This window comes from Anomaloglossus baeobatrachus, chromosome 3 (assembly GCF_048569485.1).
Source record: "Anomaloglossus baeobatrachus isolate aAnoBae1 chromosome 3, aAnoBae1.hap1, whole genome shotgun sequence".
NCBI classification, from domain to species: domain Eukaryota; kingdom Metazoa; phylum Chordata; class Amphibia; order Anura; family Aromobatidae; genus Anomaloglossus; species Anomaloglossus baeobatrachus.
The window spans coordinates 32,260,936-32,333,024 of NC_134355.1; the positions used below are offsets into that span (position 1 = coordinate 32,260,936).

The following is a 72,089-nucleotide window of genomic DNA, read 5'->3' on the forward strand; positions in this document are numbered from 1 at the left end:
CGCGGTGGTTTGGAAGGGATGTAAGTTCGTGACGCCACCCACGGGTTGTGGTGAATAGATGGACACCACCGCTGCCGTTAACTAGGCCTCCCGGGGACAGTGTTGTGCAGCTTGGTGTTGACCCCTCCGTGGGTAGGGGAGTGATGGTCCCGGGGGCCCGAGGGAGGTGCTGATGCGTGGGAGCGGGTGAAGGCGTATGCTGAAGCGGTGCGGCGCGGTGCGCGTCCCGAAGGCACTTGTGTACTCACTATGACACAATACACTGGAGTCTCCAGTAAACCAAACGGGGTGATGAACGGGGCCCGCAGCCGGCTGCAGCTTCTCCCAGAATAGGTTGGTGGTTTCCGCCTTTCTCCTGCACCTCTTTGTAAGAATGTTTGACTCCTATGCCTAAGCAACGGTAGTCCGCTCCCGGACTGGTATATGTCGTAGGAGCCCGTTTGCTCGCAGACGCTGGCCCTTTGGGTCTCTATGCCTTGGCGGTGGCTTTACCCTGTATGGTTGGGCTGTTGTCTTCTAACAGGTCTCGTGTGGGATAGGTCCTTAAGTCCAGTCCTCAATCAGTTGATTTGACTCAGCCCTGTTGGTTCAGTGCTTTGTACTGGGTCTGAGTACCCCTCCTGGTGCTCCGGTTTCCAATTGGTTCTCCGGTTCGGTACCGGCGTGCCACCGCCCGACCCTGGTCCCCTCGGTTCCACCGGCTGTAATCCCAGCTCCTGCAGGCGGCCACCACCGTCTGCCTCCTTGCCAAAGGTGACTGGGCTCCAACCCAGCCACCGGAGTAGTCTGTTGGCAGGCCTGGTCACAGGTCTGCCCTTGAACTCGTCCTCCCTCCTTCACTGTCAAGGTTACTCCTCACACTGCTCTAGAACTTCTGTCTGAACTTGTGTCTTTTCCACCTCCATGTCTGTGAACTCCTCGGTGGGCGGAGCCAACTGCCTGGCTCCGCCCCCTGGTGTGGACATCAAACCTGGAGGGTGGTGACAAGGGTTTTCTTGGTTGGCTGCTGTCACCTACTCGGGGAGGGGGTGGTGTGTGTGTGTGTGTGTGTGACTACCATGGATGACCTGACTAGTCCAGGGCGTCACACACTTCTTGACAGCAGTGCTGGTCAATACACGATTTTTCCTTTCCAATCGATCTTCATCCACTTCCATGGGAGACCAGAAAACAGCCCAGTGCAGCCCCTTATAAAATGAAGCTGCATATGCACGTATTCACACCCTATACCAGTGATGGCGAACCTATGGCACGCGTGCCACACTGGGCATGCAGAGCCCTTTGTGTTGGCACGCGCGCTGTTGCCACACTGAGCCACGTTGAACTGCCGATATGATCGCGCCGGCAGCTCAACGTGGTGTTTAACAGAGAAGACATCTTTCCTCCCTCTGACACTCCTCCTCTCCTGGGCCGCAAGCTTGTTGCCTAAGAGACGGAGGAGCGTCACTCAGTAGGCGGCGCCGGTGTCTTGTGGCCGCGCGGTGGAGCTGCTGCTAGAAGGTGAGTTTTTTTTTTTTATTTTTAAGCTGTGTGCGGCTGTGCCAAGGTGTGGGACAGTGCCAGCACGGGGCATGGAGAGCACGGGGCATGGAAAGCACAGGGCATGGAGAGCACGGGGCATATAAACAGAGCACGGGGCATGGAGAGCACGGGGTATAGATGGAGAGCACGGGGCATGGAGAGCACGGGGTATATAAACAGAGCACGGGGCATGGAGAGCACGGGGTATATATGCAGAGCACGGGGCATGGAGAGCACGGGGTATATAAACAGAGCACGGGGCATGGAGAGCACGGGGTATATAAACAGAGCACGGGGCATGGAGAGCACGGGGTAAATATGGAGAGCACAGGGCATGGAGAGCACTGGGTATATAAATGTGACGCCCTGGGCAAGCCAGGGGTCACAGGTCACAACATCATCACACACCCCACATTCCCTGCAAGAACACCGTAGTCAAAACACAAACCCTTGTTGCCCTCCTCCAGGGGCTGATGTTCACACCAGGGGGTGGAGCCAGGCGGTTGTTCTCCACCCACCGAGGAGTTCACAGTCCTGGAGGCGGGAAAACAAACAGATTAGTTGAGTTGAGTTTGAGAGGAGTTGAGGAGTGGAAGTGAGAGCAGTGAAGTGGCAGTAGAGCAACCAAAAAACTGACTGAGAGCGTCCGGGTGTGTGCCCCGGACGAGACAGCAAGGTTGACAGACGGCGGTGACCGTCTGTAGGAGTGGCCGATCCGAGTTGCCAGAAGGACCGTGGACGGGTGGTGGCCCGGCGGTACCGGAGCGGTACACAAAGTGAGGCCAGCACCATTGGCAGGGGCCTTTCGGATCCCGGCAAGGCTTGGAGTCGCCGTACAATTTGCCAAATCCGTCAGTGAGGGGGACCTCCTGGGTCTCTAAACAGCAAAGTCCCGATTGAAGGCAAAGGTCTAACCGTGAGAGAGGGACACCGCCACCGCCAAGGCACCAGTACCTCAGGGCCAGCGCCTGCGGGCAAAGAGGGGCACCTCCGGCCCATATCCAGGCCGGGGAGCGGGTTACCGGTGGGAACCCATCGCTACCAACAACCGTATTTAGGTGCAGGGAAGAGACAGTCACCGCTAACTTGCAGGGAACATCAACACCGCAGCCGTCCGAGGGACCCGTCCAACCAGCCGCTTGTTTACCGTGAACTGTGTCATCATCCTTGGGCTGAGTGAGTACCTCCGTGCCGTGCGGCACAGCGCTGCCCCTGCATCCCTGCACCTCAACAGGCCCCATAACCCGCCTGTCAACCATCCCAACCCCATCACCGGGCCCCGGGACAGCTAGCCCCCTGCCCACGGAGGGGAGAATCACCAACTCAGCTGCTCCCTGTCACCGCTCCCGGGATCCCCGTACAGAGCAGCGGTGGAGTCACCAGAATCACCACAACCGTGGGTGGCGTCACGGACATTAACCAAATCCCCCACCAACAATCAACCCCTTTCACTCACGGGCGAGGAGCGCCGCTCGAGTCCCCGAGATCCGGCCCATCGCTTGAGCCACCGAGCAGCAGCAGCAGCTGCAGAGCAGCGGCGGCCGGACCCGAGCAGTGGGTGAGCGCAGCGTTGACACCCTCCTCCCCGCCCGCGACATAAACAGAGCACGGGGCATGGAGAGCACGGGGTATATATGGAGAGCATGGGGCATGGAGAGCATGGGGTATATAAACAGAGCACGGGGCATGGAGAGCACGGGGTATATATGGAGAGCACGGGGCATGGAGAGCACTGGGTATATAAACAGAGCACGGGGCATGGAGAGCACGGGGCATGGAGAGCACGGGGCATGGAGAGCACGGGGCATGGAGAGCACGGGGCATATAAACAGAGCACGGGGCATGGAGAGCACAGGGCATGGAGAGCACGGGGTATAGATGGAGAGCACGGGGCATGGAGAGCACGGGGTATAGATGGAGAGCACGGGGCATGGAGAGCACGGGGTATAGATGGAGAGCACGGGGCATGGAGAGCACAGGGTATAGATGGAGAGCACGGGGCATGGAGAGCACGGGGTATGGAGAGCACGGGGTATGGAGAGCACGGGGTATATAAACAGAGCACGGGGCATGGAGAGCACGGGGTATAGATGGAGAGCACGGGGCATGGAGAGCACGGGGTATAGATGGAGAGCACGGGGCATGGAGAGCAGGGGGTATAGATGGAGAGCACGGGGCATGGAGAGCATGGGGTATAGATGGAGAGCACGGGGCATGGAGAGCACGGGGTATGGAGAGCACGGGGTATAGATGGAGAGCACGGGGCATGGAGAGCACTGGGTATATAAACAGAGCACGGTGCATGGAGAGCACGGGGCATGGAGAGCACGGGGCATGGAGAGCACGGGGCATATAAACAGAGCACGGGGCATGGAGAGCACAGGGCATGGAGAGCACGGGGTATAGATGGAGAGCACGGGGCATGGAGAGCACGGGGTATAGATGGAGAGCACGGGGCATGGAGAGCACGGGGTATAGATGGAGAGCACGGGGCATGGAGAGCACAGGGTATAGATGGAGAGCACGGGGCATGGAGAGCACGGGGTATGGAGAGCACGGGGTATGGAGAGCACGGGGTATATAAACAGAGCACGGGGCATGGAGAGCACGGGGTATAGATGGAGAGCACGGGGCATGGAGAGCACGGGGTATAGATGGAGAGCACGGGGCATGGAGAGCAGGGGGTATAGATGGAGAGCACGGGGCATGGAGAGCATGGGGTATAGATGGAGAGCACGGGGCATGGAGAGCACGGGGTATGGAGAGCACGGGGTATAGATGGAGAGCACGGGGTATGGAGAGCACGGGGTATATAAACAGAGCACGGGGCATGGAGAGCACGGGGTATAGATGGAGAGCACGGGGCATGGAGAGCACGGGGTATAGATGGAGAGCACGGGGCATGGAGAGCACGGGGCATGGAGAGCACAGGGTATATAAACAGAGCACGGGGCATGGAGAGCATGGGGCATGGAGAGCACGGGGCATGGAGAGCACTGGGTATATAAACAGAGCACGGGGCATGGAGAGCACGGGGCATGGAGAGCACGGGGCATGGAGAGCACGGGGCATGGAGAGCACGGGGCATGGAGAGCACGGGGTATATAAACAGAGCACGGGGCATGGAGAGCACGGGGTATATATGCAGAGCACGGGGCATGGAGAGCACGGGGTATATAAACAGAGCACGGGGCATGGAGAGCACGGGGTATATAAACAGAGCACGGGGCATGGAGAGCATGGGGTATATATGGAGAGCACAGGGCATGGAGAGCACTGGGTATATAAATGTGACGCCCTGGGCAAGCCAGGGGTCACAGGTCACAACATCATCACACACCCCACATTCCCTGCAGGAACACCATAGTCAAAACACAAACCCTTGTTGCCCTCCTCCAGGGGCTGATGTTCACACCAGGGGGTGGAGCCAGGCGGTTGTTCTCCACCCACCGAGGAGTTCACAGTCCTGGAGGCGGGAAAACAAACAGATTAGTTGAGTTGAGTTTGAGAGGAGTTGAGGAGTGGAAGTGAGAGCAGTGAAGTGGCAGTAGAGCAACCAAAAAACTGACTGAGAGCGTCCGGGTGTGTGCCCCGGACGAGACAGCAAGGTTGACAGACGGCGGTGACCGTCTGTAGGAGTGGCCGACCCGAGTTGCCAGAAGGACCGTGGACGGGTGGTGGCCCGGCGGTACCGGAGCGGTACACAAAGTGAGGCCAGCACCATTGGCAGGGGCCTTTCAGATCCCGGCAAGGCTTGGAGTCGCCGTACAATTTGCCAAATCCGTCAGTGAGAGGGACCTCCTGGGTCTCTAAACAGCAAAGTCCCGATTGAAGGCAAAGGTCTAACCGTGAGGGAGGGACACCGCCACCGCCAAGGCACCAGTACCTCAGGGCCAGCGCCTGCGGGCAAAGAGGGGCACCTCCGGCCCATATCCAGGCCGGGGAGCGGGTTACCGGTGGGAACCCATCGCTACCAACAACCGTATTTAGGTGCAGGGAAGAGACAGTCACCGCTAACTTGCAGGGAACATCAACACCGCAGCCGTCCGAGGGACCCGTCCAACCAGCCGCTTGTTTACCGTGAACTGTGTCATCATCCTTGGGCTGAGTGAGTACCTCCGTGCCGTGCGGCACAGCGCTGCCCCTGCATCCCTGCACCTCAACAGGCCCCATAACCCGCCTGTCAACCATCCCAACCCCATCACCGGGCCCCGGGACAGCCAGCCCCCTGCCCACGGAGGGGAGAATCACCAACTCAGCTGCTCCCTGTCACCGCTCCCGGGATCCCCATACAGAGCAGCGGTGGTGTCACCAGAATCACCACAACCGTGGGTGGCGTCACGGACATTAACCAAATCCCCCACCAACAATCAACCCCTTTCACTCACGGGCGAGGAGCGCCGCTCGAGTCCCCGAGATCCGGCCCATCGCTCGAGCCACCGAGCAGCAGCAGCAGCTGCAGAGCAGCGGCGGCCGGACCCGAGCAGTGGGTGAGCGCAGCGTTGACACCCTCCTCCCCGCCCGCGACATAAACAGAGCACGGGGCATGGAGAGCACGGGGTATATATGGAGAGCACGGGGCATGGAGAGCATGGGGTATATAAACAGAGCATGGGGCATGGAGAGCACGGGGTATATATGGAGAGCACGGGGCATGGAGAGCACTGGGTATATAAACAGAGCACGGGGCATGGAGAGCACGGGGCATGGAGAGCACGGGGCATATAAACAGAGCACGGGGCATGGAGAGCACAGGGCATGGAGAGCACGGGGTATAGATGGAGAGCACGGGGCATGGAGAGCACGGGGTATAGATGGAGAGCACGGGGCATGGAGAGCACGGGGTATAGATGGAGAGCACGGGGCATGGAGAGCACGGGGCATGGAGAGCACGGGGTATAGATGGAGAGCACGGGGCATGGAGAGCACGGGGTATAGATGGAGAGCACGGGGCATGGAGAGCACGGGGTATGGAGAGCACGGGGTATGGAGAGCACGGGGTATATAAACAGAGCACGGGGCATGGAGAGCACGGGGTATAGATGGAGAGCACGGGGCATGGAGAGCACGGGGTATAGCTGGAGAGCACGGGGCATGGAGAGCACGGGGTATAGATGGAGAGCACGGGGCATGGAGAGCACGGGGTATAGATGGAGAGCACGGGGCATGGAGAGCACGGGGTATGGAGAGCACGGGATATAGATGGAGAGCACGGGGTATGGAGAGCACGGGGTATATAAACAGAGCACGGGGCATGGAGAGCATGGGGCATGGAGAGCACGGGGCATGGAGAGCACAGGGTATATAAACAGAGCACGGGGCATGGAGAGCACGGGGTATAGATGGAGAGCACGGGGCATGGAGAGCACGGGGTATAGATGGAGAGCACGGGGCATGGAGAGCACGGGGCATGGACAGCACAGGGTATATAAACAGAGCACGGGGCATGGAGAGCATGGGGCATGGAGAGCACGGGGCATGGAGAGCACTGGGTATATAAACAGAGCACGGGGCATGGAGAGCACGGGGCATGGAGAGCACGGGGCATGGAGAGCACGGGGCATGGAGAGCACGGGGTATATAAACAGAGCACGGGGCATGGAGAGCACGGGGCATGGAGAGCACAGGGTATATAAACAGAGCACGGGGCATGGAGAGCACGGGGTATATATGGAGAGCACGGGGCATGGAGAGCACGGGGTATATAAACAGAGCACGGGGCATGGAGAGCACGAGGCATGGAGAGCACGGGGCATGGAGAGCATGGGGCATGGAGAGCACGGGGCATATAAACAGAGCACGGGGCATGGGGAGCACGGGGTATAGATGGAGAGCACGGGGCATGGAGAGCACGGGGTATGGAGAGCATGGGGCATGGAGAGCACGGGGTATATAAACAGAGCACGGGGCATGGAGAGCACGGGGTATATATGGAGAGCACGGGGCATGGAGAGCACGGGGTATATAAACAGAGCACGGGGCATGGAGAGCACGAGGCATGGAGAGCACGGGGCATGGAGAGCACGGGGTATATAAACAGAGCACGGGGCATGGAGAGCACGAGGCATGGAGAGCACGGGGCATGGAGAGCATGGGGCATGGAGAGCACGGGGCATATAAACAGAGCACGGGGCATGGGGAGCACGGGGTATAGATGGAGAGCACGGGGCATGGAGAGCACGGGGTATGGCGAGCATGGGGCATGGAGAGCACGGGGTATATAAACAGAGCACGGGGCATGGAGAGCACGGGGTATATATGGAGAGCACGGGGCATGGAGAGCACGGGGTATATAAACAGAGCACGGGGCATGGAGAGCACGAGGCATGGAGAGCACGGGGCATGGAGAGCATGGGGCATGGAGAGCACGGGGCATATAAACAGAGAACGGGGCATGGGGAGCACGGGGTATAGATGGAGAGCACGGGGCATGGAGAGCACGGGGTATGGAGAGCACGGGGCATGGAGAGCACGGGGTATATAAACAGAGCACGGGGCATAAAGAGCACGGGGTATATATGGAGAGCACGGGGCATGGAGAGCACAGGGCATGGAGAGCACGGGGTATATATGGAGAGCATGGGGCATGGAGAGCACAGGGTATATAAACAGAGCACGGAGCATGGAGAGCACGGGGTATATATGGAGAGCACGGGGCATGGAGAGCACGGGGTATATAAACAGAGCACGGGGCATGGAGAGCACGGGGTATATATGGAGAGCACGGGGCATGGAGAGCACGGGGTATATAAACAGAGCACGGGGCATGGAGAGCACGGGGTATATATGGAGAGCACGGGGTATATATGGAGAGCACGGGGCATGGAGAGCACGAGGTATATATGGAGAGCACGGGGCATGGAGAGCACGGGGTATATATGGAGAGCACGGGGTATATATGGAGAGCATGGGGTATATATGGAGAGCACGGGGCATGGAGGGCACGGGGGAAACATGGGAGCACGGGGGAAACATGGGAGCACGGGGGAAACATGGAGAGAACGGGGGAAACATGTAGAGCACGGGGCCAACATGGAGAGTACGGGGCAAACATGGAGAGCACGGGGCAAACATGGAGAGCACGGGGCAAACATGGAGAGCACGGGGCAAACAGCACGGAGCAAACATGGAGAGCACGGGGCAAACATGAAAACAAGGATGGGGGAAACGTGCAAAGATGGAGAGAAACGTGCAAAGATGGGGGAAACATGGCTGCAAGGATGGGGGAAACATGACTGCAGGGATGGGGGGGAAACAAGACTGCAAGGATGGGGGGAAACAAGACTGCAAGGATGGGGGGAAACAAGACTGCAAGGATGGGGGGAAACAAGACTGCAAGGATGGGGGGAAACAAGACTGCAAGGATGGGGGGAAACAAGACTGCAAGGATGGGGGGAAACATGACTGCAAGGATGGGGGGAAACATGACTGCAAGGATGGGGGGAAACATGACTGCAAGGATGGGGGAAAACATGACTGCAAGGATGGAGAAACATGCAAGGATGGGGGAAACATGCAAGGATGGGGTACATTTAGCAGGAAGGGGAACATGCCAGGAAGGGGTACATTTACCAGTATGGGGGATACATTTACCAGAATGGGGGGAAACATGAAAGGATTTGGGAAAACATGCCAGGATAGGGGGAACATGAACATGCCAGGATGAGGAACATTTAGCAGGAAGGGTGACATTTATCAGGATGGGGTACATTTACCAGGAAAGGGGACATTTACCAGTATAAGGGAACATGCCTGGATGAGGTGCATTTACCAGGATGGGGTCATTTGACAGCATGGGGGAACATGCCAGGATGGGATACATTTACCATGATGGGGTACATTTACCAGGATGGGGTACATTTACCAGGAATGGGGTACATTTACCAGGAATGGGGCCATGATGTGGACAAATATAGCAGAATGTAGGAAATATATATCAGGATGGGGGACATGTTTACCAGGAAGTGGCCAGGAAGGGGGACATAACTACACAATGAAGGGGGAGGGTAGCAACTCGTACGTCTTTATGGGATTTCAAGATGTTCAGACTTTGAAATGTAGATGTGGATTACAGGGTGACATCTGATTGCGTTCCATGCTAAAATCTCAGTCTTATATGCTGCAATTTTTTCCAGAAAGATCAATCCAACTGCTGTGTCTGGAAAGGGCAGGGGCTCAGCTTCAAGCATGCATGAGCGTGATGCCCCCTGCTGGAGAGAAGAGAAGACTGCAAAGGTAATGTTACAATCAATTATTTACATAATAGGATTGGTTGGCACTTCGGGGAAAAAAATGGATTTAGGGCTACAGTTTGGGCACTCGGCCTGTAAAAGGTTCGCCATGACTGCCCTATACTTTCTAGTTGGCACTTGCGGTTCTGTGGCACAAATATGACCTCATCCACTGCTATAAAAGATAAGATGTTGAAAGGAATTGTGCTCATCACAATCATAGATTTTTTTGTTTATATGGCACGCTTTTAGTGTGGAGGTATAATGGCAATATATAGGAGCACTGTCTGGTGGTATTAGATTACTACTGCACGACAGCTTTATGTTTTGCTATTTTCTAATGATACTTGGGCAGTGATTCCCATTTCTCATTAAACCACAAACCAGGGTCGGAAAAAGACATCAAAGAGCACCCCCCCCCATACAGGATGTGTTTGAACCCCCCTCCATAATGCCCCATCCACGTATATACAAGCACATTGACAAGAACATCCCCATCAAGCCACGTGCACACATTAGGTATTTGGTGAGTTTTTTACCTCAGTATTTGTAGCCAAAATCAAGAGTGGGTGAAAAGTGCAGATTTGGTGCCTGTGTTTCCATTATACTTTTCCTCTGAGTGTTCCTCTCCTGGTTTTGCTTACAAATACTGAGGTACAATACTGAGGTAAAAAAAAGTCACCAAATACTGAGGTAAAAAGTCACCAAATACTGAGGTAACATACTGAGTTAAAAACTCACAAAATACTGAGGTAAAAACTCACCAAATACTGAGGTAAAATACTGAGGTAAAAACTCCCCAAATAATAAGGTAAAAACTCACCAAATACTGAGGTAAAAACTCACCAAATAATAAGGTAAAAACTCACCAAATACTGAAGTAAAATACTGAGGTAAAAACTCGCCAAATAATAAGGTAAAAACTCACCAAATACTGAGGTAAAATACTGAGGTAAAAACTCACCAAATAATAAGGTAAAAACTCACCAAATACTGAGGTAAAATACTGAGGTAAAAACTCGCCAAATAATAAGGTAAAAAGTCACCAAATACTGAGGTAAAAAGTCACCAAATACTGAGGTAAAAACTCACCAAATACTGAGGTAAAAACTCACCAAATAATAAGGTAAAAACTCACCAAATACTGAGGTAAAATACTGAGGTAAAAACTCGCCAAATAATAAGGTAAAAACTCACCAAATACTGAGGTAAAAAGTCACCAAATACTGAGGTAAAATACTGAGGTAAAAACTCACCAAATACTGAGGTAAAAACTCGCCAAATAATTAAAGTGGGCATATGTATGTAAAATTTGCACTTGTCAACACTTTATACACATATTAACGTAATATTAAGTTAATTGTATACATAGTACACACATCCACACAAGCATATACCGTATACCATACACACATTCACATTACATATGTACACAGGACACACACATATACAGTATATCACAAAAAAGTACACCCCTCACATTTTTGTAAATATTTTATTATACCTTTTCATGGGACAAACCCTGAAGATCTGACCCTGATACAATGTACAGTGTCAGTGCGCAGCTTGTATAACAGTGTAAAAAACTCAACACACAGCTATTAATGTCTAAACCACTGGGAACAAAAGAGAGTACACCCCTAAGTGAAAAGGACCAAATTGTGCCCAATTAGCCAATTTGCCTCCCTGGTATCATGTGACTCGTTAGTGTTATAAGGTCTCAGGTGTAAATGAGGGCCGGTGTTTTGTGTGTCACATTTGGTGTTATTGTGTCGCCCTGGGCAAGCCAGGGGACACAGGTCACAACACCACCACACCCCACACTCCAGGTAGGCACACCTGCTAACCAGAAATCCTTGTTGCCTTCCTCCAGAGGTTGATGATGCACACCAGGGGGTGGGCCAGGCGGTTGGCTCCGCCCACCGAGGAGCTCACAACTCTGGAGGCAGGAAGAGACCAGGCAGTCAGCTCAGGGACGAGCTTGAGTGAGGAGTTCTGTCAGGGAGGAGGAAGTGGAAGGAGTGAGGAGTAGCCCAGGCAGGGGCTAGAGTGAACAGAGGAGTTAAGTGAAAGTAAGGAAAGTAGTAAAGGAGAAGAGTAAGCAAAGTGACAGAAGGAAAGAAAGCCTGAGAGCCCCGCTTTGTGTAGGGCTAGAACAGCAAGGTCAGCGACGGCGGTGACTGTTTGGAGGGGGACAGTTTGGAAGTTCCTGGAAGGACCCCGTTGGCTGTGTGCCCGGTGGTCTGGAGCAGTGTTCCGAAGGACAGTCAGCACCAGGGCAGGGGCCTCTCGGACCCCGGCAAGGCTAGGAGTCGCCAGATTTGCCAAATCCGTCAGTGACGGGGACGCAGATCCCCCAGCAACCAAGTCCCGATTGACGGCAACAGCCCGACCATTACCGGGGAGACACCGCCACCGCCAAGGCACAAGTTTCCCCAGGGCCAGCGCCTGCGGGCAAAGTGTAGAGCTCCTCCGGCCCAGATTGCAGTCGGGGAGCGGGTAATCGGAGGGAATCCACCGCTACCATCAGACAACATAGGTGCAAGGAAGAGAAACGTCACCGTTACCTACCGGGAGTGCAGGTGCAGCCGTCTGTGGGACCGTCCGACCAGCCGTTGGTTTACCGTACAAACTGTGTCCGTGTGTCAGGCTGAGTGAGTACCATAGTGCCGCAAGGCACAGCGCTGCCCCCGCGTCCCTGCGCCCTCCAGGCCCTACACTTCACATCTCATCACCGGGCCCCGGGATTACCAACCCCTACCCACGGAGGGGCAACACAACACCTGGCTGCTCCGCATCACCATCCCCGGGACCCCCATACTGAGCAGCGGTGGTGCAATCACCACAACCGTGGGTGGCGTCACGAACTATAACAATCCCCACACCCAACAAACAACCCCCTTTCACTCACGGGCGAGGAGTGTCGCTCGAGACACCCCGGGATCCGGCCCACGGCTCGAGCCACCAGGAGCAACTGCCGGACCCAAGCAGAAGGGGTGAGCGCGGTGTGCTGACACCCTCCTCCCCGCCCGCGACAACTTGGCGTCACGAACAGGATCTTACCGCTCTGCCGTCAGGTAGAGGTGCGCCTTGTTACCGCCGGAGGCATCCGGCAGAAAAATTTCAGAAGCCGCCATCTTTGGCGCGAAAAGTTCCCGCTCGAGCGTCTTCTCGAGCAGTAGAAGCGCGAAGGCCAAAACCCCGCCCCGAGAGAGGAGGGGCCGGAAAGAGCTAAGGGGGACGCGATGGCGGCCGTCCGCATGTAGCCGCGGCTATAAGAGCAGGGACGCCAGGACTCTGCAAAGATACCCAGTTCCTGGAAGGCACGAGTGCCAAGATGTACCACCCAGCTCCCAACGAAGAAGCCCCTGCGCCCGGCGCGGCGACGTGGTTGAGGGTCCGGACCGTCCCGCTGAGTAACCGTCTGCAGGCCCAGATGCAACTCCTCCTGGAGGAGTGGGAGACCGACATGGCGGACGTGGTGGCTGCTATGTGGAGACGCGAGGCGGAAGAGGATTTGGAGGAGCGGGTAAGCGACCCACGCCCCTGTATTCCTGAAGGATCGGCCGTTGGAGCTGAGGGGCCCGGCCGGCTTCCGCTCACCCTGCCTCTCTCCCCGCTACCCGTGATAGTTGCTGCCGCCCCGCCATTAGGCCCGCTACCTGCCCAATCGGTAGCGATACCCTGCCCAGCCGCTCCGGCGGATCAGCCGGCTGCAGACGTCCCGGACGGCCCTGAAGTGCCCCAAGGGGAACCGCTAGAACCGCGGCCCCTTAACAGCGTGGTGCCAGACGTCCCAATAGAGACTGTGCCAGACCCTGAGCCCGGGACCGTGGCCTGGATGAAGGCCCGGGTAATACAATTCCACCAGCGTCAGCAGGATCAGATCTTCCGGATGCTGGAGCAGTGGACCAACGAGGTGGAGGAGCTGATTACAACTGCCCTGAGGTACGGAGGGGAAATGGATGTAGCAGAACCGACTGGTGACCCACGTCCCTACGTCCTACCTGGACCGGCCGCTGCGGCTGAGGGGCCCGGCCTAGTTTCGGCTTATACATCATCCTTACCGTTATCTATGGAGCGCCTCCGTGTAAGCTCGCCTAATCTGCTGCCCCGTGCTACCGTAGAAGGGTCTGAGGTGTTGGATACTAGGGGCCAGGAGGCTGCGGCAGCTGGCGGCAACCCGCCTGACGCAGGACTAAGAGATGACGACTCCTGCCCCAGCTCCAGGTCCGCTGTTGCGGCTGAAGGAGCAATTGAGCGCTCCCGCTATGTGGAGGACCCTGTGGTTTATCATACCCCGCGTACCGGTGGAAATGGGTACCGGGTACCCCTGTCACAGCAGGCATGTCAGTGCCTGTTTGGTGTGCTGGTGGCAGAGGATGGGTTCGCCTTAGCAGAGGAGCCGGAGTAGTGCAGCGGATGCCCGTTGCACCGTCCCCGTTGGGACCATCACTGAAGTTTATTGTTTGTTTGAAAAGTTGAAAGTTTTGAAAAATAGAAAAACACTGATTGAACCGAGTTTTCACCTGATTCACCGTGTGATTTGTAACCGGCTGGAGCCGGCACCGTTGTCCCCGTAGGGACCGTTTAAGTTTATTTGCATGGGAACTATCCATGGACAAGCCCGTGAACTCTGCAGGGCACCACAAACGTTAAGTGGCTTGTAAATATGTTGGGTACCGTTACCGTTTCCGCAATGCCGCCTCCGGAGAGGCAGGTTGGAGGGAGGGCCCTGAGCAGAGCAGGCCAGGGCCCAGCCACCAAAGGAACCGGTGGCTACCCTCTGGAGGGGAAGGACAGATCCCGCTCGGGTAACTTGTGCTGGACTGTGGGTCAAGGGGTGCTGCCTGGGTTTTAGGGGCAGCATCAGGGCCAGGTTGCTTGGGTGGGAGAGAGCGGAAACCGTGACCGTACACCGTTGCAACGTTAAAAGTAAATGTGCCTCCCGTCTTGGGAAGAGTTTTGATTAAAAATGTATTTATGTTTTGCTTAACCCTGTTATCCCCTTTTACAGAAAAATAAAACCGGTGTAGGACGGCAGCCCGCGGACGGTCTGCATTTTGCTAAGGGGGAATGTGTCGCCCTGGGCAAGCCAGGGGACACAGGTCACAACACCACCACACCCCACACTCCAGGTAGGCACACCTGCTAACCAGAAATCCTTGTTGCCTTCCTCCAGAGGTTGATGATGCACACCAGGGGGTGGGCCAGGCGGTTGGCTCCGCCCACCGAGGAGCTCACAACTCTGGAGGCAGGAAGAGACCAGGCAGTCAGCTCAGGGACGAGCTTGAGTGAGGAGTTCTGTCAGGGAGGAGGAAGTGGAAGGAGTGAGGAGTAGCCCAGGCAGGGGCTAGAGTGAACAGAGGAGTTAAGTGAAAGTAAGGAAAGTAGTAAAGGAGAAGAGTAAGCAAAGTGACAGAAGGAAAGAAAGCCTGAGAGCCCCGCTTTGTGTAGGGCTAGAACAGCAAGGTCAGCGACGGCGGTGACTGTTTGGAGGGGGACAGTTTGGAAGTTCCTGGAAGGACCCCGTTGGCTGTGTGCCCGGTGGTCTGGAGCAGTGTTCCGAAGGACAGTCAGCACCAGGGCAGGGGCCTCTCGGACCCCGGCAAGGCTAGGAGTCGCCAGATTTGCCAAATCCGTCAGTGACGGGGACGCAGATCCCCCAGCAACCAAGTCCCGATTGACGGCAACAGCCCGACCATTACCGGGGAGACACCGCCACCGCCAAGGCACAAGTTTCCCCAGGGCCAGCGCCTGCGGGCAAAGTGTAGAGCTCCTCCGGCCCAGATTGCAGTCGGGGAGCGGGTAATCGGAGGGAATCCACCGCTACCATCAGACAACATAGGTGCAAGGAAGAGAAACGTCACCGTTACCTACCGGGAGTGCAGGTGCAGCCGTCTGTGGGACCGTCCTACCAGCCGTTGGTTTACCGTACAAACTGTGTCCGTGTGTCAGGCTGAGTGAGTACCATAGTGCCGCAAGGCACAGCGCTGCCCCCGCGTCCCTGCGCCCTCCAGGCCCTACACTTCACATCTCATCACCGGGCCCCGGGATTACCAACCCCTACCCACGGAGGGGCAACACAACACCTGGCTGCTCCGCATCACCATCCCCGGGACCCCCATACTGAGCAGCGGTGGTGCAATCACCACAACCGTGGGTGGCGTCACGAACTATAACAATCCCCACACCCAACAAACAACCCCCTTTCACTCACGGGCGAGGAGTGTCGCTCGAGACACCCCGGGATCCGGCCCACGGCTCGAGCCACCAGGAGCAACTGCCGGACCCGAGCAGAAGGGGTGAGCGCGGTGTGCTGACACCCTCCTCCCCGCCCGCGACATTATCACGCACACACTCTTATACTGAAAACTGGAAGTTCACCATAGCTCCTCATGGCAAACAATTCTCTGAGGATCTGTAAAAAGAATTGTTGCTCTATAGAGATGACCGAGGCTATGAGAAGATTGTCACCACCCTGACACTGAGCTGTTGCACGGTGGTCAAGAACATACAGTGGATAAGAAGACAGGATCCACTCAGTACAGGCCTCACCATGGTCGACCACAGAAGCTGAGTGCACGAGGTCAGCGTCATACCCAGAGGTCATCTATTTAGAATAGATGTATGAGTGTTGCCAGGATTACTGCAGAAGTTACAGGGGTGGGGGGTCCGCCTGTCAGTGTTCAGACCACACGCTACATGCTGTAGAGGTTACAGGGGTGGGGAGTCCTCAGTGCTCAGACCATACGCTGCACACCACATCACATTGTTCTGCATGGCTGTCATCCCAGAAGGAAGCCTATTCTAAAGATGATGCGTAAGAAAACCGCAAACAGTTTGATGAAGACAAACAGACTAAGGACATGGGTTACTGGAACCATCCTGTGGTCTGATGAGACCAAGATAAACTTATTTGGTTCAGAAGGTGTTAAGTGTGTGTGGCAGAAACCAGGTGTGAAGGACAAAGACAGGTGTGTCCTCCCTACAGTCAGGCAAGATGGTGGAGGGTCATGGTTTGGAGCTGCATGAGTGCTGCCAGCTGTGGGGAGCTAGAGTTCATTGAGGGAACAATGAATGCCAACATGTACTTTGACATATTAAATTAGAGTATATTCCAACATGATAATGGCCTCAAACACCTCCAAGATCACCACTGCCTCGCTAAAGAAACTGAGGGTAAAGGTGCTGGACCGGTCGAGCATCTCCAGATCTAAACCCTATGGAGCATTTGTGGGGCCTCCTGAAAAGTGGAGGAGCGCAAGGTCTCTAACATCCACCAGCTCCGTGATATTATCATGAAGGATGGAAGAGGATACAGCGGCTCCTGTGAAGCTCTAGTGACCTCCATGCCCAAAAGAGTTAAGGCAAAGCTGTAAAATAATGGAGGGCATGCAAAATATTCCCACTTTGGGCACAATTTGGCCATTTTCACCTAGGGGTGTACTCATTTTTGTTACCAGTGGTTTAGACATTAATGGCTGTGTCTAGAGTTATATATACTGCTATACAATCTGCACACTGACACTGTACATTGTATTACAGGGTCAGATCTTCAGTGCTGTCCAATAAAAAGATAAAATAAAATATTTACAAAAAACTGAGACCAGAATAACTAACTGCATACAACAGCCATGATGGGCCCAGTGCAGCTGAACCCGTTTGCATTACGTCCACCTTTCCGAAATCACTTAGAAGACATCTGTTATTTGATTGGTCCATACAATCACGACACCTGTTCATACTGACACTAGTTAGTTTTCCACAAGATTCTATTTCAAAAGATTGAAAAAAAACAACTTTATTTACACAAAATGTACATTAGCAAAGATTACAGTGTCACAATAATTATGGGGTTAATTAGCAAGAACACTTCTATATAAAGAACAAATATACAAAGGAAAACTACCGCGGTCGCAGGAGAGGGTTTATGCAGCAACCAATCAGATTACAGCTTTTAAGCCTGTGTGTAAAAATCTTACAGCCAGAGTCTGATTGGTCGGAGATTCGATTTCACTAAGTTGTCAATCACATTCGTCCCATGTTTTGGACATTTGGAGCAGAGATGCACCAACTTCACTTTCTACAGGTTGCATCTCCATAAAAGTTGAGTCCATTTACAAAACTTTTTTTTTTACTGTATTTGTACTGATTTTAGGTTTTCTTAACTCACATCGAGAGCAGCAATTCTTCCCTTTAATTTCCCCCTTTGATCCTATGTTGTACAGTTAAAACTGAGAAATATATACTACACAGGAGCTCAACCATGTCCATGTATGTAGCTGTACAACAATTGGCTGCAGCAGGAGCCTCTCCCCTATCACCTGTGTGCAGTATAACAAAGAGGGTGTGGCTTCATTTCACCAGTAGCCAAAGATGAAAGTGATCATCAGTGGATTAACCCCTGTATTTTCCACAGGATTCCTACAAGACTGACTGTATCCAGATCATACAGAAAATGCTGCAGATTGACACAGTGAGGACAGATATATTTCATATTTAATTTAAAGGCTTATTTTCAGCTACATAAAAAATATGTTGTTGGATAGTACGGCTAAATACAAGTTCTTTTGCAATTTACTGCTTATTAAAATTTTCAGCCGTTCTTGAGATATTAACACTTCTTTTGTTTACTTGTTGCCTAGGAGACCGACCACTACTGTTAAACAGCAGAACATGAGCTTGAGTATTTAAACATTGACTACTTGAGTATTCAAACATTGTTATGAAGCTGACGAGGAAGGAACGCCGGAACACGCTGTTACTTCCTATTCCTGGCCAGCTTCAACCCAGTGCTTAACAGCTTGAGAGCAGCGGTGGTCGGTCTCCTAGGCAATGAGCTGTAAACAAAAGAGAAATGTTAATCTCTCAAGAACGGCTGCAAATCTTAATAAACAGTAAATTTAAAAAGTGTTTGATTTTACAAGAACTATCCGACAATATACAGCTATGAAGATGGGAATAAGAATTACCCTTTAGGTCTACCGCCCCTTTAAGAAATGACAATAGGTTGGTCGGAGAAAACATTACATAACTCACAATCGGTGTTTGATTAGTAAAATCACTTTTTGTGACTTGATTCTCATTTTATACATAAATCTTCATAAGAATTCCAAACGTATACAATACTTCATAATACAAATATTACAATGTATAAAATTGTTAAAACATCATCACACAATTGATTAGATACAATTAGGAGGAAATGATCAAATACTGAAAAGTCATCGAAACATGTGGAACTGAACACACAGTATATGTGTATACATATTGTGTGTGTGTGTACATATATATATATATATATATATATATATATATATATGTGTATATAAAGAATGTATGTGTGCATGTGTGTGTATATATATATATATATATATATATATGTATAAATTATGTGTGTGTGTGTATATGCGGTGTCATGTACAATGTATGTACTGTATATGTATATAAATTGTGTGTTTATATGTGTGTGCACGTATATAATGTGTGTCTGTGTGTGTGTATATACAGTGTGTCCACCCATATCCTGTCCACCGCTATTAACTTGAGAACGGCGGCAGCTATAGGCATAGAAGTGGTGTCTAGGTATAGTAAAGTAGCCATGCGCTACACAATGAAACCACCTCTAGCGCCACCTGGTGGAAAACAACGGAGTTGGCATTTTTATCTCGAAAACGGAACGATATAGAGAAAGAAAGTGAATGACAAAGTTGTAGGGCATCATCAATTCAATACGAATCAACACCTTGCATACAGAAATGCTATGATATGAAACCCATGATCCCCCCAAAACATTGAATGCTGATCCCGCATATGGCGCTCATTTAAGTTTGATGCTGAAAGTGGCCACCGTCAGCTGCAATGCACATCTGGACTCTGGACAGCATACTGTATCTTGCTGCACGTTGTGCAATATGGTAGGTGCGCTATAGGTGGTTTCATTGCGTAGCACATGGCTACTTTACTATACTTAGACACCACTTCTATGCCTATAGCTGCCGCCGTTCTCAAGTTAATGGCGGAGGACAGGATATGGGTGGACACACTGTATATGTATATAAATTGTGTGTTTCTACATCTATTGCATACGTGTGTATATATATATATATATATATATATATATATATATATTTTTTTTTTTTTTTTATTTATTCATATATACAAACTGTGTTTCTCTATGTGTTTTTATATATATATATATATATATATATTATATATTATTTTTATTTTTTTTATTTTTTTTTTACTTCATTGCTATACTTGCTGGTATTTTTTATTTCAGTCCTCTGTTATTATATATATAATTTGTACATATATAATTATATCATAATCTAATCATTTTAGATAAAAACACGTTTTAGTATAAAAATATCCCTATTTCCATAAGTGTTGGGATATACAATGTCACAGTCACATTCCCATGTAGCCCAGAGGCAGAAGTCATTGTAAACATGAGTCATCTATCGCTCATCACTGCTATATTTTTACCTTTTGTGAATTGCATCCACCCCTTAAAGTGAATGCCCCATGTGAACACTATTTTGTGATTTTAATCTCAATTAAGGTCCGGTATTCTGCATTGATTCATTTCTTACCATATCTTTATAGTAATCAGACTCATAACATTTCCTGTTCGTCTATGTAATCATTGAATTAACCAATAAAAAATGACATCCCTTCAGCCACCACTAGATGTCACTACACTGCACACTGTATGCAGTTAACGTCTCAGCTCCCTCTAGTGGTGGCTGCAGGAAGCCAGTTGTTTGTCTTTTCCCTATACAGGAGATCTTGAACTCATAAAGACACATGAAGAATTTATTTAGCATAATATCTTGGATGTAAATTCAACCTATTGTTTAAAAGTAAAGTTTTATTTTAAAGGTACAGGTACATATAAATATATACTATGAATTTACTAATAATGCAGTTCTCACTATAAAGGGGTTTATGTAACTACAGCTTTTTCACTGTATAATTATTTTTTTTCCTGAAATTGTCTGTATTTCATTTTCCCACTATTTTTAATATTTCTGCTCTTAGTGACTAGCAATGTTCTTATTGACATCCAGAAGCTGAAAATGTGTTGTGATCAAGTCCAACGGGCTCAGGTAAGAAACTTATCGTTCTTGTACTGAGCCTATAGCAGCGGGACATGACACGACAGTTTTTGTTTAGCCTCTGGATAAAAATCAGGTTTCCATTCACAAAAAGGATGCCGAAATATTGGAAATATTGAATCTATTTGAAATTATACAGGACGTTTTGTTATATATTTTATCATTTCAAATTCACGAATTTCTATTAATTAATGACATATAGGACGAAGCAGATGTCCTCAATACTATCCGGTGACTCGCTGGTATAACTGCTACTTATAGATCGTCACATTTGTAAACATAAGAACAATCACTGTCATCTACATTCTCGGAAAGAAAACATTAGATTAGTGTATCCTTACTGCTTAAAGAGGATTTGTCATTAGGTCAGAAGTGTCCATTTTTTGTTCTCTTTTTATTCCCGCACGTCCCCTGAGTATTTTGCTTTTTTCCCTTTTTAAATCCGTCATGCGGTTCCAGAGATATGGTCCGTTCTACTGAGTGCACACAGTTTTGGTCTTTCCCAAAGGGGCGTGCCTCACAGGGTAATTGTGCAGAGCAGCCTAAAGACACGCCCCCATTAGAACAGACCATAAAAATTGACACTAAATATAAAGGCCCATATCTCTGGAACAGTATGGCAGATTTTAAAAAAACAAATAGCGGAATACTCAGGGGAGCATCAGGAATAATTTGAGAACAAAAACGGACTACTTTTGTTTTGGTGACAGGTCCTCTCTAAAGGGGTTTTCTGGCTTAGATAACTTATTTTCACGATAATTTTGAGTTAACAGAAGAGGAATATTAGTTACTAAGATATTCTCTATCTAAGACCCAGCATATCTCTATAATGCATCAGTTGTCCTTTGATTTCAATGGGTTCTTTGTAATACCTCATTTCACCTGTGGGGGCACTGCAGGGAAACTGATCACCAGCTACTTGGAACACCACTGAAAATCTGATCTCTAGAAGTCCAGCAGTAGGACCACTTGTGATCGGCTTGTTTTTTGGTGGCCCTTCAAAACCATTTTGTTGACCCTAATATGCTATAAAACCATGACTTAACCCTAAATTCCCCTGTGGGACATTTGCAAATGCCACATACTCCATCTTGTATCCTCCATACCCCAAATAATAAAACCTCTTCATTCTCATATACCCTACTTTAGTACAAACCTACGACTATCTTTCAGCAACATACCAAATCCCTTTGATCCTATCCATAAAATTCACACACCTCCTGTATATAGTTTATGAACTGTAAGAACAAACCTCAGCCTATAAAGACACTAGAAATGAATGATGATATTGAGGCACGAGGTACTTTATGCCTCAGCATTATATAGATAAATCCTAATACTCTTCATGGCAGAGATTTATTTCGAAGCTCTGGAGCTCCGGTACAACACATTTACCTAAACCTTATGCTTTACGGGTGTCTGCTTGACATTGAGCTGCCACTGATACATTTTTACATCATTGTTACCAGTTTCCGCATACAATGAAATTATATGGTGAAAGCATCCATACATCACTAAGTATCATTGTGCAACTACATATACTGTAGTGGTGCTCTCCTCTTAGCACTGGGGACCCATAGCCTACACAAGAATCAGCCTACGCTGTGAAAACTACCTCTGCACCCTCAAAAAAAAACCCTACTAGGATGTTCTTCATATACTTGTCTCCCTCACATGAGCCGGATGTCCTCTGCACAAAATAAAAAAAAAAGGTTCCCAAAGGTGGACAACCCCTTTAAGCAAGGAGCAGCTTCACATTTTCCTACAGTGACCCCTGCAGGTGAGATGTAGAATTACATGTCAACTATTGAAAGTACAACCATGATGGTGCGGAGTCCTCCAGAGTCCTCATCCCAGCAATACAGACTGGCTAATGGAGGTGATCGTGAGCGACGTCCATTGATGGGTGAACACATTCAGATATAGAAAATATATAGCGTAAACCTAAACACTGTGATACTGCATTTTTCCAAAATCATCGATAACAATAAATATTTGGGTTGTCTTCTTCAGGTGTTTCGGGCAACCGATATGGCCACCATGACGGCCCTCCGAGGGGTTGTTATTTACTATACTATTCATGACTTTGGGAACAATCCCTTTAAGACCTGTCATGGCAGCCATCTTGGTTGTCACCAAATGGTTAAGGTGACTTCAAAGATTTCTTTTTAAAAGGGAAACCATTCAGAGTCAATATTTCCAGTTTTAGACTTTGCCACCATTCATGAAGAGGAGATGGTTCCACCTTGTTCCTTCCTCGTGGTTCCTCATCCTGTCACCTCCGCTGTTTGGTCCGTTTTTGTTCAGTTTTTCTATGAAATGCTGGGACACGATTCTACAAAGTGATTTAGCGAGCCGCCGTTGAGAGCACGACTGAAGTGACCCCAAATGGAGCCACATAAGCGTTCGCCAGTCCCTGCAATCCAATCAGCATGTAGCGTCCGGCGGTCCTGACAGCTTTTCCAAAGTTCTAAAAATAAAAGTATCAAGAAAAAACATTACATAACAGGGAAGATCTAAAATGGACATTCAAATTTTGGTGTCACTGTCCCTTTAAATGACTTTAATGTGCAAGAGCTAAATGCACCAATCCAAGGGCTGAATTTTAGTGCCGCCATCTAGTGGTTTCCACCCTTCTTGATCAGTGACTGCAGTTGCATAAAACTTTGGCGTTTTCCTTTAAATAACAACGGTGCAGATTCCATTATCCCAGAAATCTGCAGACACTAACATAAATATGATAATGGGCATTACGGGTGATCAGCGGCTGAGTCACACGGTGCAATGAAGCGGCTGATATCGGCACTTCCCAGGACCTTGGCACTATACTGTTTGTTCTGTGCTGATGCCAAAGGCAGGTTACTCTTTATATGCCGATATTCTCAGCACAATGGTCAGAGGCCAAAGAAGGTTTTCTTCATGTATCCGAGAACCCAAAAAATGGCCCCACATGTATTAGAGCAAGTCACCGAGTCCCCTGTGCCAGCCACATTGCTCCCGTTACATTGCCATCCCACTGCACACACAGTGTCTACCACGGAGCTCCTATAATAGTGCCTTCTGATGTGTCTACCATAGTGCCCCTATAGCAGTGCCTTCTGATGTGTCCACAAAGTATCTACCACAGTGTCCCTATAGTAGTGTCTTCAGATGTGTCCACAAGGTGTCTACCACAGTGCCCCTATAATAGTGCCTTCTGATGTGTCCACACAGTGTCTACCACAGTGCTCCTATAGTAGTGCCTTCTGATGTGTCTACCACAGTGCCCCTATAGTAGTGCCTTCAGATATGTCCACACAGTGTCTACCACAGTGCCCCTATAATAGTGCCTTCTGATGTTTCCACACAGTGCCCCTATAATAGTGCCTTCTCATATGTCCACACAGTGTCTACCACAGTGCCCCTATAGTAGTGCCTTCTAGTATGTCCACACAGTGTCTACCACAGTGTCCCTATAATAGTACCTTCTGATATGTCCACACAGTGTCTACCAGTGTCCCTATAATAATGCCTTCAGATATGTCCACACAGTGTCTACCACAGTGCCCCTATAGTAGTGCCTTCTGATATGTCCACACAGTGTCTACCACAGTGTCCCTATAATAGGGCCTTCTGATGTGTCCACAGTGTCTACTACAGTGCCCCTATAATAGTGCCTTCTGATGTGTCCACACAGAGTCTACCACAGTGCTCCTATAATAGTACCTTCTGATATGTCCATACAGTATCTACCACACTGCCCCTATAATAGTACCTTCTGATATGTCCATACAGTATCTACCACAGTGCCCTTATAGTTGTGCCTTCTGATGTGTCCACGCAGTGTCTACCACAGTGCCCCTATAATAGTACCTTCTGATATGTCCATACAGTATCTCCCATAGTGCCCCTATAGTAGGGCCTTCTGATGTGTCCACACAGTGCCCCTATAATAGTGCTGAAGTTATTGACAAAGCGAGAACTAAATTTCATCCAAAATATGATCTGTCTGAAGTGTGTCAGAGCAAATTTATAATAGTGCCATCACCACGTGAAGAAGTGGCTCCTGAATTCCATATAATAATGCACTCCGGAGTGACGGACATTATATAATTGCCTGTCATAGTAATGTATGAGCAATATAAGGGCACAGTGTTCATGAAATAGTACTTCCCACAGTGCTGCCATAATAGCGCCTGCACAGTACGGTACTATAACATGCCATCCACAGTGCCAACATAATAGTGCCATAGTCATATTTACAGCCCATATTATTACACTTGGAGCAAATTATGTTATACTGTTATACAGTTGATCAACCGTAAATAAGGACAAATTGCCTGTATCCTCTGGAGGAAATTCCTTATACTGTTGTATTGTTCATTATTGGGGACACAGGTGACGGTACGTCCAACCGAACTGCTGCTCCCAAGGACGACTCTCGCCGTGTCACTGAGCTTGTTTAGTGACATTCTCTACCAGACGGTAATATCTCTACCCTCATGTCTACAGCACAGGAAGCCATTATGGTCAGGAAGTCTCCACACGTCCTGCTCAATTGTTCAATGCCACTAATACTTCCACCTGTATATGGGACAATGCGCCCCCTACTGTTACACTATATTCTTGTATATAGGAGCAGTATTATAGTAGTTATATTCTTGTACATAGGGGCAGTATTATAGTAGTTATATTCTTGTACATAGGAGCAGTATTATAGTAGTTATATTCTTGTATATAGGGGCAGTATTATAGTAGTTATATTCTTGTACATAGGAGCAGTATTGTAGTAGTTATATTCTTGTACATAGGGGGCAGTATTATAGTAGTTATATTCTTGTACATAGGGGGCAGTATTATAGTAGTTATATTCTTGTACATGGGGGCAGTATTATAGTAGTTATATTCTTGTACATGGGGGCAGTATTATAGTAGTTATATTCTTGTACATAGTGGTAGTATTATAGTAGTTATATTCTTGTACATAGGGGCAGTATTATAGTAGTTATATTCTTGTACATAGTGGTAGTATTATAGTAGTTATATTCTTGTACATAGGGGGCAGTATTATAGTAGTTATATTCTTGTACATAGGGGCAGTATTATAGTAGTTATATTCTTGTACATAGGGGCGGTATTATAGTAGTTATATTCTTCTACATAGGAACAGTATTATAGTAGTTATATTCTTGTACATAGGGGCAGTATTATAGTAGTTATATTCTTGTACATAGGGGGCAGTATTATAGTAGTTATATTCTTCTACATAGGGGGCAGTATTATAGTAGTTATATTCTTGTACATAGGGGGCAGTATTATAGTAGTTATATTCTTGTACATAGAGCAGTATTATAATAGTTATATTCTTGTATATAGGGGAAATATTATACTAGATATATTCTTGTACATAGGGGCAGTATTATAGTAGTTATATTCTTGTACATAGGGAGCAGTATTATAGTAGTTATATTCTTGTAGATAGGGCAGTATTATAGTAGTTATATTCTTGTACATAGGGGCAGTATTATAGTAGTTATATTCTTGTACATAGGGAGCAGTATTATAGTAATTATATTCTTGTACATAGGAGCAGTATTATAGTAGTTATATTCTTGTACATAGGGGCAGTATTATAGTAGTTATATTCCTGTACATAGTGGCAGTATTATAGTAGTTATATTCTTGTACATAGGAGCAGTATTATAGTAGTTATATTCTTGTACATAGGGGAAGTATTATAGCAGTTATATTCTTGTACATAGGGGCAGTATTATAGTAGTTATATTCTTGTAAATAGGGGCAGTATTATAGTAGTTATATTCTTGTACATAGGGGCAGTATTATAGTAGTTATATTCTTGTACATAGAGGCAGTATTATATTAGTTATATTCTTGTACATAGGGGAAGTATTATAGCAGTTATATTCTTGTACATAGGGGGCAGTATTATAGTAGTTATATTCTTGTACATAGGGAGCAGTATTATAGTAGTTATATTCCTGTACATAGGGGCAGTATTATAGTAGTTATATTCTTGTACATAGAGGCAGTATTATATTAGTTATATTCTTGTACATAGGGGAAGTATTATAGCAGTTATATTCTTGTACATAGGGGCAGTATTATAGTAGTTATATTCTTGTACATAGGGAGCAGTATTATAGTAGCTATATTCTTGTACATAGGGGCAGTATTATAGTAGTTATATTCTTGTACATTGGGGCTGTATTATAGTAGTTATATTCTTGTACATAGGGGGCAGTATTATTGCAGTTATATTCTCTACAGTCAGTGATTGCAGCAGATAAGTTGGGTAATGTTAATGTCACCGCTAACGTAGCTCCATTGGTCATAGTCTAGAGTTCACTGATTTGTATTATTCTGGTTATGAAACATGAGTGTTGTAATAAGGGATGAATTAATGACAACAAATAAAGAGAAAGGAATATTGGACAGTGATAATTACACAATCCGATCTATTAGGTGATAATATGGGCAGCCTAGTGCCCCCATCATATTGATCCTGGTTATTTTTTAACTATCATAGAAGAAAAGCCCCACAGCCAAGCTTCTGCCTTTCTATTAGTGACTTCTTGATTTGTACCAAATTCAAACGATTTTTCATCTTGTTTTTGGTGGTTTAGTAACTTTTTTTGATATTTATATGTGGCTTTCTCAATGTTTCAGATCGATTCATTCATTCATTCATTTTCTTTTTCTTTCTTTTTTTTTCCCTGAGGAAGGAGACAGATGGGTCTCCAAAACGCGTTGGAATTATCTAAATAAAAGAAAAATATTCATTTACATCCTTGCTCGTGGTTTCCTAGCGCGGTTTTTAAACCCGTTTTTCCTCCAGTCTACACTTTGATATCCTTTGCTCAGACACGGGGCCGCTGCTGAACCACTAAAGCACTCATCCACGTTCTCTAAGGGGTTGTGACTGGCACAACCCAGCCAGGTGAGTGTGTTTTAACCCTTTTTCCCTCTGCCCTGTAAATCGGGTAAGACCCTATTGCGCCTTTTCTCTCCTACTACAGCTTCTCAGATCGATTCATAAAATGTGACTTAAAAAATTGCAGAATTTGGCCCAACTCTACACCAGTCCCCCTATGTGATTTTATGTACTGCAGTTATCCTGCCGATTTGTTTGTCATTTTGCAGAACGTCTATCTTTTTCTGCTATAAATTTGCAAAAAAAAAGTTAAATAGAAAAAAAAAGAAAAAAATTTAAAAATTAACTTTTCATTTTGATAAATTTGACTCAATAAAAACGTCAGCAAAAAGCACAAGTCATAAAAGAAAAGTGACTTCATTGAAAAACAACTGATAAATCGGGCTCCTGCAGCGATGGTCTTTACTGTCCGGGTTCGGGTTGTCATTAAAGGGAACCTGTCACCGGTTTTTCAGCCTATAAGCTGCGGCCAGCACCACCGGGCTCTTATATACAGCATTCTGGCATCCTGTATATAAGAGCCCAGGCCGGGGGTATAACATAAAAAACACTTTTTAATACTCACCTAACAGTCGCGCTGCGGTGGATTTGAGTCAGATGGGTGTCTCCGTTGTCCGTCTTCGTTGTCCGGTGCCAGCGCCGCCTCTTTCGGCCTTCTTCAACCTCCTTCTTCTGAAGCCTGTGCACAAGACGAGTCTTCATCATCCACACTCATTGGCATTGAGGTCCAGCGCAGGCGGGACCGGCGAGTGTGTATGATGTGTCATGCACCCAGGCTTCAGAAGAAGGAGGCCAAAGATGGCCGAAAGAGGAGGCGCCGGCACCGGACAACAGAGACGCCCATATGGCCCAAGGTGAGTATTATAAAGTGTTATTTATGTTCTACATAGCGGCCTAGGCTCTTATATACAGCATGTTAGAATACTGTATATAAGAGCCCACTGGTGGTGGTGGCCGCAACTTATAGGCTGAAAAACTGGTGACAGGTTCCCTTTAAAATTGGAATTAAAATACTAGTCCAACGATGAGACTTTCACGGGTGTGTCACGGTTGATAGACAGTCCTGTGATGTCTGGCTGTAGAAGGTCACAGCATTTGGCTACATAAACTGCTCTCTGACGTTCTATTTTTCCTGCTGTGGTGTAACTAGTATTCTATCTATCTTTTCTGCTTGGGGTTAATCCCTTTCCTTTTAGGAGCCTGCGGATATCCTCACCTTTCAGCTGCTAATCATCATCACTTCCCCTTGTATCCTTAAATACCCACATTTCCCCTTGGTGATTGCTGGTGATAGAGTTATATTCCTATACAGGCTTTGGATGTAAGCAGACGGCTTGTATTCATCTGAAGAAACGTTGTGTGTTGCTGCATCTTTCCCTGAGTCTTCTTGGAGATAAGTTGTCCGTTCACTTCCCCCTGTGTCATCTTTAGAGGATAGGTGGGTTGACTAAGCCCTGACCCTCATCCCATCTGTTCCCTACCTAGGCCCCAGTTCAGGGTCAGCCAGAGCCAGGTATCCTGCTTGGTGCATAGGTGCGAAACCTATCAAGGGTGGTCAGGGAAGCCAGGGGCCAGCGGAAGGTTCGGTCAGGGGCCACCATCTGCCCCTTCCCTAGACACAGGGTCTCCCTTCCCTGTCATCGTACACATGGTACTTTTTTATACCTAATGTGACAGAGACAGATTACACCCGTCACATGCTAACCACGTGGTGAAGGGCAAATCTGCCAAGCACTCTCCTATAGCACGACAACCCATAAACCCAACAGGGTCCTGACAACCCAAGTCCTGAAGGCAAACAATTGTTATTATTGTCTTGAAATGGAAAATTTCTAGAAATCAATTTAGGTTTGTCCACTAATTATATATTACATTCTTTAGGATAGGTCATCAATATTGAAGGGTTTGACACCCGGGACCCACCACTGATAAACTGGGTGGATGGATGTATACAGTGTGCACAGCTGGAACAGCACAGCTCCGTAAACTGTGCAGTGGCTGTACTCGAGTATTGCATCTCTTTTCCTACTTACTTTATGGGCCTGTACATTGGGACAGATTTGAGAACAACTGATTATGGGGGTGCAAGTTGTCCCCCCCCAATACGATACTAATGACCTATTCTAAGGACAGGTTATTGATATGTAAGTAGTGGACATCACCTTTAATTTAAGTATGAACAGGAAGTCCTCACAACCCTACGCCCCCCAGAATAACTGCTTTATGGCAGTGCTGCAAACCTGCAGAGACATTTACACTCATGTGACTTATTTTAGCCGTCTGTCTTATAATCTCACTGCACTTATTACATGGGTTGTGCAAAATTAGAAATGTGATTTTTTTATTTTTTTTAAACTTTTAAACTTTTTTTAAGACACTAAAGGTGGTGTCACACACAGCGACAACGACAACGACGTCGCTGCTACGTCACCATTTTCTGTGACGTTGCAGCGACGTCCCGTCGCTGTCGCTGTGTGTGACATCCAGCAACGAGCTGGCCCCTGCTGTGAGGTCGCCGCTCGTTGCTGAATGTCCAGCTTCATTTTTTGGTCGTCGCTCTCCCGTTGTGACGCACACATCGCTGTGTGTGACAGCGAGAGAGCGACGAAATGAAGCGAGCAGGGAGCAGGAGCCGGCGTCTGGCAGCTGCGGAAAGCTGTAACCAGGGTAAACATCAGGTAACCGAGGTGGTTACCCGATATTTACCTTCGTTACCAGCCTCCGCCGCTCTCACGCTGCCAGCGCCGGCTCCTGCTCTCTGCACATGTAGCTGCAGTACACATCGGGTAATTAACCCCATGTGTACTGTAGCTAGGAGAGCAAGGAGCCAGCGCTAAGCAGTGTGCGCGGCTCCCTGCTCTCTGCACTGTGACATGTAGCTGCAGTACACATCAGGTAATTAACCCAATGTGTACAGTAGCTAGGAGAGCAAGGAGCCAGCGCTAAGCAGTGTGCGCGGCTCCCTGCTCTCTGCACATGTTGCAGCACAGCGACGCATGTCGTTATGATCGCTGCTTCGGCTGCTGTGCTTGACAGCTAAGCAGCGATCATAACAGCGACTTACATGGTCGCTGCTACGTCACAGAAAATGGTGACGTAACAGCGACGTCGTTGTCGCTGTCGTTTAGTGTGACCCCAGCTTAACTTTTTTGTCCTTAGGCAAACTCTTTCTCAGCATTCGTGGAGCCCTCCAACTTTATTGCTTTTATGGCCCCTTTGAATGACGGGTCATAAAAATAACACAAAGAGGGGGTTGTTTAGGATTAGGATTTTGTGGACAGTGACCAGTGTCATGAGGTCGGGACAATTTACAAGGACAAGGTCCATATAAAGTGTAAAGGGCAGGAACCCTGAGCCCCCTCCATAAAACTTTTGAAAAATTGAGTTCGGGGAGGTTTTTGCTGCTTTATCAATGACCAAGGTGCAAAGTTATAGAGGTCTTATCATGCTAGGTATGGGAAAGTACCAGGCGAGCGGCGAAAGGGAAGGGAAGGGTGAGATGGTGACCCCTGGCCAAACCTACTGCTGGTCCCTGGGGTCCCTCACCACCCTAGATAGGTTCCACACCTATGCGCTGAGCAGGATACTTGACCCTAGGAATCACAAATGTTGGGCCCTAAATAGGGAAAAGGTGAGATAAGCTCTCCGTCAACCTCACTAAACACTAAAAAAGACACAAGGAGAATGCACAAGGGGAAAATGCATGAACTCAGATGACTCAGAAGTACAGCAAAGCTTCAGCAACGATATTACAGATGAGAGCAAGCCTCCTGCTTGCAACCAGAGCTAGAATGAACTGAATAATATCACCAGCACCAGTTCAAGGAAGATGAGAGTATTTAAGCACAAGGGGAAAACTGATGATGAGCAGCTGGATGGAAGGAGGGCTCCAGTGGGTACTAAAGGGGAAGAGATGAATCCAGCAGGAAAGCAATCTATACCAATGACTACTGACAGCAGGAACAATGGAAAGTCAGGGAGCATTCTGCGCAGCCACACGCTGTGACCTTCTATGGCCAGAAACCACAGGACTGTCACCCGTGACAGGTCTCCTCTTGACGTGTGACTCGTGCTCTTTTCCGAGGAGGCAGCAAATATTAACCCCTATATAGTTTTTCGGGGGTTTGATAATATAATATAGGAATCCTTTTAACCCTTTTTGGGCAACTCATGGCAATGGAAATTCCCCCCCCCATGCTGTCCATACACTTCAGATGACTGTCGGCTGCCCACGTCTCTGGCAGTTGCTTAGGCCCTCTGAGACTGGGCATGTCGAAAATCAACAGCCTAATCCTTCTTGCCCCGACATCTGCAGTCAGAGCCCCTCGATATTTTGGTGTAAAATCTCCACATAGACTCTCCCAGTATTGGTCTTCTCATATGGGCTAAAGAGCCACGTTGCAGAGCCCCCGCACCAACCATAATTCTGCCCTGACCATATACATTAGATGGTCGGACTCTGGCCGAATTCACAGGTTTTGCCTCCCCCATATCGACCATTAATTGCCCCTATTATTTTATATAAATGCCCAATCACTTACATTTTAGACTTTTTACCTTCCAATAGAATATCTTCATTATGGGACAATTCAGATATTTCGGCTACAATGCGGGTATAACACACGATACTTTTGCATCGCTTTTTTTGCAGCCATTTTCTGAATTCACGGTTCCCAAAAATCGTGGCAATTTTATCTCAACTCTGGAAAATTATAGTAATAAAACCTGCATCGCTATCGCACCATGTGAACATACCCCGACAGTCCAGACTCCTCATACACAGGAGACACCATATATCCCAAAACCTCCCATCTGGACTTTCCTATACTAGAACATGACTTGAGACCCAAAATGCGTCGGCACAGCAGGAAATAATCCCATTTCTCACAACATTGTAGCATATAGAGGTCCAGGAGGGTCTTGTGATAACTACACATGGGGACCCTCATCTCATTTGGGTATAACCCCAGCTATTGGGGGACTACAAATCCAAGCATGGCCTCTGTCCAGTATAGTCTTGTAGCTCATGCTTGTTCTCAGCAGTTACATGTAGTAGAGCTGAGTTTGTTGTTACTGAGTATTGTGCTTACTTTTGAGAAATTTACCTGCAGTCCTATGTAAGACTAGGGGTGCTGCGTTATTGAGTATTGTGCTTACTTTTGAGCAGTTTACCTGCAGTCCTATGTAAGACCAGGGGTGCTGCGTTATTGAGTATTGTGCTTACTTTTGAGCAGTTTACCTGCAGTCCTATGTAAGACCAGGGGTGTTGTGTTATTGAGTATTGTGCTTAGTTTTGAGCAGTTTACCTGCAGTCCTATGTAAGACCAGGGGTGCTGTGTTATTGTGCTTAGTTTTGAGCAGTTTACCTGCAGTCCTATGTAATACCAGGGGTGTTGTGTTATTGAGTATTGTGCTTAGTTTTGAGCAGTTTACCTGCAGTCCTATGTAAGACCAGGGGTGTTGCGTTATTGAGTATTGTGCTTACTTTTGAGCAGTTTACCTGCAGTCCTATGTAAGACCAGGGGTGTTGTGTTATTGAGTATTGTGCTTACTTTTGAGCAGTTTACCTGCAGTCCTATGTAAGACCAGGGGTGCTGCGTTATTGAGTATTGTGCTTACTTTTGATCAGTTTAGATGCAGTCCTATGTAAGACCAGGGGTGCTGTGTTATTGAGTATTGTGCTTACTTTTGAGCAGTTTACCTGCAGTCCTATGTAAGACCAGGGGTGCTGTTATTGAGTATTGTGCTTAGTTTTGAGCAGTTTACCTGCAGTCCTATGTAAGACCAGGGGTGCTGTGTTATTGAGTATTGTGCTTAGTTTTGAGCAGTTTACCTGCAGTCCTATGTAAGACCAGGGGTGTTGCACAATATTCCAATCTCAGCTCTGCTACATCTGCACATGCTCATTTGCATTCCTCCCCAGTCCCCTCTCACCTTTGCATATTTCTTGACTTTCTGCTTCCTCTTATACCTCTTGTCCTCCTTGCACTCTTGGTCCTCCACATTCTCCTCCAGGGGCTCATACCTGTCAGGCAGGGGGGACAGGTGCACCTTCTTACTGCTCCTCTCTTTCTTTTGCTTCCTCCTCTTCTTCTTCTTGCTCTTGCATGGCTCTGCAGGCTCTTGGAGCTCCAGCTGGTTTGTGCTCCCCTCTTTTTCTGCATTCTCCCCCTGCCCCTTGTCTGGGTGCATTTTTCTGTACTTGTTTTTCTTCCTGCCTCCTGCCATTCTCAGGATCAGTCTGTGCTTTCAGCTGACTGCAACGAACATGTAAAAATGCAGCAAATAACACGAGCTGGACTTTGCTTCTGATAGGATTAGTAGAGCATAGGAATGTTTGTGCTCCACCACTCCGCCTAGTGGTGCCATTAAAAACTACAGCTTATTATTTCCTATGGCGCAGATGTCTACTACTCAATGTCTCCATCTAGTGGCGGTTATGGCTAATTGCTGTCTATTACTTCCTATAGCGCAGATGTGTCTACTCTATGTCTCCATCTAGTGGCGATTATAGATAATTGCTCTGTTACTTCCTATAGCGCAGGAACGTGTCTGCTCTAGCTCTCCACCTAGTGGTAGCTGATGAGAACTGCTGTTTTTTCCTCCCTCTCTCCCCTGTGACTGTTTCTGGCCCCTGTCCAAGGCTGCTTCTGCAGCAGACCCTTTGTTTAGTGACACAGTGGGAATCCTGTGGCTCATTGTTCACTCAGACTTGGTTTATTTACTTATCTTCATCCAGGATGTCTCCTCCCTGCCCCATTATTGTTATATCAGGGCCATTCTCCTAACCCCATCACTGTAAAGTCCTGTACAAACAGGGAGCATGGAGACAAAAATACCACACTTCCTATGAAACTGGGATATTTGCACTGATGTCACTTTGCACAAACAAGTAATTATTATCAATTTGTTTGGGGTGTGTGTAGTTCAGTTCCAACTTATTGCAGATCAGCTCCTATTGAAGTGAACGTGGTTTGAGCCGCAGTACTGAGGAACGGCCACTATACAGTGTATGGCGCTGTTGTAACGTGGATATGTACAAAATTTACATCCAAAGCTGATCAGTGGCAGTGATGTTCATCAGACGCCCACCTGTCATCCTAGGTATGGGGAAGTACCAAGCGGACAGCGAAAGGGGAGGGGAAGATGGTGACCCCTGACCAAACCTACTGCTGGTCCCTGGGGTCCCTCACCACCCTAGATAGGTTCCTCACCTATGCGCCGAGTCGGATACCTGACCCTAGGTATCCCTAGTGCTGGATCCTAAATAGGAAACGGATGGGATGAGTTGTTCGTCAACCCCAGTAACAACTATAGGAGACCCAAAGGGTCTCCCACTCCCGAATCCAAGACTTCTTCCGAGCTGCACCAAACCTCTGGAACGCTCTACCCCAAGAAGTTAGGACAAATCACAACTTACTCGGCTTCAGACGCACCCTAAAAACGCATCTTTTTAGGGCGGCCTATCACACTCCCTAGCCAAACTAATTTCACCTAATCCCTCTACAACGTCTCAGAAAATAACCCCACGTCAAACTCCATGGCACCCAAATGCATCTCAAGGCTCTGGCCAACTGGTCCAGGAAGCCATCATCTATCCCCCATGAGATGGCTGGATTGTCATTTTAAATAAGCACTTGTACCTTGCCCCTCCCCCCATCTCATTGTAGATTGTAAGCTCTCATGAGCAGGGTTGCCTTTTTTCCCTTTAAATATTGTATCTTCTATAATTGTTACTTGTTTGTATATGTTTATGTATATGATATGTATATGTATATGAGCCTCCTGAATTGTAAAGCGCTGCGGAATATATTGGCGCTATAGAAATAAAGATTATTATTATTATTATTATTATAGAAGCATGAACTACTTATCTACAAATGACACAGGTGGAAGTTCAGCAGAGTTTTCAGCAACGATACCACAGAGGAGTAAGGCTATGTTCGCACGATGCGTTTTTACCGCGTTTCTGCAGCGTTTTTAGCAGCAGCGTTTTTGCGCTAAATCGCATGCGTTTTTGTTTTCCAGCAAAGTCTATGGGAAAAGCAGAAATCCTGTCTGCACTTTGCTTTTTTTTCTGCAGCGTTTAATTTGCATATTTTGGGTCAAAAACCATGCTGAAAAAGAAGCAGCATGTCAGTTGTTTTTGCCATTTCTGCAGCGTTTCCTTAACATTGGAGTCAATGAGAAATGGCAAAATGCAACCAAAAGCACAATTCCTGCGTTTTTCATGCTTTTTACCTGCTTTTCCACTGCGTTTTTGGCTCCAAAAACGCATGCTTTTCTGGCCAAAAATTAAAGGGTTCTAATGTTCCTTTACACACACACAATAACCGAAAATTTAAATGTTAAAAAATAATAAACTTTACCTATTTTTCTGTTAAAATGTGCATAACCGCTATTATTTCATTAAAATTGATAATTTTCCATATAGTTTTATTAAAAGTTAATTTTATACTTTTTTTCTATTTTTTCATTCTTTTTGACTATTTCAACTTTATTTCTCAGTGTCTTGATCTACAAAACGCATCTGCAGAAACGCAGGTGAAAACGCAGGTAAAAAGCGCTGAAAACGCACAAAAAACGCGGTAAATACGCATGCGTTTTTAGCGCTAAAAAATGGTCAAAAGCCATTTGGTCAAAAACCAAGGGAAGGAAAACGTGCAGAATAAACTGCAGGTACTCCGACGCAACGTGCGCACATAGCCTTAAAGCCACATGAATAAGCTGAAAAATATCACCAGCACCAGTCCAAGGGAGGGAGTATTTAAGCACCACGAGAATACTGATGATCAGCAGCTGGGTGGAAGCCGAGCTCTTGCTGAGTCCAAAAGGGGAGAGATGAATCCAGCAGGAAAGCTACCTATACCAATGTATACTGACACCAGGAACAATGGAAAGTCACGGAGCATTCTGCACAGCCAGACGCTGTGACCTTCTACTGCCAGAAACCACATGACTGTCTGTCACCCGTGACACCACCCATCTGATATCACTAAGGGGGCTGAAGATCTTATTTTATACATACATACTACGGACAGAACAAAGAAAAAAGATTTATTCAGCTCACCTGCTCCATGGAGACCATTAGGTTTTGGACCGTGCACGGAAGGAAAAAGTCGGCAAGGCTTGAGGCTTAGAATCCAAAAGAATTCCAGCAATCCAGTCCAAAAAGTATTATAGAAAAAATACAAACTTTATTTTTGGATCATATTAAAAAGTCCATATAAGGTGAACACACTGGTGCTGACCCTATACTATGGACAGAAGTATTCTCATCTGATTTTCTCAATGTTCTATAGAGAGAAGCGCAGGAGAATGTAGTCGGCACACAAGACAGGGGAATTGTGACAGTGCGCACATTGCACACTGTCAAATCCTGCAGTTTTGCAATCACATAGCACTAATGCAGCCATTTCTTTTCAGCATGGAAATTCCTTTAAGTGAAGACTAATATATTGGTGCTATATGACACTGACCACTGAACATAGCAGTGTGGTCTTGGCACTATATGGTGGTACATTGTGAAGCCCTATTAGACTATATTATATTACTACTATATACTTATTAGTGCATTATTACTATATATTATTTAGAGGGAAAGCTTTGGTTCTCCAGAGGTTAATCCATACTTTTCTGCTGGGTGCACACATCACAGCCGCCATGTGATATCCTTGTGACCCACGCCTGATGCCAGTCACATCCCCGGAGATTATAGCCGCAGGATCTTCTGCCAGGACATACATCCGTCTTTTGTGAACATACAGCCCTCCAGTTATCACCCTGTGACGCCCCCTGAGGACGCTAAAGATGATCTCTCAGAATGGAAATGTCATGTTCATTCATTTCCTAGTTTGAAAACTTTCCTGCCCTATGTGCCCATGACACTGAGATAGAAGAGCACCGAGCTCGGATCTACCCGGCTGTCCTGGGTGGAGCAAGAGCACGGCCACAGCTTAATTCCAACGGGGCATTTAAAAAAACCCTCTTGGGATCAGTGGGGGTCCCAGATGTTGTGCCCCCAGTATTCTGCAAGTTGTCACCTATCCTGTGGAAAACAGAATATAACTTGTCGAGTTGGGAAAACCCCTTTAAGGGGCACCGTCATATTGGGGGCTCTGTATGTATGAAGATTTTTACTGTGTCACCCTTTAGAAGTAGCATCATAATAGATTACTGTTTGTATGGCGGTATTTATTGTGCGGGTATTACCTATAGCAGGCGGGTATTGGCTGGCTGCCTGTGGGCGGAGACCCGATCTGCCCAATCAATGACTTCAGGTGAATCAATCAATTCAATCAATGAGGTTCAGGTCAAACCAACCTGTATCTAAAGTCCGACTGACCCCACTGAACCGAACTTCAGCAGGTTTGCTCATCTCTAGTTGTAACTGGAAGAAGTTGTCATGGTAGTCTGGGCCAGATGGAGAAGTTAAGGAAAGTGAGTGAACCCTGTCAGAGATCTCACCTGTGGAGTTTTAGATACTTACATATTTGACCTTGCAAGTCTATAGACCCATGTAACAGTAGACACACAAAAGTATGCAAAATAGCTCTCTTGGATCCAGAATCTGATGCTGCATTTTCCACCTTTATTTTTTTCCTTGTTTTTTGGATCCCAATGCACATCTCTGATCTCGCAATCCCTGGCCTTATAGGCTGGCTCAGGTAGCAGAATGATGCCAGAGTATTCAGGTAGTTGGTATCCTTGCAGCTACCATAGACTGCCTTACTGCTCTCTGCCAAAGACTCTTTGACAAACCCACCCAGATCTGATACATTTCTGGGCTTTGCATTGGACTCTGTGACAAACCCAGCTGTTACTTCTCATACTTTGCTGGGCAACTATCACACAAAGAAGTATCCAACATACGGCGAAAGGGAAGGGATACCGTGTGTCTAGGGAAGGGGGAGATGGTGTCCCTTGACCAAGCCTATCGCTGGGCCCTGAGGTCCTTCACCGCCCTAGATAGGTTTCGCACCTATGCGCCGAGCAGGATACCTGACCCTTCCTGACCCTGATCTGGACCCTAGGTAGAGAGTGGATAGGATGAGCTCTTCATTAAACTCACTGAGCACTAAAGGACACACAGGGATAACAAACAAGGGAAGGAAACAGCAACATATCTCCAGATGCCTCAGGAAGAGGAACTGCAAACAACAACCAGGTTACACCAGAAGAATGCGAGCCGATTGCTTGCATTGAAGACTTGTAAAGGGCAGAGGACGTATGATTGCGTATGGGAAAATGAGGGTATATATAAACATCAAGGAAAAGCTGATGAAAAGCAGCTGAAAAGGTGAAGAACTACACAGGGTCCTAAAGGGAAAGGGATGAAAATTAAGCAGAGTAGATACCTAGAATACAACATACATCAAGCTGGAATGACAGAAGGTCAAGTAGCAGTTTGCGTAGCCAAAAGAAGTGACCTTCTATTGCCGTACACCACAGGACTGTCTGTCACCCGTGACAGTAACTTTTTTACATTGCTGTGCAAGTCAGGTCCGCTTCATCAGTTCGTCAACACTAAGATAACTATGCTACTTCCCTGAACCAGCTCTGCCTTTATTACTCCTGTAAAACTAAGAGAAAGAGAGCTCAAAATAGTGTCTTACCAGGTTGTAAAAGTCACAACCAACACAAAAGGCTCACAGATAATAGGCGGCTGCCGCAGCCCCACGTATATATATCTTCGATGTTGGAGAGTAGAAGGGGTTAAAGCCGTGCGGTCGACAAAGGATGAAAAAAAAAAATTTGATTTAATGAAAGATTATTTTATAGGTCTACGCGTTTCGAGGTGAGGACCTCTTCTTCAGGACCACAAAAATCAGAAAAATCAACAATACAACATGTATAGTTGTTTTTTTTTATGGTCCTGAAGAAGAGGTCCTCACCTCGAAACGCGTAGACCTATAGAATAAAATAATCTTTCATTAAATCAACAAAATTATTTTCATCGTTTGGCGACAGTGCGGCTTTAACCCCTTCTACTCTCCAGCATTGAATTTATTACTCTTGTACAACTCAGTTCTGCTTGTCCGATTTCTCATTGCAGAGTAACTCCATTACTGTTGCATTAATCTCACCTCTGCTTTATCAGATTCTGTGGTTGATGTTTACTACTGTTGTTTCATCTGGATATCTCTGCTGGACCATCACCATCTGTCCGTGCTGCATAACATTTCTTCTGGACCAAGGACTTTGAGGATCCCCTTTCACAAGGTGAGACACACGGTCTCTTTGGTGCCAGCTGTTTCAAAGTTTCGGCCCATCAATGCCACAAAACAGGGTACTCAGCTGGATGCTTCTTATAAGGTAGATACCTATCGATGGCACTGGAGAGTTGTCATTGGAGCCAACAATTCATCCACTGGACGCTGTGACAAACTGAGCTCTGACTTATCACTGTGCATGCTCTGCATTGGACTCTGTGACAAACCGAGCTGTAACTTCTCATACTTTGCTGGATAACTTTCCGGACTTCTTATATTAAAAATATCTTTTTATTTCAACCATTAAAAACATAGGAATCGCTTAGCAACGCATTTCGAGCAGTTTGCTCTTACTCATGAGTGAGAACGAACTGTTCGAAACGCGTTGAAAATCGAAAAAACTTTGAAACAGCTGGCACCAAAGAAACTGAGTGTCTCACCTTGTGAGGGGATCCTCAAAGTACTTGGTCCAGATGAAATGACCTTTCTGTTTTTTCTTGAGATTACTCATAGTTTTAATCGCAGCTGCATCATCTTATCATCACTCCCTTCCACTATATAAACCCACTCCTGGCTTCACTCCATGCCACTATACTACACTTTGAAGGAGCCTGTCTTTGGTGAAGCTGAGGTGTTTTTAGTTTCAGTTGTGAATTGTCCTGCTGGAGAAACTTATGAGTGCTATTTGTTGTGCCTTTCCCCACCTGTTTGTCTTCCCTTCCTCGTGTTGTTTAGTATCTCACTGGCCTACATACTAGCCAGGGTGAGTTCAGTGCCAGCGAGGGCCTAGGCACATGACGGCGCTTGGGGGGAAAGACCCATCTAGAGACGTTAGGGAGTGCAGGGATCAGACGCAGGTGAGTGTTATGAAGTGACCTATCTATAGTCAAGGTCTTCTGTTACATCTTCCCTGGCTTTCCTTTGTGTTGCACCACTCGCCCCGAGTGTTTTCTCGCACCCGGCATGACACTCCTCAGCTTACCTGTGGATTATAACTCTGTTAGGCCTGTTCCATTAGTCTCAACTCTGCTTCATCACATTCTGTATTTTCAGTTTACTTCAGTAGTTGCATCAAGGTCTCAATGCTGCACCATCACCACCTGTCCGTGCTGTATAACAACAGTTCATCCAAACCAAGGACTTTGAGGATCCACCTCATATTGTGAGACTCACACTCGCTTCAGTGCCACCTCTAGTGCCAGCAGTTTCAGAGTATTTGCCCATCGTTGACACAAAGGAGAGTACTCGGGTGGATGCTTCTTATAGGGTAGATACCTATCGTTGGCACTGGAGATTTTGCTCATCCACTGACAGCAATTACCGTATTTTTTGTTTTATACGACGCACCGGATTATAAGACGCACCCCAAATTTAGAAATTAAAAAAAATGGGGTCCGTCTTATACTCTGGTGTTATCTTACCGGAGGGGGAGCAGCGAAGTGGTGGAGTGGAGTCACAGGAGGCAGGGGCGGTGCTGGTGCGGTCTGTGCTGGCAGCGGTGGGGTCTGTACTGGCAGTGCAAGCTGTGGTGGCAGCGGAAGCTGCGGTGGCTGTGTGGAGCAGGCCGGTGAGGCGGATGTCCCAGATGCTCTGTCGGCGGTCCGGGCTTCAAAGAAATGGCACCCGGAGAGGCACATGCGCATATGGAGCTCTCAGCTGAGAGCTTCATGTGTGTACATGCTGACTCTGGGCGCCATCATTTAAAGCCAGAGTATTTGGGACACCCGCCGCACAGCAGCACAGCCACTGCAGCCCACACAGGCAGCCGGCCGCCTGCACAGAGAGGCAGCCAACTGGCCGCCTGCCTGCCCGCACAGCGAGGCCGCTGGCCGCCGCCACAAAGAGGCACCTGGCCACCTGCACAGACAGCTGGCTGCACAGAGAGGCAGCCAGCCGCCCACACAGAGAGGCACCTGGACACCTGCACAGACAGCCGCCCGCACAGAGAGGCAGCCAGCCGCCCACACAGAGAGGCACCTGGACACCTGCACAGACAGCCGCCCACACAGAGAGGCAGCCGGCCGCCGGCACAGAAAGGCACCTGGCCACCTGCACAGACAGCCGCCCGCACAGAGAGGCAGCCGGCCGCCTGCACAGAGAGGCACCTGGCCACCTGCACAGACAGCCGCCCGCACAGAGGGGCAGCCGGCCGCCTGCACAGAGAGGCACCTGGCCACCTGCACAGACAGCCGCCCGCACAGAGAGGCAGCCGTCCGCCCGCACAGAGAGGCACCTAGCCACCTGCACAGACAGCCGCCTGTACAGAGAGGCAGCCGGCCGCCGGCACAGAGAGGCACCTAGCCAACTCCACAGATAGCCGCCCGCACAGAGAGCCGCCGGTACAGAGAGGCAACTGGCCGCCGGCACAGAGAGGCAGCCGGCCGCCGGCACAGAGAGGCACCTAGCCACCTCCACAGATAGCCGCCTGCACAGAGAGCTGCCGGCACAGAGAGGCACCTAGCCACCTGCACAGACAGCCGCTCGCACAGAGAGCCACCGGCACAGAAAGGCAGCCGGACGCCCGCACGGACAGCCCCCCACGCCAATTCTCCACCTCCCATTAAGCTATATTCGGATTTTAAGACGCACCCCTCATTTTCCTCCTTTGGGAGGAAAAGTGCGTTTTATAATCCGTAAACTACGGTAATTTCACCTTTGAAGAACATCAACCTTTGGAGAGGAAGTGACAAAACACCGATTACGAGAACTGTTCAAGTAGATTTTTTAATAGAGTGCACCAGAATGTGAATATCTTGCATTAAAATGTCACTAGATAAAAGGGGGCTAGACTTTTTTTTTGTTTGTTTTCAATTCACCCTTTTTTTTTTTTTTTTTTGTCTAAGGCAACAATACACGTCCATTTTAGATTGAAACATTACAAAATAAAATAAAGCTACGTCACACAGTACAGTACTTGTTTAAAGTCCATTTCAACCAGGAAGCCATTGGGGGAAATCGATGGCAACTACCAAAAAACAAAATATAATAATAAAATTAAAAAAAAACACAAAAACATGGTTAAATTTGTATTTTTCAATTTTTGCTCACAGCTTCAGTTGTGTTTTTTTTTCTTTTTTTAAAGGAAGAAAAATATTTAATTTTTTTTTTTCAACAGCTTTCTAACGGACCGTCCTTGTTACGAGCGTGTGCAGATGGGGGCCGAGAGCCCAAAATATCGGTTACAATCAATACAACATTAAATAACATTGCACAATCAACCTCTAAAAGGTTAGTTCAGTACAAAATAACATGTATTAAAATGTACCAGCACTAGTGGTTTCTTTTTGTCAGGTTTTTGTTTATTTTTTTTTTTATGTTTTTATTAATTACCCCCCCTCCTCCCTTTCCACCCACCCCAAAAAAAGTTTATATATTTATATATATATATTTATATTTTAGGCAATTGCCTTTGCTAAAAAGCGGCACATTACAAGCATGATGAGCTGGAATAAATATGGAGGGGTGGGGGAGGGGGGAGCGGAGCGGGGTTGGGGGTCTGGTAAAATACGGAAGCGATGATAAATAGAAAGATGATGATCAACATAGTCATCAATTTTCCTGCCAAAAATAATAACAATAAAAGGACCCCTCGCAGGCCCTGCCTGGGGGCAATAAATTAACTCTTTCACTGCCACAAAACCAAATGTAAATTCTGGCTGCAAATTAAAAGGAAAAAAAACAAAAAAAAAAGGAAAAAATTATATATTTTTTTTTACATATTATTTATGTGCAGATATACATATTGGCGGAAAGCTTAAATGGTTTCACAGATTCTTTGCGACCGCTAAAAAAAAAAAAAATATTGTACCTTGCACAGACTGACGGGAAGGGCGGCCATGTTTATGGGCTGCAACTAAATTCATGTAACCAAAAAAAAAAGTATAATCTGGCAAAAATGTAAAAAAAAAAATCTTTATTGGGGGTTGGGATATAAAACACTGCCTTTCCTGATATGTGATCACTGCCAACCATTGGCTTTACTGATATAGTCAGACGTTCGCCACTGGAATGACGGGCACAAGATTTCCACCACTGGAACACAGGGTTGGTTTGGCCATAATTGGTGCCATCAGCCCCAAATAGTGTAGATATTGGGCACAGAGCCTCGTAAATATTTGTTTCCCAATACAAAGTCTCAACGAGGCCTCGTTTTTCAGCCCTAATGGAGGAAGGATGGATAAGCAGCCGGGTGACACATCCGCTCAATCAAAAAAACTCCAACATCCAAAAATGTAGACACTTGCCATCTAATTAAGAAATGGGGGACTACCAAACCTCCTATAGAGGGGCAAGGACCGGTACAACTGAAGGGGGTCACTGAAACCTCTTCCTCTCTATGGATGGACCCAGTAATTCCTCATGTGTGACTGTGTCCAGAATTAGTCGTCATGCAATTACTGCACCCATTCACTAAAACTGAGCCACAATCTGTACCACTAGACCATGCGGCATGGCCAAGTTTGTTTCTTGAGGATCACAGGAAACCCACCGATCAGTTGACCTAAATGGGAATAAGCTGCAGTACCAGGTACAACCACTATAGAAAGAAAGGGGAATTGTATTACCTTCCTTCAACTGATCAGTGGAAGTCTGGACACAATAATAGGATATTATTGGCTTAAAGGCGGACCATTCACTTGCTATAGATATGTCTTTTTTTACCCAGTGTAAATGCCACCGTTCTTCTGAATCCGGCGCTGTTTTTCTTTTGTTTCTGCACCTCTCTATTCCTGAGATATGATCCCTTTTTCCCGGTCTATAATTATTTTTTTATTTTCAGTTTACTGGGTGTGGTCATCAAGTTGACACCCACAGAGAAGTCAGGGCCACGCCCAGCTGGATTAAACTATTCATATAAAGCGAAGAGGGGGCCATATCTCAGGAATGGAGAGGCGTAGGAAGAAAAGAAAAACAACGCCGGATTCAGGAGAAAAGCGGCATTTACACCAGATAAGAAGAAATGACATATTAATTACAAATGACAGGATGGCCTAAAGTAACAATCAATGTGCTTTCCCTTCTAGGATCCCCCCATTCTCTAAGATCAGCCTCTTTTGCCATGGAAGGCGTAAGTCAAAGGCTAATTGTCTCAAAAAGTTCCATAATCAGGGCACCCCACTTTTACCCCAAAATGTCTCAATAAGTGATGATTTCATGATTGTTGGTGTACCTTACATACATGGCTTTACTTACAACAAGCACAGAGCACAGTATATGGCGGTGTAAACAGCTGAGACAGATTCATTCAAAATTATCCATAGAAATAAAAAATATTTCATAGGGAGAAGGGGAGTTAAAAAATAACAAAAACTAATGAATGACTTGACTTAAAAAAATATCTTTCAAGCACTGGATTAAAAATGGATGGACTGCACGGCTTGTAATGGGCCTGCCAGGGGCCCTCAAGGTTCATGTTCCCTTGATGTCCAAATTTGTGCTGCATGCTGTGGTATTCTTGTTGTCAAAATTGATAAGGAGGCTCGGAATGAAGACCTGGCGTTAACTGGGCCTTTTTAGATATCTAGAATGGAGCTCCGAAAAACACAGATAAAACACTTACAATCATTCAGACTACCATAGCGAGCTCACTGACAGATTCTCACTTAGCTCATTCTGCAGCCAGCAATAGACAGAGCAAACATGGTGGCTATAGAAGGCAATCCGTGTGAATTTTTATCCAAAAAAACTTCCCAAAAGGAGGACAAGCCCTTTAAGGCCAATTCCTTCAGATGTGTCTATAAGAGTGGTGAAGCATGCAGCGCTGTATTTCGTGCAAAATCTAGGAGCCGTTGTCGTCCGTCGTCCGACTGATCCTGCGTGATTCGCCACTTTTTGATCTTCTCATACATGTGCTCAAGATTTGGAGGTCTGAAAAACGTTTAGGGGCCAAACATGAAAAATTGTGAGCAGATGCATTGCTTGATTCAATCAACTTTATTTATAAAGTTCATAAGATTAACTGTTGAATGATTTGGAACTTTTGAATATATTTTTTAAATGTTGAACGATTTCCTTCCTTGTCAGACTGTGCAAGTATTCTTCACATCGCCTTTTTCCAGGACTTGGATATTGATGGCCTATCCTTAGTTTGTGGCTCCGATAGTGGTTGGGTTGGTACTGCCGCGCAGCCACAGATGAGTTGCAGTACCCAAGAACGGCCACTACATGGAATGAAGCGCCAATTAGTGGCCATTCTAAGGTACTGCGGCTCATTTCTATTCAATTCAATGCTACTGCGCTGCAATACCACTTCCAACCTGCAGACAGGTGTGGCGCTATTTTGAAAGCAACAATTTTTTTTCTCTAATCGTAGACAATATAATGTTATTAATTCCTATTTTAGAAAAAAGTGGGCACTTATTTCTATCTAAAGGCAAATTGACATAGATTTTAGAAGATTGTTCCCCTAAATAGACAAAAACAAAAAATCTAGGAAGAAGCTCATATTATAACCTTACACGGTGGCTCAGCTTCACGTTCCAGTGTATCAGAATAGTCACCGGTGAAGTGTTTCGATCATTATGGGCCGAGGGCCAAAAACCCACTTAATGCCACCACCAAGCGTCCCGACTGTCAGCAATGCGATGGATTCTGCTGAGCATTCTGTTGCATCATCTTGATATTGGTGGTCTTGATATTGAGGGGGGGGGGGAGACCACCATATTTAAAGTTTAGAAAAGCCGCCAAATGAAACTTGCAATAAGTCACATTAGAGCTCTATACAATGCGCAAATGTCACACGTTATATTACACGTTAGTGCATGGAGCCATCCACTCTTACACTTAAAAAAAAATAAAAATTTTGCCAAAATGTTTCGAAAATTTAAAGGTGTGAAATAAATTGAAAAAAAATCTAAAAAAATAAAAAAAAATATAATCATTGGAGTAATGGAAGTGAATGTAACACATGATACGGTAGTATGGTGGGGGAACAAGCTAGACCCCTAACCCCCAACCGTACAAAGCAGAGCAGCATTTGGAGGAGACGTTACGACCTCCGCTCTAGAGGCGAAGAATATTTGCCGATAATTGCAACTTGAAATAAAAATATTCTCTAGATTTTACATAGAAATTTCTTAATTTCCTTTAACACTGTTATCATAATTGTCTTTATCTTTCTCTAAACACTGCCGGGTACAACTAGTATATACTGTACACATCTTTGGGGGGGCATAGGGGGGGCTTAAAAGAGTCACTGCCAAAACTGATAAGATAGATCTCTGATAGAGGCTGTGACTTGCAGTCATGAGGATATTTTTTTTGTATTTGTTGTGTTTGGATGACCTAAAAAAATAAAAAATAAAAAAACGATAAAGAAATTAAATTTTTCTTTGTATCTGTTGGGTCTGGATGATTTTATATATATATATATATATATATATATATATATATATATATATGTATGTATATATATATATATATATATATATGATTTTATATATATATATATATATATATATATATATGATTATATATATATGATTATATATATATATATATGATTATATATATATATATATGATTATATATATATATATATATATATATATATATATATATATATATATAAAATCTAAAAAAAAAGTGAAAGGATTTTTCTTGTATTTATTGTGTCTGAATGACTTTGAAAAAAAAACCCAATAAAAATAAAAAAAATTCTAAAAAAATAAAGAATTTGTATTTGGATGACTAAAAAAAATAAATTAACAAAAATCGATTTTTTTTTTTTTATTTGTTGGGTTTGGGTGACTGAAAAAAAAACAATAAATATAAATAAAAAATTCTAAAAAATTAAGGAATTTTGTTCTACTTGTTAAATTTTTTTTTTGTATTTATTGTGTTTAAATGACTAAAAAAAAATACAAAAAAAATATTTTTTTTAGATTTTTTTTATTACTTGGGTTTGGATGACATGAAAATAACTAAAAATATTTCTAAAAAATTAAAGATTCTTTTGTATTTGTTGGGCTTCGATGACTTAAGAAAAATAAATGTTGTGTTTAAATGAATAAAAAAAATAAATACAAAAAAAATATTTAGATTTTTTTTAATTTGTTGGGTTTGGATGAATTAAAACAAAGAAAAATAATTCTAAAAAATTAAAGAATTGTTTTTGTGTTTGTTGGGCTTCGATGACTTAAAAAAAATAAAAATAAAAATAATTCTAAAAATTAAAGAATTTTTTGTGTTGTTTTTAAATGACTTTAAAAAATAAATACAGAAAAAATAATATTTTAGATTTTTTTTTTATTTCTTGGGTTTGGATGACTTAAAAAAAATAATTCTAAAAAATTAAAGATTGTTTTTGTATTTGTTGGGCTTCAGTGACTTAAAAATAATAAATAAAAAAAAATATAAAAAAAATTAAAGAATTATTTTTAGGATAATTCAAACAATAAGGAAGAACGTGGTGATTGGAACAAAACACTGAACGTAGACGTCTGTACAGAAAACTATACCCCAGCTATACAAGATCTGCTTTTTTTTTTTTCTATTTTTTTTTTGCAAAGCAATCAATTGTCTATTTTACAATGCTATCCACATAGACCGAGTGGTTAGTGTCCTCCAGGGTTCGCTGTACAAGCCACGTGACCGATCGGCTGCGTATTTACGAGAGTCGGAATTTCGCAATATACAACTGATTGGAGAGTTCTGTATAACCTTATTGCAGTAAGGGCATTATCTGTAACATATGGGGTTAGAGGGGGGAGGGGAGCGTGCCAGCCAAAAAAGATGTAATGCCCGTTACTGGTAGAGAAGCCCGATGCTGCCCCAGCAGTACATTCAGATGTTGCGTGGAACCGAGATTCTCACAATTTGAGCTCGTTTGCAATCTTGGACGCAATGTTCTTGAAGGCGATGGAGGTCCCGGATATTCTCTTGAAGCGGACCCCGTTGAGGGACAGGCGTGGCAGTTTACACACCTCCATTTCCCACTGTACCAGACTGTCCTGCCGGGCGTCCCCGTGCACACAGAACAGCAGGAATCTCTCCTTCTGCTCGTAGTCGCAGTTGTTGGCATCCAAGACCTTGCGAATCTCCCTCATCATATCATTGGGGTCCATGGAACTGGTGGTCTTCATGCTCCAGGTGAAGCGCAGAGAACGAGGCTTGGAATCTTTTGAGTCTTCTTTTTGGCTTTCTCTTGGTTCCCCGGAGGTGCTCCTGAAAAAAGAAAGTGGGTACAATCATTTCATGCAATATTTCCATTTTCATAGATGGATATTATCGCACAGACCTTGTAAAAACAAGCATTTTTGCAATTTACTGCTTATTAAAATTTGCAACCGTTCTTGAGATAAACACTTTTGTATTGTTTACAGATGGTTGCCTTAGAGACCGACCACCACTGTCTAACTTGTAAGCACTGTCCTGAACTTGGCTGAGCATTGAGAAGTGATAGCGAGCTTCTGCGATCCTGGCCAGCTGCAGAGCAGCGCTTACATGCTCAAAAGAAAAGGGCTGCAAAAGGAAGCAAAAACATTTGTGGACTAAAGCAGGACAATTATACTTACCAAGTTTCCACGCAGCTGTTACACTGGTCCACTCATTAAACCTTATGAATATTGCCTACTTCCCCCGCCCCCCTCTGTGACAGCTTCTCTGATTGGTTGAAGACAGACTGCGCCAACACCCTCTGTGCTGACGTCTATGATTGATTGCTCTCATACTAGCTGTCTGGGTCCCCCAAAGTGGAGTGTAAAAATAAATAAATAATTGGAAAAAATGGCGTAGGGTCCCCAGTATTTTGATAACCCGTACAGATATCAGCTGTGTGCATTATCTTTAAAACACAAGGGACCAAATGTGTTTTTTAAAAATTATTATTTAAATAAATAATTTGTAAAAAAACGCGTGGGGTCCCCCCAAATTTGATACAAAGTCAAGATAATGCAGACAGCTGGGGGCTGATATACTCAGTCTGGGGAGGCCCATGGTTATTGGGCCCATCCCATCCTAAAAATAGCAGCCCTCAACCACCACAGAATTGCTGCAACTATAAGATGTGCCAATCTTTGCGCTTATCCCGATTGCCCTGGAGCGGTAATAGAGGTAATATAAGGGGTGAATGACAGTTGTGATTTGTCAAAAAACACAAGTGTAAGTGCAGGAGAGTCTGTGCAGAAATTTCTGTAACCAAATACTCAATGTGTGCCCATAGCCTACTTTGGTAGTTTAATGAGTTCACTCACCTGAGGTGAGTTCACTGAGTTTAATGAGTTCACCTGAGGTCACAGCTGGGGTACCGCTAGCCGATACCTCAAGTGAACTCACTGACATCACTGCTCTCACAGCTGCAGCATCCATCAGTGTGTTCAGCAAGCCCCAGTGATTGCGACCTCAGGATGTAGCAGAGCCAGGATCATTGTGGAACTTCATGGTGCGGATTACATTGGACATGCAGGGGTGTTTTGGGGGTTAATAAATTGGAGAAAGAAAATGTGTTATGAATAAAGGATTTTTCTCTGTGCTTTGCGCTTATTTCTTCTCATTTACATGATTAGTAATGGGGCCTCTCATAGACCCTACCCATTACTAAACCAGTGCTTCATGGCAGCTATGATTTTTTGACAAATCACAGCTGTCATTAACCTCTTATATTACCCAGATTGGCGGGCAATCAGGATGAGCTGAGTAAGCTCCAGAATTAGTGCATCTAATGGATGCAACAATTCTGGGGCAGTTGAGGGCTGCTATTTTAAAGCTGGGGAGGCCCAATAACCATGGGTCTTCCCAGCCTAAGAATACCAGCCCCCTACTGTCTGCTTTATCTTGGCTGGGTATCATTAGGGGGGGACCCCACGCTTCTTTTTTCTGTCACACTGACCCGGTATTCACAGCCATGACAGTACTTGGCATGACAGTGATGGGGCCGGAAGTGCCCACGCCAAGAAAGCTTGCCAATTGGATGTGTGGCAACAAGCTTTATCTGGGCGGCCGAACCCAAACAGTAACACGGACTTCTCTAAGAAGTCTATGTTTGGCGCCCATACACAGACACGAGGTGTTCGGTACGGAAGCCGAACTTTACAGTTTGAGTTCGTGCATCACCACTATTGACTTCACTGTATAATCAGTATGCAGAGAGCCCCCCCTAGTGGTCACTGCAGGCAGATAGAATTTTATCATTTATTATTACGGCTTTTTCTTAGGCAGATAATCTGTATAAGTAAATGATTATAAAGCAACACTGAGAAAGTAATTGTGAAACGATAAAAATAATAATAAAAAAAATAAATTAAACAATAAAATTTGCAGAGGGTGACTTGAACGTCACACCCCTTTTTTTCAACACCCCAAAAATTGTACATTTTTATTGTTGGTTTTTTTTCCATTTATTGAACTTTTTTTTTTCATTTATCAACATTTTTATCTATTAAGTGCAACTGCACGAAACCCGGCAGTAATTAATCTTCTGCTTGTGCCGTTTATAAAAACCGGGTCCTTGGGCAAAATGCAAAATAGGAATCCTGCAATTTTTTTTCCTAGTAATGTAACATTTCAGGCTGTCTTGTTTTACATATAAGGTTAATTAGTGATGTTAAGCTTCCCATTGAGAATAGACAGCTCTCGGGATCATTCACTCCCCCCCATATAAGAGGCCGCTCTCAGATGATTAGTCAGGAGGTCCCTTATACGTAATCCCGCTGGTTTAGGGAATTGGGGAGGCCGGTGGTAAATCCTGGTTATTCCAAGGAATCCTTACCTAGAAAGCCCCTAGGAAATGGAGGCCCTAAGCATTTGCCTGGTTTGCCAGCCCCTTAAAACTGCCTAGGTACAATATGTTACCATAATAATCTGCAGCCTAAATAGCCCTGGTGGCTTGTGTGTGGCCACAGTGCTGATCATTTTCTTCTCTTTCCATCAACCCACCCTTCCCTGGTTTAATTTTAGAAGGCGCCCAGGTCATAAGTGTAAACACTATTTGAATGTGAAGAATTGAGAGGAATTGCACCTTAAAAAGCTGCAAAAAAAATAAAGAGAAGAGAAAAGCTCGGCCGTGTTGTCACTGCGGAGATAGAGGAACAAGCACAGAATAGCATCCCGGAGGGGATAGGACACCGGACGGCTCCTCACCTTGAGGTCTCTGTTCTGCCGCTCGCTTCAACTTCACTCGGATCCCTGAAATCAAAGTCAAGGTTCAGATTCAATGATGGATAACAGAGATGTCATGTGCTAGTAGAACATTGAATAATCGGGCAACCGGCCATAGGCAAGTCTTGGTTTGCAATTTTTGAATTAAGAGAGAACATTTGAGATGCTACTCGAGAGGTCAATATGTGAGGACGACCGGCCTCTCCCCCGAAATCAACCCTCATAGAGGACAAATACTCACAAAGTGCGTCTGTACTGGATATGACAGAACACGGTTTTCTTGTGTTTCACGAGCATTTTTGCAGTCTTTTCACTTGTGTTTTTTGTTATAAGAGTTTTAATCTTGAATTACTATGAGATAGCCTAACAGGGGCGTACACAAGTTCAGATATGCCCATTTAGTGGGACAGTTCATGGGCTAGCGAATGGGGAGATCCGTGTTGCTGTTGATGGGCAGGTCTGACTCCAGTCAATGAAACCATGACGATGGGAGGGACGTCATTTAGTGGATCCATGCTGATGGTTTGGTCTGTAATGTCATCTGATCTTTGGGTTGGTCTTCTAGCTTGACCAGGGGTCTTCCCTTATATGGTGGTCTTCTTTCATCTGGACATTCCTTGCATTCCAAGCAAGGTGTGGATAACAGGAAATGGTGGCCATCTTTATATCTGTGTCATGTATATGATCTGAAACCTGAATTATGTAAGGCAAATCGATATATTTCCCACAATCCCTTGTCAAAAGGTTAATTAAGTATTTGATGTAAAGGTCCACCTCAACAGACATGTCCATTTTTTTTTTCAAGCTCAAAAACGCAGCTTAAAAAAACAGTTGTGTGCGGACAGCAAAAATGAAAGAAAACTCATAGACTTTGCTGGGGAAGCAAAGTCATGCAGTTTTGAGGCCAAAAACGCACCCGAAAAACGCGCAAAAACGCCGCGAAAAACGCACTGTGTGAACTTACCCTTATTGGAATGTAAGGGGTGCTTCACACATAGCGAGATCGCTACCGAAATCGCTGCTACATCACGGTTTTGGTGACGCAACAGTGACCTCATTAGCGATCTCGCTGTGTGTGACACTGAGCAGCGATCTGGCCCTTGCTGTGAGATCGCTGCTCGTTACACACAGTGCTGGTTCGTTTTCTTCAAAGGCGCTCTCCCACTGATAAGCGCACATCGCTGTGTGTGACAGCGAGAGAGCGACGAAATGAAGCGAGCAGGGAGCAGGAGCCGGCATCTGGCAGCTGCAGTAAGCTGTAACCAAGATAAACATCGGGTAACCAAGGGAAGCCCTTTCCCTAGTTACCCGATATTTACCTTCGTTACCAGCCTCTGCCGCTCTTGCTGCCAGTGCGCGACTCCCTGCTCTCTGCACATGTAGGTGCAGTACACATCGGGTTAATTAACCCGATGTGTACTGTAGCTAGGAGAGTAAGGAGCCAGCGCTAAGCAGTGTGCGCGGCTCCCTGCTCTCTGCACATGTAGCGACGTTATGATCGCTGCTGCATCGCTGTGTTTGACAGCTAAGCAGCGATCATAACAGCGACTTACAAGGTCGCTGTTACGTCACAGAAAATGGTGACGTAACAGCGCCGTCGTTGTCGCTATGTGTGAACCCAGCCTTAGTCTTGTACTAATAGCTGAATATTATAGGTAATTGTAGTTCTCTGAACTCATGATTCTGTATCTGCTGATGTATGAAGAGGGGGAGGGTTAACTATTGTCTTTTTTTTATTAGGTTTCTTCTGTCTGAACAATTGAAAGCCAAACAAAGTCTTATTTACAATAGATAATGGTTACAAGTTTCTTATCTGGTGAGCTGGGAATAAAGGGATTTATGTTTTAAATCAGTGCTCGTCTGTCCCTGGACTAAAGGCCCCGTCACACTAAAGGTACCGTCACACTAAGCAACTTACCAGCGATCCCAACAACGATAGGGATCGCTGGAAAGTTGCTAGGAGGTTGCTGGTGAGATGTCACACTGCGACGCTCCAGCGATCCCACCAGCAACCTGACCTGGCAGGGATCGCTGGAGCGTGGCTACACAAGTTGCTGGTGAGCTCACCAGCAACCAGTGACAAGCCCCCAGCGCCGCGTGGAAGATGCTGCGCTTGGTAACTAAGGTAAATATCGGGTAACCAACCCGATATTTACCTTGGTTACCACCGCACGGAGCTACACGTGCAGAGAACAGGGAGCAGCGCACACTGAGCGCTGGCTCCCTGCTCTCCTAGTTACAGCACACATCGGGTTAATTAACCTGATGTGTGCTGCAGCTACATGTGCACAGAGCAGGGAGCAGCGCACAATGCTTAGCGCTGGCTCCTTGCTCTCCTAGTTACAGCACACATCGGGTTAATTACCCGATGTGTGCTGCAGCTAAATGTGCACAGAGCAGGGAGCAGCGCACACCGCTTAGCGCTGGCTCCCTGCTCTCCTAGTTACAGCACACATCGGGTTAATTAACCCGATGTGTGCTGCAGCTACATGTGCACAGAGCAGGAGCCGGCACTGACAGTGAGAGCGGCACTGACAGTGAGAGCGGAGGAGGCTGGTAACAAAGGTAAATATCGGGTAACCAAGGACAGGGCTTCTTGGTTACCCGATGTTTACATTGGTTACCAGCCTCCGCAGAAGCCGGCTCCTGCTGCCTGCACATTTAGTTGTTGCTGTCTCGCTGTCACACACAGCGATCTGTGCTTCACAGCGGGACAGCAACAACTAAATAATGGCCCAGGACATTCAGCAACAACCAACGACCTCACAGCAGGGGCCAGGTTGTTGCTGGATGTCACACACAGCAACATCGCTAGCAACGTCACAAAAGTTGTTCGTTAGCAGCGATGTTGCTAGCGATGTTGCTTAGTGTGACGGGGCCTTAAAGCTAGTGTCACACACAGCGACAACGACGTCGCTGCTACGTCACCATTTTCTGTGACGTTGCAGCGACATCCCGTCGCTGTCGCTGTGTGTGACATCCAGCAACGAGCTGGCCCCTGCTGTGAGGTCGCCGGTCGTTGCTGAATGTCCAGCTTCATTTTTTGGTCGTCACTCTCCCGCTGTGACACACAGATCGCTGTGTGTGACAGCGAGAGAGCGACGAAATGAAGCGAGCAGGAAGCAGGAGCCGGCGTCTGGCAGCTGCGGTAAGCTGTAACCAGCGTAAACATCGGGTAACCAAGGGAAGCCCTTTCCCTGGTTACCCGATATTTACCTTCGTTACCAGCCTCCGCCCTTGCTGCCAGTGCCGGCTCCTGCTCTGTGCACATGTGGCTGCAGTACACATCGGGTAATTAACCCGATGTATACTGTAGCAAGGAGAGCAAGGAGCCAGCGCTAAGCAGTGTGCGCGGCTCCCTGCTCTCTGCACTGTGACATGTAGCTGCAGCACACATCGGGTAATTAACCCGATGTGTACTGTACCTAGGAGAGCAAGGAGCCAGCGCTAAGCGTGGCTCCCTGCTCTCTGCACATGTAGCACAGCGACGTTATGATCGCTGCTTCGGCTGCTGTGTTTGACAGCTAAGCAGCGATCATAACAGCGACTTACAAGGTCGCTGTTACGTCATAGAAAATGGTGACGTAACAGCGACGTCGTTGTCGCTGTCACTTAGTGTGAACCCAGCTTAAGTGTAAATGTAACACAAGGGCTGGTTCACACTAAGCGACAACGAGGTCGCTGTTACGTCACCATTTTCTGTGACGTAACAGCGACCTTGTAAGTCGCTGTTATGATCGCTGCTTAGCTGTCAAACACAGCAGCCGAAGCAGCGATCATAACCACGAGAGCAGGGAGCCGTGCACACTGCTTAGCGCTGGCTCCTTGCTCTCCTAGCTACAGTACACATCGGGTTAATTAACCCGATGTGTACTGCAGCTACATGTGTAGAAAGCCGGAGCCGGCGTCAGAGCTGCGGAAGCTGGTAACTAAGGTAAATATCGGCTCCTGCTCCCTGCTCGCTTCATTTCGTCGCTCTCTCGCTGTCACACACAGCGATCTGTGTCACAGCGGGAGAGCGTCTTTGAAGAAAACGAACCAGCCAGGGCTGTGTGTAACGAGCAGCGATCTCGCAGCAGGGGCCAGATCGCTGCTCAGTGTCGCACACAGCGAGATCGCTAATGAGGTCACTGTTGCGTCACCAAAACCGTGCCGTAGCAGCGATTTCGGTAGCGATCTCGCTATGTGTGAAGCACCCCTAAGCAACATCGCTAGCAACAACGCTGCTAACGAACAACTTTTGTGACGTAGCAGCGATGTTGCTAGTGATGTCGCTGTGTGTGACATCCAGCAACAACCTGGCCCCTGCTGTGAGGTCGTTGGTTGTTGCTGAATGTCCTGGGCCATTTTTTAGTTGTTGCTGTCCCGCTGTGAAGCACAGATCGCTGTGTGTGACAGCGAGACAGCAACAACTGAATGTGCAGGAGCAGGAGCCGGCAGTAAACCACAGTAAACATCGGGTAACCAAGAAGCCCTGTCCTTGGTTACCCGATATTTACCTTTGTTACCAGCCTCCGCCGCTCTCACTGTCAGTGCCGGCTCCTGCTCTGTGGACATGTAGCTGCAGGACACATCGGGTTAATTAACCCGATGTGTGCTGTAGCTAGGAGAGCAGGGAGCCAGCGCTAAGCAGTGTGCGCTGCTCCCTGCTCTGTGCACATATAGCTGCAGCACACATCGGGTAATTAACCCGATGTGTGCTGTAACTAGGAGAGCAGGGAGCAGCGCTCAGTGTGCGCTGCTCCCTGCTCTCTGCACGTGTAGCTGCGTGCGCTGGTAACCAAGGTAAATATCGGGTTGGTTACCCGATATTTACCTTAGTTACCAAGCGCAGCATCTTCCACGCGGCGCTGGGGGCTGGTCACTCACCAGCAACTCGTGTAGCCACGCTCCAGCGATCCCTGCCAGGTCAGGTTGCTGGTGGGATCGCTGGAGCGTCGCAGTGTGACATCTCACCAGCAACCTCCTAGCAACTTACCAGCGATCCCTATCGTTGTTAGGATCGCTGGTAAGTTGTTTAGTGTGACTGGACCTTAAGGGGTGCTTCACACACAGCGAGATCGCTACTGAGATCGCTGCTGAGTCACGTTTTTTGTGACCTCATTAGCGATCTCGCTGTGTGTGACACTGAGCAGCGATCTGGCCCCTGCTGTGAGATCGCTGCTCGTTACACACAGTGCTGGTTCGTTTTTTTATTGTTGCTCTCCCGATGATAAGCACACATCGCTGTGTGTGACAGCGAGAGAGCAACAATCCTGAATGTGCAGGGAGCAGGAGCCGGCGTCTGAAAGCCTGCGGTAAGCTGTAACTAAGGTAAACATCGGGTAACCAAGGTGGTTACCCGATATTTACCTTCGTTACCAGCCTCTGCAGCTCTCACGCTGCCAGTGCCGGCTCCTGCTCCCTGCACACGCTAAGTTAAGCGGTGTGCGCTGGTAACTAAGGTAAACATCGGGTAACCATACCCGATGTTTACCTTAGTTACCAGTGTCCGCAGCTTCCAGACACCGGCTCCGTGCAAGCGCAGCGTCGCTTGCACGTCGCTGCTGGCTGGGGGCTGGTCACTGGTTGCTGGTGAGATCTGCCTGTTTGACAGCTCACCAGCGACCATGTAGCGATGCAGCAGCGATCCTGACCAGGTCAGATCGCTGGTGGGATCGCTGCTGCATCGCTAAAGTGTGAAGGTACCCTAAGGCTGGGTTCACACATAGTGACAGCGACAACGACGGCGCTGTTACGTCACCATTTTCTGTGACGTAACAGCGACCTTGTAAGTCGCTGCTTTGATCGCTGCTTAGCTGTCAAATACAGCAGAAGCAGCAGCGATGATAACGTCGCTACATGTGCAGAGAGCAGGGAGCCGCGCACACTGCTTAGCACTGGCTCCTTGCTCTCCTAGCTACAGTACACATCGGGTTATTTAACCCGATGTGTACTGCAGCTACATGTGCAGAGAGCAGGGAGCCGTGCACACCGCTCAGCGCTGGCTCCTTGCTCTCCTAGCTACAGTACACATAGGGTTAATTACCATATGTGCACTGCAGCTACATGTGCAGAGAGCAGGAGCCGGCACTGGCAGCGAGAGCGGCGGAGGCTGGTAACGAAGGTAAATATCGGGTAACTAGGGAAAGGTCTTCCCTTGGTTACCCGATGTTTATCTTGGTTACAGCTTACCGCAGCTGCCAGATGCCGGCTCCTGCTCCCTGCTCGCTTCATTTCGTCGCTCTCTCGCTGTCACACACAGCGATCTGTGCGTCACAGCGGGAGAGCGCCTTTGAAGAAAACGAACCAGGGCTGTGTGTAACGAGCAGCGATCTCACAGCAAGGGCCAGATTGCTGCTCAGTGTCACACACAGCGAGATCGCTAATGAGGTCACTGCTGCGTCACCAAAACCGTGACGTAGCAGCGATTTCGGTAGCGATCTCGCTATGTGTGAAGCACCCCTTAGGGGTACTTCTCACATAGCAAGATCGCTAGCGAGATCGCTGCTGAGTCACGGTTTTTGTGACGCAGCAGTGACCTCATTAGCGATCTCGCTGTGTGTGAAATCGCTGCTCGTTACACACAGTGCTGGTTCATTTTTTGCTCGTTGCTCTCCCACTGGGAAGCACACATCGCTGTGTTTGACAGCGAGAGAACAACGATCTGAATGTGCAGGGAGCCAGCGTCTGGAAGCTGCGGACGCCGGTAACCAAGGTAAATATCGGGTAACCAAGCAAAACGCTTTGCTTGGTTACCTGATATTTACCTTGGTTACTAGCGTCCGCCGCTCTCAGGCTGCCACTGCTGGCTCCCTACTCCCTGCACGCGTAGCCAGAGTACACATAGGGTAAATAAGCAGAGCGGTTTGCTTATTAACCCGATGTGTACTCTGGCTACGAGTGCAGGGAGCCAGCGCTAAGCGATGTGCACTGGTAACCAAGGTAAATATCGGGTAACCAAGCGAAGGGCTTTGCTTGGTTACCCAATATTTACCTTAGTTACCAAGCGCAGCATCGCTTCCACGCGTCGCTGGTGGCTGGTCACTAGTCGCTGGTGAGATCTGCCTGATTGACAGCTCACCAGCGACCGTGTAGCGACGCACCAGCGATCCTGACCAGGTCATATCGTGGTCGGAATAGCTGGTACGCCGTTTAGTGAGACGGTACCCTAATGCTGATATACATCCTCTGTACACTGCAGGAGGCCCTTTTTGTGGATGGGGCCCTGGCGCCTGCCCAGTCTGCCCTTCCCCAACGCCGGCCCTGAGAGCAGGAGTAGAAGCTCTTATACCGATATAATAGTAAGTGCCACAAAATCATGTCCCCAACTCATCTGGTAAAATAACGGGGGTTGGCCAGATTACCATTAACTCAAAAGCCAGTGCAGTACAGCGGCTAAAGGAGGCAAACAATGCAAAATTTTTAATAAAATATAATAGCAAAAATGATTATTAGCCCATACTGCATGCATTTAATTAAGAAAAGAAGGGAATTTTGTTACTTACCGTAAATTCCTTTTCTTCTAGCTCCAATTGGGAGACCCAGACGATTGGGTGTATAGCTACTGCCTCCGGAGGCCACACAAAGCATTACACTAAAAAGTGTAAGGCCCCTCCCCTTCTGGCTATACACCCCCCGTGGGATCACGGGCTGATCAGTTTTAGTGCAAAAGCAAGAAGGAGGAAAGCCAATAACTGGTTAAACAAATTCAATCCGAAGGAACATCGGAGAACTGAAACCATTCCACATGAACAACATGTGTACCCGAACAAACCAAAAATCCCGAAGGAAACAGGGGCGGGTGCTGGGTCTCCCAATTGGAGCTAGAAGAAAAGGAATTTACGGTAAGTAACAAAATTCCCTTCTTCTTCGGCGCTCCATTGGGAGACCCAGACGATTGGGACGTCCAAAAGCAGTCCCTGGGTGGGTAAATGAATACCTCAAGTTTGGACTGTAAAAACAGCCCTTCCCTACATGGAGGCAACCGCCGCCTGCAGGACTCATCTACTTAGGCTGGCATCCGCCTAAGCGTAGGCATGCACCTGAAAATGCTTGGTGAAGGTGTGCAGACTCGACCAGGTAGCCGCTTGGCACACCTGCTGAGCCGTAGCCTGGTGCCGTAATGCCCAGGACGCACCCACGGCTCTGGTAGAATGGGCCTTCAGCCCTGATGGAACCGGAAGCACAGTAGAACGGTAGGCTTCAAGGATTGATTCCTTGATCCATCGAGCCAGGGTGGATTTTGCAGCCTGCGACCCCTTGCGCTGACCAGTGACAAGGACAAAGAGTGCATCCGAGCGGCGCACGGGCGCCGTGCGGGAATGTAGATTCTGGGTGCTCTACACCAGATCCAACAATGCAAAGCCATTACATATCGATGAAATGGATAAAAGGAAGGTAAGGAGATATCCTGATTGTGATAAAAAGGGGATACCACCTTAGGGAGAAACTCTGGGATCGGGCGCAGCACTACCTTATCTTGGTGAACACCAGGAAGGGAGCTTTGGATGACCGCGCTGCTAGTTCGGACACTCTCCGAAGAGACGTGACCGCTACCAGAAAGGCCACTTTCTGTGAAAGTCGAGAAAGTGAAACATCCCTCAGAGGCTCGAAGGGCGGCTCCTGGAGAGCAATTAATACCCTGTTCAGATCCCATGGGTCTAACGGCCTCTTGTACGGAGGGACAATGTGATAACCCCCCTGCAGGAACGTGCGTACCTGAGGAAGTCGTACTAGGCGCTTCTGAAAGAATACCGACAGCGCTGCGACTTGTCCTTTAAGGGAGCCGAGCGACAAACCTTTTCCCAAACCAGATGCAGGAAGGGAGGAAAAAGGAGACAATGCAAATGGCCAGGGAGACACTCCCTGAGCAGAGCACTAAGATAAGAATATCTTCCACGTCTTGTGGTAGATCTTGGCAGACGTCGGCTTCCTAGCCCGTCTCATGGTGGCAATGACGTCTTGAGATAATCCTGAAGACGCTAGGATCTCGGACTCGATGGCCACACAGTCAGGTTCAGGGCCGTAGAATTCAGTGGAAAAAACGGCCCTTGGGACAGTAAGTCTGGCCGGTCTGAGAGTGCCCACGGTTGGCCGACCGTGAGATGCCACAGATCCGGGAACCACGACCTCCTCGGCCAGTCTGGGACGACGAGGATGGCGCGGCGGCAATCGGAGCTGAGCTTGCGTAGCACTCTGGGCAACAGTGCCAGAGGTGGAAACACATAGGGTAGCTGGAACTGCGACCAATCCTGAACTAGGGCGCCTGCCGCCAGAGCTCTTTGCTCGTGAGACCGCGCCATGAAAATCGGGACCTTGTTGTTGTGCCGAGACGCCATTAGGTCGACGTCCGGTATCCCCCAGCGGCTACAGATTTCCTGACACCATTCTGGGTGCAGAGGCCATTCCCCTGCGTCCATGCCCTGGCGACTGAGGAAGTCTGCTTCCCAATTTTTTACGCCCGGGATGTGAACTGCGGATATGGTGGATGCTCTGTCTCCCACCCACATCAGAATCCGCCGGATTGCCTGGTAGGCTTGGCGATGCGTGTTCCGCCTTGGTGGGTGATGTATGCCACCGCTGTGGAATTGTCCGACTGAATTCGGATCTGTTTACCTTCCAGCCACTGCTGGAAGGCTTGCAGGGCAAGATACACTGCCCAGATTTCCAGAACATTGATCTGAAGGATGGACTCCTCTGAAGAGAGTCCTTGACCGTCTGAGAAGGGAGACGTTCCTGTCTAGGGACGTCGACTCCCCAACCCATTGGCAAAGCATGTCCCATTGAAGTGGACGCAGATGAAACTGCGCGAAAGTGACTGCCTCTGCATGAGGCGTCTTAAGGGGTGTGACTGGCCTTGAAGGAGAGACTGCACCCCCGTCTGTAGTGAACGCTGCTTGTCCAGCGGAAGCTTCACTATCGCTGAGGGAGTGTGAAACTCCATGCCCAGATATGTCAGCGATTGGGTCGGTGCCCGATTTAACCTTGAAAAGTTGATGATCCACCCGAAACTCTGGAGAGTCTCCAGCGCCACGTTCAGGCTGTGTTGGCATGCCTCTTGAGAGGGTGCCTTGACAAGTGGATCGTCCCAGTAAGGATCACAGAGTGACCCTGAGAGTGCAGGACTGCTCCCACTGCTGCCCTGAACTTGGTGAAAACCCGTAGGGCTGTCGCCAGACCGAAGGGCAGGGCTACGAACTGAAGATGCTCGTTTTCAATAACGAAACGTAGCAAACGCTGGTGCTCTGGAGCAATCGGCACGTGGAGATAAGCATCCTGATGTCTATTGATGCTAGGAAATCTCCTTGAGACATTGAGGCAATGACGGAGCGGAGGGTTACATCCGGAACCGCCTGGCCTTCACGTGCTTGGTGAGCAGTTTTAGGTCCAGAACGGAACGGAAAGAGCCACCCTTTTTTGGCACCCCAATCAGATTGGAGGAAAAAACCGTGTCTTGTTCCTGAAGAGGAACAGGGATTACCACTCCTTCTGCCTGCAGAAGAGCATCGGCTCGGTGGGGGGAGGGGAAGTTCTGAAGAATCGAGCCGGAGGACGAGAACAGAGCTCTATCCTGTACACGTGAGACACAATGTCTCTCACCCACCGGTCTGTGACCTGCGGCAGCTAAATGTCGCCAAGCGGGAGAGTCTGCCACCAACCGCGGATGCGGAGAGAGAGAGCTGAAAGTCATGAGGAGACCGCCTTGGTAGCGGTTCCTCCGGCTGCCTTCCTTGGGCGTGATTGAGCCCGGCCGGAATCTGAGCCCCTCTGAGCCTTTTGAGCCCTTTTGGACGAGGACAATTGGGACCTGCCCGAGCCTGGGAAGGACCGAAACCTCGACTGTCCCTCCAGGACAGCATTACTAGGGTAAGTCGCAATGCAGACATTGCGAGGTTAAGGACACCACCTGCGGCACAGATGTACATGTGCTCAAGACCAGCTGCGCAAGACCAGCTGAAATAGCTTAGAGTGCCCATACGGCTGCGAATGCCGGAGCCACCGACACGCTGATAGCTTCACAGACAGATTTCAACCAGAGGTCCATCTGTCTGTCAATGGCATCTTTAAGTGAAGTCCCATCTCCACTGCAACTATGGATCTAGCCGCAAGCCTGGAGATTGGGGGATCCACCTTTGGACCCTGGGTCCAGCGCTTTACCACGTCAGGGGGAAGGGATAACGTGTATCCTTAATACGTTTGGAGAAAACGCTTATCTGGTAAGCGTGGTGTTTCTGAACTGCTTCTCTGAAGTCAGAGTGGCCAGAAAAATACTCAATATACGCATGAGATACTGAAAAGGGATTTCTCCTGCTGTGAAGCTGACTCCTCCCCTGGGGGAGCTGAGGGAGCAATATCCAACATTCCATTGATGGACGCTATAAGATCATTCACTATGGCGTCCCCATCCGGTGTATCCGGATTGAGAGCGGTGTCAGGACCAAAGCCCTGATCAGCTACGTCTGCCTCATCATACAGAGAGTCCTCCTGCTGGGACCCTGACCGGTGATGAAGCCGAGTGCCGCACCCAGCGAGCTAGCTTAGGCTGTCTGGGACTGCCGTCCGTGTCAGAGCCTTCACCCTGGAATGCCTGGGACCCCCCGGAGCACTGATTATGTTCCAAATGAGGGTGGCCAGGGAGCATTAATCAAGATTGCCCATGGCCTGTCTGGACTGCAAAGTCTCTATCCCATGACAATCTATCAGCCGAAACTGCAACTCCGTCCCTGTCCCTGGACAGGGTTCACAGGTGGTTCCTTTGGCCACCTCTAGTAGAGACCCCGGCTGACCAAGTGCTACAGGGGAGCATTGCACACAATGGGGGTCAGTGGAACCTGCCGGTGGAACAGTATCACATGCAGTAAAAGCAGCATAGAAAGCCTGTGTTGCTTTTTTGCTGCTGTATTCTAGCCATCTATGCAATGTATAGCATACAAGCATAAGTACAATGACCACTTCAGCACATGCAATACAAGCAGCATAGAAAGCCTGTGCCTTGGCACCCTTGCTTTTTTGCTGCTGTTGTCCAGCCATCTAGGAGAATATAGCCAAGAGTAGGGACCGTACAGTGCAATGTATAGCATACAAGCATAAGTACAAATGAACACTTCAGCACATGCAATACAAGCAGCCTATAAAGCCTGTGCCTTGGCACCCATGCTTTTTTGCTGCTGTTGTCCAGCCCTCTAGGAGAATATAGCCAAGAGTAGCGACCGTACAGCGCAATGTATAGCATACAAGCATAAGTACAAATGAACACTTCAGCACATGCAATACAAGCAGCATAGAAAACCTGTGCCTTAGCACCCTTGCTTTTTTGCTGCTGTTATCTCGCCATCTAGGAGGGCATATAGCCAAAGATAGCGACCTACAGTGCAGTGTATAGCATACAAGCATAAAATACAAATGGACACTTCGGTATTTAGTGGGGTCAGCACTTCAGGTGCTGCTTACCGCCCGCCTATAACGCGGGTGTGTGGTCGCCAGAGCCCTGTGACTGGTTGCCCAGAGCATGTCTCCGTTCCCCAGCTCGGACTGCGTGCAGGAATGGCTGCCGGCGTCCTTCTCCAGCTCGTGTGACGAGGGGCAGGCCGTGGGCGTGCCCCAGACAAGAGCGGGAAACTGGCGTCCCACTGTGTCCAGTGAAGGGGGCTGGAGAATGCAAAGCAGACTCCAGCCCTCGGCGCTGACTGTCTGTACAGCGTCCCGCCTCTCCCCTGACTGGCAGGGCTGGAGGCGGGAACGAAACGAAAACTAGGCCGCAAAGCCGGGGACTCGAGTAATAAGTGCGGCCGTCCATGTGCACGGCCAGCGCGGAAGTCCCCGGCGCACCACAAGTCCCAGCCGCGCCACAATGTAAAAAACACCCAGCAGCGGCCGGCGCGGCAGTTCCCAATACATAAAGTCACTCAGCAAAGCTGTAGTGAATAATAGCACGAGCGCTCCGCGCTGTTGCCCCCGGCGCACTAACACTCCCAGCAATGCTGGTGTGTGTGTGCGCGCTTGCCCGGGGACACAGAGTACCTTAATGTAGCAGGGCCCTGTCCCTGACGATACTCAGCTCCATATCCAGCAGGTTCTCTGGGTCTGTGGATGGAGCCCGGTCTCAGTGCCTGGAGACCTGTAAGATCCCACTTCGCCCAGAGCCCTGAGGGGGGATGGGGAAGGAAAACAGCATGTGGGCTCCAGCCTCCGTACCCGCAATGGGTACCTCAACCTTAACAAACACCCGACAAAAGTGGGGTGAGAAGGGAGCATGCTGGGGGCCCCATATGGGCCCACTTTTCTTCCAACCGACATAGTCAGCAGCTGCTGCTGACTAAAAACAGTGGAGCTATGCGTGGATGTCTGACCTCCTTCGCACAAAGCTTGAAAACTGATCAGCCCGTGATCCCACGGGGGGTGTATAGCCAGAAGGGGAGGGGCCTTACACTTTTTAGTGTAATGCTTTGTGTGGCCTCCGGAGGCAGTAGCTATACACCCAATCGTCTGGGTCTCCCAATGGAGCGCCGAAGAAAAAAACTGTCCCCAAAGGTGGGGAACCCCTTTAAGTACCGATGCATACTGAGCTCACCGACTACAACCGCGGGGAGTATTACATCATATGTTTGTTTTAACAAACCAACACTTGACCATGGCAATTGCAACTAATATTAAATAATTAAGCCTTTGCTGTGACTACATAATATGGAGGCGGCCATTTCACCAGCCGCACCAACATTCATTTTTTTGGATTTCTCAACACCATATGGGCACAAATGTTCACACAAACTGGCTGTCTCCGACTGACTACCCGGGGTACGCTACCGGTGCGCTGGCATCATACCTTCGCACAAACTTGGAGGTAATCTTGCTGATAATGCCGGTGGACGTTCCTCTTCTAGTGTGTGAGAACTGGGTGGTTTCGTGGGCAGGCGATGCCGGTGGTCCGTTGTATGTAGCAGTGCGACGATCCCTGAGCTGCTCTCCGTGGAAAGTGCTCCGACTGGTGCTTCCGCGAGGAAATCGAGTCCGGTCCGGGGTGGTTGTACTAATACTGTGAGCAGAAGGGGACGTGGCCGGTACTCGCTGGTTTGCACTGCTGGAAAATAATTTACAAATCTGTTAGAAATGTGCGAGTGGAGCCACAGCGGTCTCCTTACTGACTGTTTTCTGTTGCTTTTGCTTATTTAATAATGTGTATTATTGTAAGCGCATTCTGCCTGTGAAGAATACTACTGAGGTATTTAGTCTCCTCTTATAGACAGCAGTGCAATCCATGGGAGACGAATTTAGTCTCCTATCAAAGACAGCAGTGTAGCCTGTGGCATACTACTGAGGTATTTAGTATCCTCTCATATACAGCAGTGTAGCCTGTGGAATACTACTGAGGTATTTAGTATCCTCTCATATACAGCAGTGTAGCCTGTGGAATACTACTGAGGTATTTAGTATCCTCTCATATACAGCAGTGTAGCCTGTGGAATACTACTGAGGTATTTAGTATCCTCTCATATACAGCAGTGTAGCCTGTGGAATACTACTGAGGTATTTAGTATCCTCTCATATACAGCAGTGTAGCCTGTGGAATACTACTGAGGTATTTAGTATCCTCTCATATACAGCAGTGTAGCCTGTGAGATACTACTGAGGTATTTAGTCTCCTCTCATAGATAGTAGTGCAGCCTGTGAGATACTACGGAGGTATTTAGTCTCCTCTCAGACAGCAGTGTAGCCTGTGAAATACTACTGAGGTATTTAGTCTCCTCTCATAGACAGCAGTGTAGCCTGTGGAATACTACTGAGGTATTTAGTCTCCTCTCATAGACAGCAGTGTAGCCTGTGAGATACTACTGAGGTATTTAGTATCCTCTCATATTCAGCAGTGTAGCCTGTGGAATACTACTGACTGAGGTATTTAGTATCCTCTCATATACATCAGTGTAGCCTATGGAATACTAATGAGGTATTTAGTCTCCTCTCATAGACAGCAGTGCAGCTTGTCAGATACTACTGAGGTATTTAGTCTCCTCTCATAGACAACAGTGTAGCCTGTGGGATACTACTAAGGCACTTGGTCTCCTCTCATAGACAGGAGTGCAGCCTGTGGCATACTACTGAGGTTTTTAGGCTCCTTTGATAGACAGCAGTGCAGCCTGTGGAATACTAAGATACTGAGGTATTTCGTCTCCTCTAATAGACAGCAGTGCAGCCTGTGAAATAGCACTGAGGTTTTTAGTCTCCTCTCATAGCCAGCAGTGCAGCCTGTGGAATATTATTGAGGTAGTTAATCTCCTCTCAGACAGCAGTACAACCTGTGGAATACTATTGAAGTTTATAGTCTCCTCTCATAGACAGCAGTCCAGCCTGTGATCACTGTTAGTATTTCTGCCTCTCTTACAGCAGGACTGGTCATACAGCGAAACCTGGTACAAGAAGTGACCGAAAAAAAGATTAAATATATGGAGGCTCCACGCTGAAAATCATGCGATTGTCCAGTGCCCCATTTCCCTAATTCTTATGTGGCCTTCTGCATCTACAGAATCTAGTATGTCTGTGCCTGTGTTACCAGGGAGTGTGTTCCCCTGTAATTGGGTCTGGTATTGATGGAAAACTGCCCTTTAAAAAGTGAAGCTCCTGTCTGAATGCAGTAAAACCACGCGGGGCAGCTTTGGCGTCCACAAACAGGTCAGTGCTTTTTCCATCTACTTTGCTTTTGTTTTCCTCCAACACTGCCCTTCTCTGGCACATATAAAACCAGAGCTGTCAATCAAAGAAAAAGAGAGCGCAGATAGATAGAAGACAACTCAATACAAGTCTATGAGAGCCTCCTTCTTGCTCTCATAGACTTGTATTGAGATCTCATGACGTAACTTCTGACTTTCGGCCAGTGAGAAGTTATTATCACAAGATGGCACCGCAGGACCGGAGCGTCGTTGGTAAAAGGTGATGTAGCCGGAGGGTGAGTATATGACAGGAGACAAAGCTTTAAAGCGCCACTCCAGCGCCGAAAAAAAAATCCTGTAGGTGTGCTTTAATCAGCTTTTTGTGTTAAATGTATATCACAATCTGTATTAAAAAATAAAATTAAAAATGTTCAGTTTTCACATTGACCACCAGGGCGAACTTCCTGTTTCAGGAAATGCACATGTATATTAGCAGCAATGAACAGACTTAAGGCTACTTTACATGCTGCGACATCGCTAGCGATCTCATTAGCGATGTGAAATTCTAGAGCGCAAGTGCGATCTTTCGAGATCGTACATAGGTCATTTTACGCATGTGCGATCTCGACAGGTCGCACTTGCGATCTAGAATTTCACATCGCTAATGAGATCGCTAGCGATGTCGCAGCATGTAAAGTAGCCTTTAGACTTTATTTTTTGTACTGAAGCATCTAATGAGAGTGTGCAAAGATCATTGTGAAGGGAGGGAAAGGAGGTGAGCTGTGATGTCACCTACAGTGGATCCTGTGTTATCAGCTGTGTATGGTGTCATTGTAATTCTGCCTCTGATGATAATGACAGTGCTGAAAACTCTTATGAAAAGGACAGGAAGTATAAGTCTAAAAAAGCCCCAGGGGCCAGTGTGCAAGGATCATTGTGAATGGAAGGGAAGGAGGTGAGCTGTGATATCACCTTCAGTGGATTCTGTGTTATCAGCTATGTATAGTGTCATTGTAATTCTGCCTCTGATGATAATGACACTACTGAAAACTATTATGGAAAGGACAGGAAGTAAAGTCTAAAAAAGCCCCAGTGGCCAGTGTGCAAAGATCATTGGGAAGGGAGGGGAAGGAGGTGAGCTTTTATGTCACCTACAGTGGATCCTGTGTTATCAGCTGTGTATAGTGTAATTGTAATCCTGCCTCTGATGATAATGACACTGCCAAAAACTCTTATGGAAAGGACAGGAAGTCTAAAAAAGCCCAAGTGGCCAGTGTGCAAAGATCATTGTGAATGGAAGGGAAGGAGGTGACCTGTGACATCACCTTCGGAGGATCCTGTGTTATCAGCTATGTATAGTGTCATTGTAATTCTGCCTTTGATGATAATGACACTGCTGAAAACTCTTATGGAAAGGACAGGAAGTCTAAAAAAGCCCAAGTGGCCAGTGTGCAAAGATCATTGTGAATGGAAGGGAAGGAGGTGAGCTGTGACATCACCTTCAGTGGATCCTGTGTTATCAGCTGTGTATAGTGTCATTGTAATCCTGCCTCTGATGATAATGACACTGCTGAAAACTCATACGGAAAGGACAGGAAGTATAAGTCTAAAAAAGCCCCAGTGGCCAGTGAGCAAAGAACATTGTGAAGGGAGGGGAAGGAGGTGAGCTTTTATGCCACCTACAGTGGATCCTGTGTTATCAGCTATGTATAGTGTCATTGTAATTCTGCCTCTGATGATAATGACACTGCTGAAAACTCTTATGGAAAGGACAGAAAGTCTAAAAAAGCCCCAGTGGTTAGTGTGCAAACATCATTGTGGATGGAAGGGAAGGAGGTGAGCTGTGACATTGCCTTCAGTAGATCCTGTGTTATCAGCTGTGCCTAATGTCATTGGAATCCTGCCTTTGACGATAATGACACTGCTGAAAACTCTTATGCAAAGGACAGGAAGTCTAAAAAGTCCCAGTGGCCAGTGTGCAAAGATCATTCTGAATGGAAGGGAAGGAGGTGAGCTGTGACATCACCTTCAGTGGATCCTGTGTTATCAGCTATGTATAGTGTCATTTAATCCTGTCTCTGATGATAATGAGACTACTGAAAACTCTTATGGAAAGGACAGGAAGAATACGTCTAAAAACGCCCCAGGGGCCAGTGTGCAAAGATCATTGTGAATGGAAGGGAAGGAGGTGAGCTGTGACATCACCTTCAGTGGAACCTGTGTTATCAGCTATGTATAGTGTAATTGTAATCCTGCCTCTGATGATAATGACACTGCTGAAAACTCTTATGGAAAGGACAGGAAGTATAAGTCTAAAAATGCCCCAGTGGCCAGCGTGATAAGTGCAAGTTTACTAGTTATTATTTATTTTTTTAAAAATAGCAAAATATTTAAAAAAAAAAATAAAATAAAATACATGTAACACAAAAACTTAAATGAAACAATAGGTCACTTTCTTATGACATGTTCCCTCTAAGAGGTTAAAGAGTGCGTGGCACCCGGAGGACTCACATCCTCACTGCCCATATTCATTTCTCAGATCAGGCACACAGAAACGAGTCTTCAGAAGTGGACATGCGTACCTTGGTCGGAAGCCTTCTGTGCCGTCTTTGATAGTAGGTAAGGTGACCTTGATGGGATGTCCTGAGGCTGACATTGACTTCTGGTGCCGCGGTCGTGTGGAGGGGACTGCGGAGCCTGTAGAGGATGTGCTGCCCGCAGACATCTCTGTTAAGCTGCAAAACAACCAGGACTCCCATCATCCTCAAAACACTGAAATAGGGGCAGAAGTTCCCCATATTGGCAATCGGAGGGGTCCTACCCACACACCTTAGAGGAACCATTTGGCTCAGCCCAACTACAAGGAAAATCGGAAAAATCCTCCGCCTGACAGACCGTCATTCCCACCGCTACTCCAGCATAAATGCACCATTGATGAGCAACAAGAACGTACTCACTTCTCCTACCAGGCCCAACTCCAGGTATTATAGCAATCCCCCATGTGTTCATCCTGAGCCTCCTGCTTCATATAGATCTCAGGGCCTGATGGCTACTCACCTGCTGTCTTTGCCGTTCTGTACAGCGTTGAGTCTATCAGTAGTGCGTTCACAGACGTAAGTGTTTCTTCTCGTCATCCCGCTGCCGGGAAACAGGCTATTCTATAAGAGGATAAGAGACGCAGCGGTGAAGGAACGTCAGGTAGGATGGCGGGTGGAAATAAGGCGGTGTTCACACATTGCTACTAGTGGGTTGCATTCGAAAAACTCGCAACGTAAAACAGTATTTAAGTACAAAAAAAGGTTCCAACAAATCTCATCTGCAAGTTGATGGATTAATGGATGGAGAAATGGATGGATGGAGGGATGGATGGAGGGAGAGATCGATGGAGGGAGGGATGGATGGAGGGAGAAATCGATGGAGGGAGGGATGGATGGAGGGAGAAATCGATGGAGGGAGGGATGGATGGAGGAGTGGATGGAGAGATGGAGGAATGGATAGAGGAATGGATGGAGGGAGCAAGAGGTGGAGGGAGCGAGGGATGGATGGAGGGATGGATGGATGAAGGGAGGGATGGATGGAGAGATGGAGGAATGGATGGCGTGATGGATGGAGGGATGGATGGAGGGATGGATGGAGGGATGGATGGATAATGGATGGAGGGATGGATAGAGGGATGGATGGAGGAATAGATGGAGGCTGAGAGGGATGGAGGAATGTATGGAGAGATTGATGGAGATGGAGGGATGGATGTAGGGACGGATGGAAAGAGGGAGCTCGGGAGAGAGTGAGGAAGGGATGGAGGGAGGGAGCGAGGGATGGAAGAATGGATGGAGGGGGTGAGTAATGGATGCAAGGAGCGAGGAATGGATGGAGGGAGCGTGGCATGAATGAAGGGAGTGAGGGATGGATGGAGGGAGCATGGCATGGATGGAGAGAGCAAGGGATGGAGTGAGGGAGGAAATAAAAATTGGATGAAGTGAAGAACAGATGGATGTAAGGACACATGGAGAAACAGAATAGATGGAGCAAGGGATGGCGGAAAGGATGGATGGAATGGATGGATGCAGGAATGGGTGTATAGAGGCAGGAATGGATGGATGGAGAGAGGAGTAGATGGAGGGAGGGATGGATGGAGAGAGGGATGGATGGAGAGAGGGATGGATGGAGAGAAGGATGGATGGAGAGAGGAGTGGATGGATGGAGGGATGGATGGAGAGAGGAGTGGATGGATGGAGGGATGGATGGAGAGAGGAGTGGATGGATGGAGGGATGGATGGAGAGAGGGATGGATGGAGAGAGGGATGGATGGAGAGAAGGATGGATGGAGAGAGGAGTGGATGGATGGAGGGATG

At 47.4% G+C, this 72,089-nt stretch overlaps 2 protein-coding genes across 3 annotated transcripts in view; both read right to left on the reverse strand.

The window, feature by feature from the left end:
• Positions 1-19,948: 19,948 nt before the first annotated feature.
• On the reverse strand, positions 19,949-34,128 carry C3H1orf115 (chromosome 3 C1orf115 homolog). The gene is made up of 2 exons (XM_075339107.1): positions 33,741-34,128; positions 19,949-23,345 (listed from the first exon to the last, which is right to left on the reverse strand). Exons 1-2 carry the CDS (start codon positions 34,032-34,034, stop codon positions 23,223-23,225), a joined length of 417 nt encoding a protein of 138 aa, XP_075195222.1. The 5' UTR covers positions 34,035-34,128; the 3' UTR covers positions 19,949-23,222.
• A 13,873-nt stretch (positions 34,129-48,001) lies between these two features.
• MARK1 (microtubule affinity regulating kinase 1) overlaps positions 48,002-72,089 on the reverse strand; it is a 259,764-nt gene continuing 235,676 nt past the window's right edge. The window contains exons 14-18 of one of the 2 annotated variants that reach the window (XM_075339110.1): positions 70,795-70,895; positions 70,320-70,472; positions 65,919-66,170; positions 52,097-52,141; positions 48,002-49,183 (exon numbers count right to left, since the gene is read on the reverse strand). In XM_075339110.1, coding sequence (XP_075195225.1) covers positions 48,829-49,183; positions 52,097-52,141; positions 65,919-66,170; positions 70,320-70,472; positions 70,795-70,895 — 906 coding nt within the window. In that variant the 3' untranslated portion in view covers positions 48,002-48,828. Of the gene's footprint in view, positions 49,184-52,096; positions 52,142-65,918; positions 66,174-70,319; positions 70,473-70,794; positions 70,896-72,089 lie in introns of both variants that reach the window. The other variant, XM_075339108.1, reaches the window with a different exon arrangement.

Coding starts and splice junctions, on each gene's coding strand:
- C3H1orf115 (XM_075339107.1), bottom strand. CDS start 34,034: ATGGCAGGAGGCAGGAAGAAAAACAAGTACAGAAAAATGCACCCAGAC. Junction 23,346..33,740: donor AAGTCAAGAAATATGCAAAG/GTGAGAGGGGAC, acceptor TTTTATTTTTAG/AACTTTGGAAAAGCTGTCAG.